Raw genomic sequence first — 71,696 nt, forward strand, 5'->3', positions numbered from 1 at the left:
AAAAAAAGTTCAAATATTTTGGATTTGACTTTTTCGGAGAAGTGAAAAAAATAGAGAGAGAGAGATGGAATATTGCCAAACACAATTTGATTCTTTGGTGAGCTGCGTCAACTCTTTCATTTGAATAAATTATAATTCATGCTCATTTATTATATTTATTTATATTAATTGATCTAACGTATTTGAAGTAATATTATTTTAAATAATTAACATAAAAATTACTTTAAACATAATATGTCAGTGAATATAAAATTAGTATAATAATTGAGTGAAAGTAGAATTACTATATATACTTTCGTTTAGCTATACGTGGGTTGTACATATATATATATATATGCTCAATTGTAAGGAAGATTTCAATGTTTTCCCCTTTAATATGTGACACTAACTTGAAATTATGTTTTTCTCTTTTCTAGTCACAATAATTTGTAGTCAATTGCAAATGCAACTCTCTCTCTCTATTATTATGCATAGACTATAGAGTTTGTGTGACAATGATATAGGGTCGATCTCAAATTCTCAATATCCTGCATATGGGAATTATATATGAACAACCAATATATATATATATATATATAATTCATAGAAGTGTCAATACAGTTTTCCATAATTTTATTAAAATGGACCGGCCGTCTCTTCACTTTTGTAAAAAGGTATCCAAATTTTAACAAGTGTCAATTTAAGATATCTATCTTTTAATTTTTTTTTCAATTTCAACCATTCGTTAGAATTTTTCGTTAAATCCTATCAAAATTCCTAAAATACTCCTATATGTTTCTTTAAAATAAATAAATAAATTATAAAATTTTTCAAAGACTCAGGCATGAATATTTTTGTAAATTTCGTTAAATTCTTACCAACATCTAAATCCTAACAATTTTTTTTTCTTTTTTTTTTTTCCTACAAAAAAATTGGTATTTTGAAAATTTTGACACGACTTAATAGAAAATTCTAATGGATGGTTGAAATTAAAAAAAAAAATTTGAAAGATAGATACCATAAATTGACGCTTTTGTTTTGGTATCTTTTTGCAAAAATGATAAAAGATCAGGAGTTAATTATAAGTAAAATTCTCCCTTAATTATTTAATTGACTGCATTCCCATCTCATTTTCGTTAAATTTGTAAATCTGAATTGAGAACGACCAAAATCCACCTTGATTCCTCTTCTTTTATATTATGATATACATTTATTAAGAAAAAAGAGAAAATTAGCATGATATATGGGTTGATTTTTTTATTGCTTTTGTTAGCTAGTTAAAAAATTAAAAATGTATAACTTCACTTAAGGGTACCTGTAACGCCCCGCCTTTTACAAAAAGGCATAAGTGAAAATTTCAATTTTCACGTGACATTACGACATCATCAGAGTTATAAATTGGCAGCGGAATATTTTTTTTTTTTTCCAACAGACTTGGAAAGAAATAACGCATCAGAGCTTCTAACTGAAATACCTCAAAATAGATATATAAAGTGTAACTGAATAATTACACATAAGATAGTATTTGTGCCATACAAGGCACATATAATTTACAAGCCAAAATAACTAGAGTATAGTTAATACACACCAACAGAAATATAAATATCATTCTCAAGATAATATAATAAAGGACTTGAACACAACAGTCCACAAAATGGAGGCATCCCAACCTCAAACACTGCTATCAAGATCACCTAAAGGTCTGGACAATCCTGATACTCATCTTCTTCATAACCTGTATTAATATATAACACAGAGAGAAACAATAATACAAAAATACCTAGTGAGTCCACTGTTTTCAATAATATGATGATTACTGATTTAATTAACAATATACGATGCAATGATATGATGTAATGACAGTTTTATATGCACAGTCTTATTTATTTTCTTCTTGCACTCCTCTCATACCAGGGCCATTAAATCCCTGTTCGTTTAAGCGGCTAATTATTGGAGCACAGACTCCCTTACCATGTTTTCTTAGCTTTTCCGCACTAGTAGTCAAAGTAGCATACTTAGTACATTGGTCATCCCGACAGCCAAGTACATTGACCATCCCGACAGTCAATTAAGTAGCCATAACTTGCCTAGCACATTGACCATCCCAACAGCCAACTTGTACTTATTATTGTTTTTCGCACAGGCGGTATGCCTGTCCATTGGTCATCCCAACAACCAACTTGTTATTAATCCTGCATCAGAATTATTAACAGTATGCAATATACTATTCCTATGCATATAATTAAATAAAGCAGAAATCACAACATTATAGAAAACAACCACGTATGATCCTCAGTGAGTAAGAATACTCACAGTTCTTTCCTGCTTCAGAAAGTATTCACAGAAATGATAACTGCATAATTATATACATGCAATAATAAATTAGTATAAAATACTAAGAGCTTATTTTGACACTTTCATCACTTTCGACTTTTAACCCGCTTAGCCCAATTCTTAATATCGCTTAGATATTAAATCGGAATAAAATAGGTTAATTATATTACCACATATTTTATGTGGACATTATTACGGCATTTATTAATTAATATCTATAATACCCTTTAAGTAAAACGGCATTATAAAAGCTTATCTATTTTTACACCAAATCAACATAGTGCCTCCATTAATATAGTTAATGGGTTTTATATTTTAAAAGTACACAAGCGGTACAATATTAATAATCCTTATTTTAATCTTATAAATTTTGGGTGGAATAACGGCATTAGTGTTACTAATGCCTAAAAATACTTTTAGAATTTTGGGCGGCATAACGCTTTTGTAAAATATTACTTTTTACTCGGGCATCACAATGACGTGATTTATTGATTAAATACGCCATTTGGAATACCCTGTTAAAACATAATTTAAAACATTAGATACTTAAAATAATAAGTATAGTAAAATCACAAAGTATTTAAAATAAAATTAATAACTTAAAAATTACATAAAATAAATCAAAGCATTTAATTAAAAACTTACCAAATATTCATTCTTATATATATATATATATATATATATATATATATATATATATATATATATATATATATATATATATATACAAAAGAATTAAACTAAAAAGGGCAGATGATGAAAAAGAGAAGTGGTCCATTTCCTTTTGTCTTATTTATCTATTAAGTTGACTAACCAAAATAAAAGGAGGACTTACGTGGGAAAGAAAAGGAGATGGGTCAATTTAGAATTGTTCTTTACTTCCTTTTTGTTCTCTTTTCTTTGCTTTTCCCAAAAGACTAAACAGACAAAAGGAGAGAATGAGCAAGAGAGAGAGAGCTGCTGGAACTAGAGAGAAAAGAGGTCTCCAATTCTGTCTTGATGCAACCAGAATACAAAGAAGAAGAAGAAGGACAGTTTCTGCAGAAAACAAGAACAGAAAAGTGAAGAGAAGGACTTCACTTCTTTGCTGAATTTTCTTCTTTCTTGTTAATGCAACTGGCCAGGAGACGTGAGGGAGAGTTTCGGGTTTGTCACTTCAAGAGAGAGAAGAATGACTTGAAGGAAGGGGAGAGCTGCTGCATTAAAATCCACAGAGAACAAGAGAGGAACAGAGTTCCTGCTAGAAAAATGGAGAGAAACCGAGAATGAAGAAGAGAGAAAGCTGTGCGTGAAATGAAGGGAGGTGCTGCACTCTTCTTATACACGCATGGAACGGTGGAGATTGCTTGAAGCTGGAATTGATCTAATGGCTAGGAGTCATGCTTGGGCAGCAAGTTGATGTGCTAGAGGAGATGAATCACGTGGTGGAAGAAGGTTCTCAGCTTGGTAATAAATATATCTTATCTACAACAAACTAACATTGAGTTTCAACTAAGTTTCTAACTTAGTTTGCTGGCCGGTTCACTTGTGATTACTAGAAGCTGGGTATTAACGTGAAGGCTGGGTATCTTCAACGTGGGCTGGGCTGGGTTGCAACGTGGGCTGGATTAGGGGCTGGGTTCTTGGAGAATTAAAATGGCCCATTAATAACATAATTGAATTTTCGTTCTATTCAGAGGTACAATTTTTTGTGGATGTTTTCGGGTACTAAATGGAGTCTAAAAATTATGAAATTTGGAGGGTAGTTAGAGGACTTCGAGATGAGCGTTCTGGCTTTTGAATCGACCAAAATGGAGTTCGTTTGATCATGTTTCCGTTATTCCAAAGTTTAAGGTCCGTTTGAGTTTTTATCAAATTAAAACTATAAATGCTTCTAAATGAATATTTTATTTCATAAATATTCATATATATATTCTTTTACCTTATTGTTAGGTTTTAAACATATTTTAAGATGTTTTATTTAATATCTTAAAATACAGGGCATTACAGTACCGAATTTCATTCTTTTTGAAAAAAGATACATGAACTTCAAACTGCCTCAATTTAGGGCTCTATTTTTTGAAAAGTATCAATTAGAAGTCTTCCGTTAGGATTTTTCGTTAAATCCTATCATAATTCACAAAATACTACTCATCTTTTTTAGGAAAAAATAAAATAAAATGCTAGGATTTAGGTGTTGGTTAGAATTTATAAACATTAGGGTATTTTGAAAATTTTGATAGAATTTAACGAAAAATCCTAACGGAGGAACCCTAATTGAAACTTTCTGAAAAATGAATACCCCAAATTGAGATAGTTTGAAGTTCAATTCAGGTATCTTTTTCAAAAATGGGTGAAAATTCGGTATCCTTAGTGAAGTTATCCTAAATTAAAAACATAACCCATCCCACTATATATTAAATGATACTTAACAAAGGAAGGAAAAAAAAAAAAAAAAAAACTGAAAAAGCAATATTAGTAAAAGCAACGTTGCACAACAACTAATATCTATAAAGAAATCCCAAACTTTCTTTAACCAATTGATAGAATAATCCTTAACCTATTCTCTCTGTTTTCGTATGAGTTTCTTAACATATTAAAGAGTTCCATTTTTAGTGAAGTAGAATCTATAAAACCATGGATAATCAAACCTTTAATACAAAACCATGAAGTAAGATATTACAACTTAGGGTACAATTAAGGTCTGTGTCAACACATTGCACAAAATATTAGCATTTTTACTCTAGACTCTCAAATAGTTCTTTTGAATCGCTCAAAAGCAATACTCATGAAAAACCCATAGAATTTGTAGGGTTTCATTAACAAACCCAACAACAAATAACACTAACGTATAAGATAATCTTAAGATTAGGTACTTAAAACCACAACTTAAACATTAAACCAAAAGTTAGGGTTTAGAGATTTTTACCTTAAATCTTCACCCAACACAACCCAATTCTTGGAGATCAATTTGGAAGCTCCAAAATATACAAAACTTAAAGAAAAGTGGAAGATCAAGCTCAATCTCTCAATAATCAGCCCAAAAATTAGAGAGATTAGAGATTTTGAATTTATTTCCAACCAATCGGTGAAAACGTAGATCTCTTTACGTATATCATGTTTTTGGAGTCGGATTTGAGTTTGGAGGCTTAGATCTTCAAGAAATAAGGGTTTTGTGGTAAAGCCCAAAGAAAACGGTGCGGGGGTTGAGAGAAATCCGAAAAAATGGTTTAAAAATTGTTGTTCGGCGTTTTAAACCGAAGCCTGTCCAGACACGCGTCTGAAGAGTCACAAAATTGACATTCTGCCACTTGTGTCAAGACACAACCCACAGGAAGTCGAAAATGACTTCCTAATCTACCCGTCCGGACCTGATTTTTAGAAACTCAATTTTGACTCTTTTCTAAGTGTTTTCAAGGTGTTTTTATCACACTTTACCTTATAAATCATTTAATTAGTCAAATTCATATTTTAAATACCTAATTAATGTCTTGAACATTACAAGTATAATCATCGCCCTATTCTCCATCATCAGCAGCACAGTATCACCAAAAAACATCATAAGAATCCAAATAACTATCATGAATCACAGAATTTAAGAAGCATGGGTCGTTTTTTAGGATTGAAGAAGCTATGAGCCAAATATCACTCAAAACTAAAAAAACTCTGCAAAAACAAGTTGTATTTTGCTTGATTAAATAAATCAACACTACATTGGCTTTATATAGATGAGATGAACCCCCTCCATTTTTCCTTACAGTACATTGTATTTTTTTTTTAATCTCCTTTTTTTCAAGCTTTTTTTCTTTCTATCTTTTTTTTTTTTTTTTTTTTTGTCATACAAATATTTTTCTTAACATCATATTTTACAATGGTCGTTTCGTTAAAACGGTCATTTTTCTAATGTAATAATTATTTTAATAGTTATTTTTCTAACTATCATTAAAGTTCATTACTATTCTGCACCCTGCTATAGAAAGAATTGTGATCCTTGAGCTGTCTATACTGTAATGACCTAGTTTGATTAAAACTAATATCATCAATGAAATTGGAAAAAAACTGTATATGCCAATTCGAGGGTTTGGCTCAAAAGAAATATTAAAAAGAAAAAAGAAAAGAAGATGCATTTATGTAAATAAATTTAAGACAAATCTATTTTGTATTTTTAGTACATAATGGGATAGAAGGCTTTTTTATGATTCCCTTAGCTATTCTAGCTAAAAGTGAGAGATGCATAATGCTATAATCCATTGGGAATGTTCTAAAAAATGATTGATGTGATATAAAGTATAATCAAAATCGATTTTTGGAGGTGAAAGCAAGGGCATAGGAATCCTGGAAGCAGGAGAGAAGCCAATCGCAGCTGCATTTCTCGAGCTTGGGATTGTTGAGCGAAGTTCTCATGAAGGGCATTCTAGATCTGATGTGCATGAGTCAGATTTATTACTAGAGCCAGAATTTCTTGGGCCAAAGCGGACAATAGTCCACTAAGAAGAGTCCCGGAACTAATGTCTCATTTGAAATGGCGAAATTGCTTCTTGGCCCATGAGACCAAAAATTTACGGCTTCAGTATCTCCCGAGGCTCACATAAAGAGGGTTCCAAACCTACCCCCCCTATTGGCATCGAGAAAGCTACATCCGAGAGGAGAAAGCTTTCCAAAGATTGAGAGAGCATCTCTAGTTCTAGAATGATCATTGCACTATTCTGTTATTTGTTTTTGTGAATTCCTATATCATGTAAAATGTCTCTTGAATTAACATCTATAAAATTTGAATACATGTAATTTATTTTGCTTTCTTATGAGATAATTTACAATATTCGTTTACGTATTTTCATTCTTATTCCTAAATTTTTATTTTGTTTCTTAAATTAAATGTAGCATTCTAATAGAATATATAACTCAAAACTTTTTTTTTTTAAACTACTTTGTACATTATCTATTACATCTAAAAACCCGCGCATGATGCATTGATGCGGCTTAATTATGATAGTTCTATATAGAGCAATTAAGATCCATCAATAAAGAAGCATATGCAAAATTGATCCCTCAAACTCGTTGTTTGACTGAGGCCTATGAACCTCTTAATTTTCTATTATTACCGTTAATTAGCCAAGATAGGCAGGATATATGAAGAAGCTTGATCCACTTGCTTTCCAAAGATTGAGAGAGCGCGCATCTCTAGCTAGTTCTAGAATGACCACCACTTCATCTTCATCAGTTTGCTTGGCCCGAATGTGAAGGTTGTTGTTTCCTTACCCTAACGTCTATGATTCGAAGGCCACAACCATGCATGTTTAGCGAGGAAAACGTACCCTCACTCTTGTTCTATAATGTACGTAATGGCATAAATATTAATTCCAGTGTGTTTTCGTTCTACCTCCTCAGTCCCCATGGTTTTTGTTTATTTTTAGACAAGACCAGGAAAAGTCCCAATTAATTAATTGGTACATTTCAGTGCTAGCAATTTTTTTTTTTTTTGGGTACGTACTTTCAGTTAATAGGATGTAAAAATTTATCAAAAGTCAATGGAAATAAGGAAGTGCCAGGTATTTTGATTCTTTGGTGGGCTGCGTCAACTCTTTCATTCCAATAAATTATTCTACCTACTCGTTTGTTATATTATTTTATATTAATTGATGTGATGTATTTTAAATAATTAGCATAAAAAATTACTTTAAACATAATGATCAGTTAATATAAAATTAATATAATAATTGAGGAAAATTATAATTACTAAAGAGAAAGATATACATAATCTCCTCAAATTACCGCTCAATCAACCAGATCCTGACACGTATCAATATGCAGCAGAAGACTAGTGCTTGAAATTTGGTTGGTGCTTTTGCCTTTTGGTCCCTTTTTTTTCCTGAGTTTCAGTGATGGGCCTGAAGGCATTTCTTGAATAAATTGCTTCAAATTAGAGACTTTTCTTCTTTGGGTATTACTGAATCAGGATATTTAAAATACCAAATTCAGTCAAATTGTCGTTTTGCTGAATTCACGAAGGATTCTGCCGCCCGTCTATATCTTTATGAAACTACTATTCAAAGTTACTATAATTGAAACATAGCATTTCTTCTTGGTTTGGCATTTTGATCTTCAGTGATCCATGTTAATTGGTCTCGTGTAATCTTTCAATTTCAGAACACCTAAGCAAAATACATTAATTTACTACGGTCTTCAAGCACAATATGTATCAAGAGATTAAAGAAAGGATATCGCTATTAAGATTTACCATGAAACTAACATGTTGTTTCACAAATTTAATGATGAATTTACAAAGAGAAATGATATTTGTAAAATGCTAGAGTTCCTTCTAATGTTCTTCTAGGGTCCTTTTATGTTGACATAACACCCTGTATTTTTTAATAAAAACAAGAGAGAAAAATTAAATTGTAGTTTTTATTTATTAAAAGCAGGATGTCATGTCAGTATAAAAGGACCTCCAGAAAGACATTTTAGCATTTCTCATAATATTTGTACATCATTTGTATATCTCTATACAACTGAGTTTTAAATCCACCATTAAATTTGTGTTACTCAATGTGGGTCTCATAAATCCAATAGTGAATGTAAATTTAAAAATGAGAGGTACAAGAAATGTGCAAATATCATTTCTCATTAACAAAAGAGATTGGTAAAAGATAGAGAGTAGATGAATGTATAGAGATATGATACGTTTACAATTTCAGTATAACTTTTGTATAACTCCAATTTTTTTTAATCAATCATTGAATATGCAGGATGTACATGTAGAAAAACAAAAAGTTGTTAAAGTTATACATAAACTGTGTAAAAAATTATATAATAATCATTTTATTATATAAGGTGGTTGATTCGTAATCGAACTACCAAATTCCACCTTAATTCCTCTTCTTTTATATATTCCTCTTCTTTTATATTATGATATACATTTATTAAGAAAAATGGAAAATTAGCATGATATATGGGGTGATTTTTTTATTGCTTTCGTTAGCTAGTTAAAAAATTAAAAAGGAAGAACTTCACTTAAGGGTACCGAATTTTCACCATTTTTTAAAAAATATACATAAACTTCAAACCATATCAAATTAATATTCTAATTTTTGGGAAGTATTAATTAGAGGTCTTCCGTTAGGATTGAACGTTAAATCCTATCATAATTCAAAAAATACCCCTCATCTTTTTTAGGAAAAAAATGAAAAAAAAAATTGCTAGCTAGGATTTAGGTGTTAGTTAGAATTTAATAAAATCTGTAAAAATACACATACCTGAATCTTTGAAAATTTTTATAATTTTTTTGTAAAAAATAAACATGGGAGTATTTTAGAAATTTTGAAACCGATCTAGCATTCGGACTCAAAATCAAAAATCAAGTTTCTTTCAATTTCCCTAGGATTTCTCATAAACCCATCAGACAACTCATAGAAACACATAATCTAAAAGGCAACCCAGAGAAAATTGATCAAATGTGAACATATATTCAAGCACAAAGAGATTGAACGAGATCTGGTTCCTTAGCTGATTAAACGCACCTAAATTCGAATGGTCAATCAAAGATGTTTACCACGAGAAAGAGAGAAATGGTGGATCTGAGAGCTTCGCTGGGTTCCACTCGATCTCAGAACCTACGAATGGCTGAAATGGATTGAATGCCAAGGGTCAGAGACTCAGAGTGGTTTTACGCAGCGAAATGAAAGAATAGATAAAGTAGTACAACCCCCCGCCAAATAATAAATAAAAACATAACTGCATCTGGCCGATTACCCACAGATAACCCATGACACGACCTGTCAGACTGAAATAAACGGGTTGATTCATTTATGACCCAAACCCGTTTAAGGTAAACTTAAATTTGCTAATTTCGTGTCGAGTTGTTGGATCGTGTCAAAATTGCCAGCCCTAGATAAAAGAACAATTTACTTCTTACAATCAAATTTCATCAACTAAATTAACAAGTTTTGTTAGTGTGATATTGACTTAAATAGGACACGTATCATAATTTTACTGGCTCTGATATGTCGAACTATCGGAATCTATTAATTCAATTGACGAAATTTGACTTTATAGAGTAAATTGTTCTTTTGGCCTACTTTAATGACCTTGTAATTCACTTTGACATCACATAGAGTTAATTGCAAATCAAGTAATTTTTTTTTAAAAAAATGATATTAATACATCTGTTACAAACCTCTTATCCATCTCATTTTTAAATTAATAGTTATTTGAAATTTGATTATATAGAGATATGTAGAAAATACATGTTTAACTTTATTTTATTTTTTATTTTTTTACAGCATTTAGCTAACATTATTTTTTAATATTTTAGTGAAAATGGTTTTATGATAAATAGCAGTGAAAAGCTAAAAAGAAAAAAGAAAAAAAAGTGCTTTTCTATCTATAAAAAAGCAAAAAACAAAAACAAAACGTGCTTCTGTAAAATGACTTCATTTGATCCTTGTAATGATTCCTAAATTTAAGAATGTAAAAAGCAACATTCTAACGTGGCAGACATATGTTGGTGTACGTGGGTAATCAAAACGGTGGTGTTTTAGAGTACACAGCATGTGTAAACTTCCGCATCCAAGCCCAATCCTTACCAAACACCGCTATTATATTTTGAGATTGATATATATATATATTTTTTTTGAAAAGTAAAAATAAGAAAAGAAGAAGAGAGGGGGTTATCAAATAGAATTTGAAGTTGATATATTTAATCATATATATATATATATATATGGTCTATTCATATGAGATAGGATCTATAGAGTGAACCATCCATAGAGTTGTATTATATTATTGTATACGTTGGCGTACAAAAAAACATCTCTGGTCCGTCAAACGGCGCCTCTGTCCGATTTTGTCCTCTAGTCCCAGGTCCAGATATTTCTCTCTGCTCTCCGTCGTCATCACACAAGTGTCTTCCATGAAGTTTGTCTGAATCTGTTGCGTGAAGGAAACTAGGGACCAACATTACCAAAAATCACGCCTCTGACCTCACAAGAAGCTCGCTCTCTAAGCAGTGGCATGGGCCTTGAGTATACGCTGTCAGAACGATAACAAACATTGTGGCGTCGATGCTGACTTCTCTTTGATTCAACCGAGAAAATAGGATTGGCTCTCTTTCTCTCTCTCTTCCCCATTGAGGCTCTGTGCCATCTATATATGTTCTATATATAGCTGGCATATGGCTTCAGCGTCCTTGATCCACGCGCGCTGCGGTTATTCGCCGAGGTTTTGTGGTAATCGAAGGAACGGGACGCGTGGACCTCTAGCCTCGTCCTCCTATCCGCCATCCTCTACGACGTCGTGTTCGTCGTCTTCTTCGTGTTGTTCGTCTTCGTCCTTGAATCATGGTCAGGGATTGAGCTTTTCTTCTGGTAATTTGTTCTCTCTGGTTAAATTCTTTGTCTGTATTTGTATTTGAGATTAGTTTCTATTTTGGAGAGCGCTTTGAGTCAGAAATTGAAATTTGTATTGCTAGAATCATTGGATATGAAAGATGATTTTGAAATGGTTCTGTTCGTGTGTATGTGAGCGTTTACATATAGAGATTGACAGCATCAGAAGGAGTATTGTTTTGGAAAATTAGTCGATTTTAGACGAGCAAGGCGAAAAATATTTTTGAGATTTTCGGACGATGATATCTGTGTCATTGAATTATAATATGGTTTGCAATAGCTTAATTCAGTGATTAAGTTGTATTTAAATTCCCTTCGTAAGTGAATTAATCTACACTTTCTCTGCCGTAATGTTTGATTGCTGGTTAATGAAATCTGCGAGTCTTTTGCCCATTTTAATGGTTTTATTAGGACCACTTTGCATCTATATAGAGTCCTTGAATGGCAGCATATGACCTTCCAGATTTCAAAGTTAAGCTGACAAGTGCCTTGGACATGGACTTAATTGAATCCTTTTTCCATAAACAATTATTGCCTTGGAACTTTGCCATTCTCTTACTGTTGCCCTTATAGCCGACAAGTGCTTTGGACTTAATTGGACCCGTTTGCCATAGTCAATTATTGCCTTGAAACTTGTCTATTCTCTTCTTATTTTCAACAAAAAAGAAAGACAAAAAGGGAAAAAAAAATTGAAAAAACAAATAGGAAGGAGAAGAAAAAAAGAAAGATATTTCTGAAAGCATCTAAAATTTCATAGCCTGTGTCCAAGGGACACAAAATTAGTTTGACGGCTTCCATCAGTCAAAACATTGAGCACTTGGAAAAGTGTTTCGTAAGGGGAAAAAAAATCTACATCTCAAAACTTTAGAACAGAGTTAGTACTATTATGATGCAATCAAATAATAAAAGAACAAAGGAAAAGGGATACGGGTTACTTCGAGAAAGTTGTAATCTCCAATGGCTACTTCGAGGGAGCCGTGACCTCCAAGATACCAACAAAGGTTCTAGGTTTGATTATAATTCAGCATGGTATTTATTCATTAGGGTTACACTTATATAGAAGATAACTAGGTCATAAGACATAACCATTAGGTCTAGTTGTCATTATATCATGCAGAAAAATTAACTAGGAAGGAAATAAAGTAGTGGAAATACATTCATTATTAGCTAAAACATGTAGGGAAATAAAATATGGAGATTCTACTCCTTATTCATTGCTGTCTTGGGGATTCAGTATTGCCACGTAAGCCCTAAAATTTTGAACGTATCATCCCTCTCCCCTAACATCTTTCTTGTCCCCAAGGAAGAACTCTGGAAATTGAACTTGGACCATGTCTTGATCTTCCCATGTAGCCTCTGTCGGGTCAAATGATCCATACTCCTTTATTTTCTGCAACATCTCTTTTGTTGAGATACCCTGAGAGTTACCCGATATCAAAAAGCAAGGGCACTCAAAGACGTGAATGCCACTGTCTCCTCGGCTACAATTGCAAAGGTCACAGGGGGTTGTCCATTTGCTGTCTTGTGATGTAGAAGTACACCACGCACACCATCCTTCATCATTATTCTAGAATTAGAGTGCTGGCCAACAAATTCAGAAAGCCCTCCAATAGAATTTGCCCCTGTAAAAATCAAGGTGACATTTGCAGCAGTCTTTCCAGAATTGTAAAGTGTAAAAGTAAAAGCTGAGACGGGGAAACTGCTCTCCTCATAATTATGGGGGATGACAGGCGAAATTTGATAACAAACTATTCTAAGCTCTGGATCAGGTTCACCCTCATATACAGTCCAAGCCTTTGGGAATAGAGCATGATATGTAGAGTTGTATCCAGTCAGATTCCAGTCCCAAGATCCAATCCTTGAAAGTGCAGTTTCTTTAGGCATCTCTAGGCTCCCTGGGTATAGTGTTGTAGAATATTTTTCACCACTTGAGCACGAAACAAATACCTCGGCTTTCTTGTTTCTGGTTCGTGTCTCTTTCTTGTAGTTGTTGGGATCACGTGATCTTCTTTTCCCATCATCTTCAACCCAAAAATTGGAAACTTTTTCTTCTTCTTCTTTTTCTTTCTTTTTTGTGACGGGGGCAGCCGGTGAGGTAGGTGTTATGGGCAAGGATTGGCTTGCTGGAGAGGTGCGTGGTGGAGAAGAACTTTTAATTCTTCTCATGTGCTCCTCCATCCGTTTGCAAGATTAATCTTTCCACGCGAGGAATTCTGACTGCATCTTTTCTAGCCTTGCTTATTGCTCTTCATTCAAGAAAAATTAGAAAGACATGGTGATGGCGTGAATTGAAGATTATTGTAGAAAACAATCAACCGGGCCTCTATGATTAACAATTGCTTGTTAACAAGAGGAACCCTAACTCTTACTTATCAAAAGAAAAAAGAAAAAAAGAGAAACCCTAGCTCTGATACCACTTGATGCAATCAAATAATAAAAGAACAAAGGAAAAGGGATATGGGCTACTTTGAGCCGTGATCTCCAATGACTACTTCGAGGGAGTTGTGACCTCCAAGATACCAACAAAGGTTCTAGGTGTGATTATAATTCAACATGATATTTTATTCATTAGGGTTACACTTCTATAGAAGACGGCTAGATCATAAGATATAACAATTAGGTCTAGCTTTCATTACATCATGTAGGAAAATTAACTAGTGGAAATACATTCCTTATTAGTTAAAACATGTAGGGAAAAAAAATATGGAGATTCTACTCCTTATTCACTGTTGTCTTGGGGATTCGGTACTGCCACGTGTGCTGCCACGTAAGCCCTAAAATTCTAAACGTATCATATTATTTGGTGCAAGAGGAGAATTTGATCAAAATTTTGGGATTATATTCCTTTTGTAAACCAATGGATGCTCTTCCCAATCTTGATGTACGAAAAGATGAATTACATGAGTAAACTCTTGTATGCTAAAAAATCTAAAATTACGTGCATCATCTTATTTAGAGAAAGGCTTGACATCCCAACACTTTTTTCCAGAATTTGGTTTTAACCTGATGTGTCACAATCTTATGAGATTGTTGCACATTTCCCAAAATAATAGATTTCATAGGATTGTGACACATCAAGTAGGAACCAAATTTTGGAAAAAAGTATTTGGATGTCTAGCATTCCTCTCTTATTTATATGTGCATGCCTTTGATGTATTATATTGTCATACCTTGAATGAGTATGTTCCAATTTTCATTTTCATTGAAGATGCTAGATGGACTTGTGCAGGCACAAATAATAGTTGGAGACATCAAGGCCGTAAAGCTCAAGCTATGGGTATCACCACCCAGGGCAACGCCGCATCACCCAGGGGTATTTCAAATTCAAAAAATGAACCTGATCATCTTCTTGTCCTAGTTCATGGCATCTTGGCGAGGTATATGTTGATCAAAGACTATGCTCAAAATAGTATACACAGGGAATAGAAATTGAGGAAGTGAGAGCTAAAGGACAGAAAAAGTAGTGGATGGGTGACACATGCTATTCATATGCAGTATAGTTGTTGTTCAGTTGGGGAAAGATATCCAATTTATTTAGACTTCATTCTAGATTATGATCAATTATCTTCTGCTCTAAATTGCTCTTTTATCATTTTCCTTCTTTTTTTTTTTTTTTTTTTTTTTTTTTTTAAAAAAAAAAAAATTGCTACTTTGAGTATAAAGCTTAAATCTATTCAAGAATCTGAAGTCCCTTTTCATTAATTAAGCAGGTACTGGGCTCTGGTTTATACTTGCAAAGTTTTAGGGTTAGCATTTGGAGTGAAGTATGAGCAGAAAGACAGAGGAGGGGAGGGAGTGGGGTTCTAAGAAAGTGGGTCTATCAAGTATTTTCCTGAGTAGCATATTTTTGACAGAATGCCTATCGTATCTGATTAATACCTACAATAAAGTATGATCGTAGAACTAGTGGTGTAGTTGGATGTCATCATGATTCTATTAAATGTATTTCCTACTTTGGAAGCTTTTGTACTGGCTGGTGCTCCAATTGCTTTTGCTGCCTTTTCCATATTCAACTAAAAAAATGGGTTATTGCTATTATTCTTGTTACATGTGTTCTTATCAAAAAATGTGTTCTGCTTCATTTTGAGAATATGCATAAGATTTGTTGGTACATTGTTACTACTGTTTGGTAGAACTTGATAGTTGATTAGCTATTAACTGAAAGCAACTTCTATGAATGTAGATTTATATGTAATCAGTAAGAGGAAGGTCCTAAAATGGATAGTGTTTCCTTGAAACTTGATATGGTTATTCAATTTTTTCCATACTTTTTTCTTCTTTTGTACACTGTTGGATGTTCATATGAGCCACTACTTCAGCAATTTTCTTACTAAAACAGTTTTGATTAATAAATGATTCTCACGGTTAGTTCATATCTGGATGAGTTTCAGGGCAGTTCTTTCATAGTTATGTGTTCCTGGCAACATCTCACAGTTGCGTTTCTTTCGGGCTTTAATCTCTAACTGTATATTGAGTTGACAGATTTTTTGGGTAGTGCAGCCCAAGCGACTGGATATATGTAGAAGCAGAGTTAAAAAAGCGTCTTGGGAGAAACTTCTTGATTTATGGTATGTTAATTCTTTTTTCTTTTTTTACAAAAAAAATTCTTTGGGGGCAGTTCCTCCATTTTTAGAGAATTAATTAAGATAAGGGTTGGACTTCCTAATTTTCAACATTTTAGTTTTTTTTCCTCCAGATCAGATATATGATAGGATAATATAAATTGAGAACAATTTAACCAAACTTGGACTATCCTTAATATGTGATAAAATAGGGTGCAACTGATTGAGATACATTTGACACCATAAAAGAGAAATGATAATCACCCCACTTTTTTTTTTTTTTTTTATAAGTAATAATCACACCACTATTAGGAAGTAATAGGTGATTTTTGAGGGTTTTAATTGGAAGAGATGACAGAAAAGACCAGGTCAGAGGTGGTCTAGAAAAAAAGAACAGAAAAAAGATGGCAAAAACAAAAGTTTTATTCTTGAACTTTGTTCTTTATGAACAATGGTACAAACATGATTTGTATTGTGACATGAAAAGTTACACTAGGATGCTAAGAATGATAGTAGTATAATTTTTGTGCATATGATTTTCCTTTCAAAAGCCTTGTGTTAATGTTGTTTTTTCATGCGTGCAGCAAGTTCATCCAACACCTATACTAAAACGTTTTATGGAATTGAGGGTGCTGGAAAGCGATTAGCAGACGAAGTGAGTCTTCAAACTATGCAAAAGCATGTTTAGAATTTTCAGCTCCATTTGTATTTAAGGTAACCTGTGACCTTGTTCGGAAATGCCTTAATTTTGTTCTAAACAGGTCATGCAAGTTGTGCAAAAGACACAGAGCCTGAAAAAGATCTCATTTTTGGCCCATTCTCTTGGTGGCTTGTTTGCAAGATATGCTGTTTCTGTTCTTTATACACCACATGGATTAAGTAGTGGGGAACCTGATGATTCAGCCAGTTCTATAGTGGAAAATTCACAAACAGCATGCTCTTCAAGACGAGGTATGATTGCTGGATTGGAGCCAATCAATTTTATTACCTTGGCAACTCCACATCTTGGGGTGAGAGGGAGAAAGCAGGTTTGTCCTCAAGGGTGTAGCTCATTGTGTCTGGTTTATCACAGTTTTGCAGTTAATCATCCTATATTGATGCCAATCTGTCCTACTCCCTTTTTTTGGTTGTTGTGTTCAAACTTTGCATTTCTGCTACATGTATGCACTCCTCTTATTGCAGTAGAGGGTTTTGTATGCGTTTGTGTGCATGGGGAGATAAAGTTGCATTTTGATACTGTTTTCCAATTTGTCAAAACATTTGGAACTCTTTTAATTTAGGTCTATAGCTGTTTAGTTAATTCTAGAAAGGTATTGGAGTATACTTATCCTAAAAAAAAAAAAAAAGGAAAAGTATAGGAGTATAAACTTAAAGTAAGATAAATTGTTTCAATTACGAATCTAATTTTTATTTTTATTTATTAGTAATTCAATTTCATTAAAAGTGCAGAGGGCGCAATCCTAATATACTAGAAGTATATAAAAGAAACCCCATAATATGGAGAGAAAGAGGAACCAAAAACTCTGAAAAATTGTAAAGGGAAAACTATTGAACGCTGCTATCCATGCGTAGAGGGATTGGGACAACACATTTTTTAGCTCTTACATTGAAGTCTCTCGATCTTCAAAGCTCTTCGCATTCTTCTCTCTCCAAATATACCACATTAAACACAAAGGAGCCAACCTCCAAAGTTCCAGAGTATTATGATTCCCATTTGTCGTCTCCAACTCACCAACATCTCTCTCACCCTTCTAGGCAAAACCCAAACAATACCAAACAAATAGAAAAGTGAACTCCATAATTCTCTTACATTTGCACAATGAAGGAGGAGGTCATCAATCAATAGATTCTCAATTTTTCTTGCACATACAACATCAAGTCACCACAATAACATTCCTCTTCCTCCAGTTATCCAAAGTGCAGATTTTGCCTAAGACTGCCATCCACATAAAGAACGCAACTCTCGAAGGAGCATTAACTTTCTAAATTTTCTTCTAAGGAAAATGAGAACTTACAGGAATGGATAATACATGATAGTAAGACTTCACTTCCAACTTTTTTATTTTGGAAGGGATCCAACAAATTCTATCTTCACCTCCTTATGTTACTTTGTGAGAATATAACAACTCAATGAAAGAAGAGGCCACTTCTACCTCCCAATCATGCACTGGTATGGTAAAAGACATATTTCAATGAAGATTTCAATTTAGGAATTGCATATGATTTGCCACCCACGCATCCTTACAACGTGTAATACTAAATAAGTTTGGATAAGAAATCTTCAAAGGATGTTCCCCACACCATAAGTCATGCCAAAACCTCACCTTGGATCCATCTTCCACCTCATACCTAACAAATTTAGATAAAACTTCTCACCCCCTCTTTATAAATCCACACTCCCACTCCAAAGGGCCCTGCAACCTCCTTAGAACACCAACCTCCCCCCAAACTATCATGCTTGTTTTCACCATCGATCTCCGTAAAGCCTCCCTTTCCATAGCATACTGTTACAACCACTTTCTCAGAAGAGCTTGGTTAAACAAAATCAAATTATTTTACCCCCAATCCTCCTGATTTTATCCGAGTACAAATTTTTAACCACTTCACTAAATGAAACTTAAACTCATCTCTAAGTCCACCCCATAGAAAATCCATTTGAAGTTCATGCTTACCGGAATAGGGAAGAGAGACAAATAATATGTCAGCAGATTAGAAATAGTGCTTTTCATCAAAGTCAACCTGCCTCCCTTACATAGAGAAAGCCTCTTCTAGCCCACCAAATGATGTTCCATTTTCTTAATAATGCCATTCCTAATAGTAGAAGCTTTTTTTTTATAAGTAAAAAATTCATTAAAAAGCGCAGAGAGGCGCAATCCTAGTACACAGGAAGTATACATAAGTGCCCCTAATCAGAGGAAATAAACGAACAAGAAAGTAAAAAATCAGCAAACGACATACTACCCAGGCTATGCTCCAACACTCAAAGATATAACATATGAAGCACATTTCTACAAAGAGCCCCAATCAGTACCTCCACATCCTCAAAAAGCTTAGAATTTCTCTCACGCCACAAGCCCCACAAAACACATAAAGGAACCTGCTTCCAAATACGGTTAACAGTACCACGACCCAACAAAGTACCCCACCCACTCAATAAATCAAGGACACTACTAGGCATAACCCACTCCACCCCGAACAAGCTATAAAAAGAACTCCAAACAACCTGAGCCACGTCACAATGAAAAAGAAGGTGATCAACGAATTCCATATGCTTCTTATACATAACACACCACTCTACCACCACAATACCACGCCTACGTAAATTGTCATGAGTTAAAATATTTCCTAAAGCCACAGTCCAAATAAAGAATGCCACCTGCTTTGGAGCTTTAACACGTCATATACCCTTCCAAGGAAAAGAAGCCGCCTTGTGACAAACAAAAGTTTTATAGAAAGTCTTTACTTCAAAATTCCTCCTCTTAGAAAAATTCCACACCACCCTATCAACCTCTCCATGCCGAACCCGAATAGAGTATAAATGTTCATAGAAGGACATCACCATCTCCACCTTCCAATCCTAAGCATAGCGTGTAAAGAGAACGTTTCCAATGAGCCATGCCTCCTACCACCGACAAGTTATCCACCACCCAAGCATCAGGAGAACGCGCAATAGTGTACAAAGCTGGATAATAGAGCTTGAGAGGCCTATCTCCACACCATATATCATGCCAAAAGCGAATATGTGACCCATCACCCACCTCAAAATGCAAATACTTGGCAACATTATCCCACCCCTTAGAATAAACTTCCAAGCACTGACACCATAAGGCCCCGTCACCGGTAATGAACACCAACCTCTCCTCACACTCCCATACTTCACCTCAATCACTGATCTCCACAAAGCATCACGCTCCTGAGAAAACCTCCAAACTAATAGTAGAAGCTTTGTAAGAAATTCCCAAAGAAAGACCCAAATATTTCATTGGCAAAGACGCCACTCCACCCAAGAATACTAGCCAAGCCCTCTACATCACCCACATCGCCTACAGGAACTATCTCTGATTTGGACAAATTAATCTTCAGCCCCGACCCCACTTTGAAACATAAGAAAAGACACTGTAGATGACGAAATTGTTCACAATTAGCCTCACAAAAGATCAAAGTATCGTCTGCAAACAATAAATGCGGCACTATAATCTCTTCATTATTACTCGATCCCACCAAAAATCTTGATAAGAGCCCCCAGTCCACTGTAATAGACATCATCCTACTCAGTGTCTCCATAACAGTTACAAACAATAATGGAGACAATAAATCCCCCTGTCTTAATCCACACCAGCGGCTAAAGAAAACATAGTGAGAACCCTTATTTTCCACCGTAGACATGCAATGCGCTGTTCAATCTTGCCATCTCTCTCCAAAGCTACATCTTTTTAACAAATATAACAGAAACTCCCAATTAACATGATCATAAGCCTTCTCCAAATCCAATTAACACAACACTCCAATTAACATGATCAAATTTGACTATCCAGACATTCAGTAGCCACCAAGATGAATCCAAAAAATTTCTACATCTATAAACGCATTCTGTGTACTTGAAACAATCTTTCCTAATACCGATTTCAAACTCTTCGCCAGGACCTTAGAAATAATTTTATACACATCACCCACTAAACTTTTTTTTTGATAAGTAATTGCAAATTTATTAAAAACAGCGTAAGGCGCCCCTAGTACACACGGAGTATACAAGAAGCAACAGCCTCACAACCGACCCGACAAGGAACAGCCCACAAAACCACCCAACCCTAAGCCCCTAAGCCCCTAAAGCTCACAATCTTCAATCATATCCCATCGCCTATGTTCCTCATCAAGGGCAGAGAGGAAATCCATAGATCTATCCCCCTTTTCCCCGAAATACAAAGAGCAAGCCATAGACAACTCCAAATGAGATAAAGGCTTCTTCCCTTTACTTTTTTCCTGAATTAAATGCTTGAAGGTGGGAACATCCAGGGAGGAGGAAGGAAGAATCCTCCCTTCCGGCGAGCCCATCTCAATGGAAAGTTTTGGACCCACGGCAGAATCCGAGCCCAAATATGACAAGTCCGAGCCCATGTTCGATCCCTGACAAATCCTCCGACCGGCTTTCCTACGACTAGAGGGATAGTTCGCGTCACCATAGTTGATGGAACTCTGCAAATTAAGAAGTTCCCTTTTTCCTTTAGACTTCTGGCGCGCAAAAACCTGGAATTCCTCTTCCATGGCGTCCCGAACAGCCAAAGCCCCCTCCCCAAAATCTCCATCCAACGCCCAATAATCTAAAGGCAAAACTTCCGAATAATCATCTTCATCCTCCTCCCGTACTACAATCTCCCCATTGTTGACCACCTGAGGCACCACCGTTGGGACTGAAATCGGGGGAAGATTAAGAAACCCCTTCCTAAAAAGGCCCTGACTCACTGACGTCGTTGCCTTCTTTATTGCAGGATTTTTTACCGCCTTCTCCGCTGGCGGCACTTGACCTGAGACCCCCTTATCAACAAAACCAACTGACATCTTCACAGCTTGCAAAGAGTCAGAAAGTAGCCCATCATCCCACTTTACAGAATTCCTTTCCCATCACCCACTAAACTAATAAGTTAGAAATTCAGAATCTCCTCCGCCCTGGCTTTCTTAGGAATGAAGGACACAAAAGTAGCATTAAAGCTCTTCTCAAACTTCCCTCAGTTATGAAACTCCTTGAAAACTTCGATGATGTCCTCTTTCAATAGCTCCCAACACTTCTGGAAAAAAGCCATAGAAAATCCGCCAGGTCTTGGGGCATTATCACCATTGAATTCTCTCACCACCTCTAATACTTTACTCTCCTCAAAGTCTCTTTCCAACTAGTTTCTCTCCTCCGCATCAATGAAAAGGAATGAAAGGCCGTCCAATTTTGGTCGCTAATTATCCTATTTGGAATACAATTGTTTGTAGAAATGCACAATTTGTAGAGTCAAAAGACAGTCTCATTAACAACTAAAGACTCCATCGAGTTATTTTTTCTATGCGAATTTGCCATTCGATGAAAGAAAGTAATTTTTTTTTTTAAATCTCTCTCTCTCAACCAAAGAGTCTTTGACTTCTGTCTCCAGCTCACTTCGTTAAGAGGGATAATCATCTCCAATTCTTTAGAAATATCTTCCTTTCTCAACCTTTAATCCTTAGTTAAAGGTCCTTTTTTTTGCTGCAATCATATCTAACTCACGAATACCATTCACCATCTCCTTCTTCCGCTTCCCTACATTACAAAAAACCTCCTCATTCCATATCGTCAAATCCGATTTCAATGCTTTTCAATTTTTGTGCCGACACATACCTAGGAGAACCCTGATAATTATAGGACACCCACCATGTTTTCACCTACAACACAAAACCCTTTGACTTCAGCCGCATATTCTCAAACTTAAAATACCTAATACCCTTGCTCACCACACCACAATCCAACATCAAAGGAAAGTGATTCGGCAGAGTTCTAAGAAGACATCTCTGAGATACATTTGAAAAATGTTCTTCCCAATCCAGAGATAGAAGGAACCTATCAATTCTTGACCATGCCTGAGAATCACGATTATTAGACCAAGTAAAATTCCCCCTACCAGTGGAATGTCCATGAGGCTCTGAACAAAAATGAATTTCAAAAAATCCAACATCGCTTGTGATTGACTGGGATCACCTGATCTTTCACAAGGTTATTGGACTACATTATAATCACCCCCAATACATTAGACACCTCCAGCCAACTCATATGGCCAACCAACTCATTCCAAAGACATTTTCTTTACACATAATCATTAGGGCCATAAACACCTCCAAACACCCATTCAAACTCTCAATAACAATTCTAAAAGAACACGCTACCACAAAATTTCCCACGCACCTCAATCTTCTCCACCACTTGTCTATCCCATGTTAACAAAATACTTCCTGATGCCTCTCTCGAACCCAAATATGACTAGCCCACATGTTGAGAACCCCATAAACTGCGAATCACCTCCCTATAAATATACTCCATTTTTGTATCTTGTAAACAAACGATATCTGCCTTCCAATCTCTAAGAAGACCTCTAATCATCAAGCTTTTCTCCTTTTCATTCAGGCCTCTCACATTCCAAGATACAGTCTTAGGTTTCATAATGAACAATTAAACACCCCTCCCCTTCGCTTTCACTCTATTTGAGTGACCTCCCTTAATATCATAATTTAATGAACACACCAATCTGTTTAATTCACGATTTCCTCTATTAGATGATTTCACACTCAAATCTGGAACACTACCCACACCATTTTGATGTCGACTAGCTTCAATTGCAATGACCAACATCAACAATTGATCCTCAAAACCTTTACATGATAGCCCCACTACATGACAAAAAAATTTTACCCTCTCAACCACCTGGTCTGAAGCAATGAATAAGGGGCTCCTTGTTCCTTAACTACAGCAAGTGGATGAATATTCAGCAACTCACTTCCCGTACTCCTCATCTGGACTAGTCAGCACCTCCTCATTTGGACAAGTCACCGCAGCCAAAATGGATGAGTCACATCCCCACAAGAGAACGAACCATTATCAACCTCACCCAATATTCCTCCTTTACTTTTTTGTCCACTATCTACCATCTGTTGCAAATATTGATTGCCCAAGTGAGAGTTGACCCTTTAAACTGAAGAACTCTCCAAATGCATCCCCACTTCCAGGACCCATTCACCCCAAACCTTTCCCTTCGTTGATACCTCTTGAACCACTATCAAATGCAATACTCGATGAACTCCCTTGTAACAACCCACTCTCTTGCCGTAGAACTCCCCCACTGGCATCAAATATTCCTCCGTTCTTGTCTATGTAAAACCCAAGATTCTGGCTTCTTCTTCCATTATCATCTGAACAATTGCCAAGCTTGCTGGAACTCCGGCATCAACTCCCTCCCTGCTGACATCAATAAATCCTTTGGTCTTGTCTGCGAAAGACCAAATGCTCCGGCAACTTCTTCCATGGAGTGTTTTTCCTGTATACTACCAGTGTACTAAGGGGCGCCTTACGCTTTTTATATAAAATTGATCTCTTACCTATCAAAAAAAAAAACTTCTTCCATTGATGTCTGAACTATTGTCGGTACCCCAACATCAACTTCCTCTACAGCTACAATACTCGCAGCTTCTTGTTGAGGTACTGCCGGAGAAGCGTCTCTGTTACTAGTCTTGCTCAAACCCATCACTTCCACTTCATTCTCTGTTTCACCTTGATAATCAGTTGGGACTGCCACTGATACACTGCCCCGCATATTAGGTCAAACCCGTCTCGTGTATTCAAAAGTGTCTGGGCTTTAGCTCTTTCCTTCACCTTAGCCTTACTAGAGACCAACTTATTTTCCCCATCTCCCATAGGCTGCTTCCCATCCAACCCTTTGGGCTTATTTAGCCTAGCCGCCACATTAGCCCTAGAATCAATCGGCCCCATTCCTTGTTCACTACTTCATTCCCCGTTACAATTGCCTTATCGCCTGCAGTGGGCTTACCCATCGAGTTAACAATCCTGAGCCCATATGTTTGGCTCACTTCCAATCTCTCTAGATACCTCTCCACTTCCCTTTTAAAGGAAAGCAACAATTCTTTTATAGACTGAAAAATTAGGAGATCCTCCACGTCCAATGATGAAAAGATCAAGTTGTCTTTGCCAACTTGCACACCAAAAAATCTGGGTAACCGTTGCTCCTCCTCCATGTCACAAACTTCCGTTACGCTTACCTTTTGTGTCCCCGAAATATCCACAGTACCCCTGCTCGACGACACTGTTTCTTGAGAATGTCCCTTACCTAACATAACCTCCACAAATGACCGTCGTCCTTTATCCTCTGACCTTGGCATCAACAGAGAGTCATTGTACTTTTTACCATATCTACTTCCGGTAGAATCCTTCTTCTCAAAATAATGAACCACCTTCCTCATCTGAACAATACAGCTCCTCCACCCGCTCCTTTCTTGGCCCTCCGAAATGATGATGAAGCTTCGCCACCCTCCTGCACCGTACTCCAACACCTCCAGGAACCTACCATGGCTATTCACACGCCTCTATGCAACATGCACTATGCTACCCACTCTAAAAGTCCTATAGAAATCCCGAAGATTGTTTCCTCTAATCAACTCTTCCACCGCCTTTAGCAACCTTCCCACACTCTGCTTGCCCAATAGCACCGCTCGGTAAACACCTCTACTCTCGGCAAAACTAATGCCGCCGTTCCCTATCTCAAACAGAATTTCAAATGCTTTTGCTCAACATAGAAATAACCCAAAGAACCCATCGGTAATCCAACAAACTACAAAAGCCACAAAATCCAAATCCTTAAGGATATCATCAGAGCGTGCCCTCACGGGCCGACAACACTCACGATGCTGGAAACCGGTGTCTCAGACACCAGGGCAGGAGGAGGTCCAGCAGTCACTAGTTGCTCTTGGGAATGAATTTCCAAGGAGCAGGAGTTAAGAGTTCAAAAAGGAGCAGCATGCTCCTTCACCTCCTTGTATTTATAATTATGAATCTAAGATGTATTTCTCTGACATTCAAGAGTTCCATTGGTTTTATTACACATTCTCATATAATAATGCCAAAAAGTATTTATCAAAATAATAATAACACTAATAATGTCAAAAAGTATACTTCAAAAAAAATTAAGAAAAGAAACAAGAAAAGAGAAAGGGCCAAATGTTCAAGTTGTTTACTCGGTTGGTTGCTTGACACTTTTTCATTTATTAATTTTGATTGTAAAGTTGTATATTTTCTGTTATGAGTAATTTATGCACGCACCTTAGGTCTTGAACCGCCAAGCTCACCCTCTATTCCACTTTTATCGGGGAAGGAGTTCCATTTGACCTATAGGGCTTTGGCAACTAGTATACTGAATAACACTTATAACACTGTTAATTTTATTATAAAGAAATGAAAAAAAAAAGAAGATAAAAATATAATAATTACAAACCATTAAAGAATTAAGATACAGTAATCTAATGATTAGTAATTAGTCATAAAAAAAATGATAAGAATAGAATGATTAGGAAGTGGATGAGGGAATGTGTTGCTGTGAGTTTCACCTAAAAATTGTAAATAATGACAACAAAAACAACAATAATTATAGACTATTAAATAGTTATTATTAGTGCATCAACAATTAATAATCCTTTTCAACCGGTAGTCTGCTGGATTCATTAGTGAGAAAAAGCAAAAAATTTTCTTTCTAAATATAAGTGCTCAATAATCCTGTGTATCCAGTTATCCCTTACTTATGTTGATGCTTCATGAATTTCATAGAAATTATAAATATGCTATTACTTTATTCAGTTTCCCTTGTTTCTTTCAATTCTAATCTTTTATGGTTGTTCTTCAGCTACCATTCCTCTTTGGGCTTCCCATCTTAGAGAAGTTGGCTCCACCATTAGCTCCTATAATTGTTGGCCGAACTGGTAGTCAGCTGTTCCTTACCGATGGTAAACCCGAAAGACCACCTCTTCTTTTGAGAATGGCATCTGATTGTGAAGATGGAAAATTTATGTAAGTTAAGGAAGGATGTTGTAGTTACTAAAGACATTTTCTTCTCTGCTACTGTAGTCCAATGGTTCTAATCTGTTTTGCTTTGCAGATCAGCCCTAGGTGGTTTTCGATGCCGCATTCTTTATGCAAATGTATCTTATGATCGTATCCACTCATATTATTCCTTTTTTTTTTTTTTTTTTTTTTATCTCAACGAGCTGGCTGTGTTAACTCTCTTATTATTTGTTCTTTTTTATTTTATTTTATTTTATTTTATTTTTTATATCCGTATCCTTAACATCACTTAGATATGGTTGGCTGGCGCACATCCTCCATAAGGAGGGAGGCAGAACTCTCTAAGGTGAGTTTGTAATTTCTCTTCATGGACTACATCATGTGCTGATGGTTTTAAGTGCTGAGTTATCTATTATTCAGGATGTGAGCGTCCTATTAAGGACCGAGATAGAGAGATTGATTAAAAGATACTGTTATCTTCTTCTTCTTCTTCTTTTGTTTCTTTTTTTTTTTTTCTTTTTTTTTTTAAGTTAGGATAAAATTAATTGGTTGGTGCAATGGTAGGCGTATAACATGAGTTTTTGTGCTCTTTTGCTTTTCAATTCAACATTTCTTTTTTGCTTATTTTTCTAGAGCTTTATATACAATTCGCTTGAGGATGACTCATTATGGTCATCTTCTTTTTTCTTGTTTTTCCTTAACTATTTTATTCCTTAGGGAATTGACCACCAGTTTGCTATTAGAGGAACACCTGAATTTCAATCACGATTTGGCTGATTCCAATAGGATTTCTGCATATGAAAACACATTGCAATAAATCAAGAACTAGCTTTATGGTAAGCCATGAATATGAATCACCAGCTTGATAATTATAGAAGTTGATGGTAAGGAGAATGAGGCAAGTCAAACAGAGACCATATCATATTAGAATTTTCACTTCAGCAACCCAGCCCGTCAGTTTTTGTCGTAGTGGCTTTATAGTAGGGATTTCTTGCTTCGGAAATATATAAGCTAGCTTGTCGTACGTGAATAGAGTTTCCGCAACCTTGGTTCAGCTTAAGAATTTCAGCTTGTAGTCCCTCGAACTGAATTGCACCCCTAAAAATGCAGAACAGAAACATATTTTGGGCAACAGCGGTGCAGTGCTTGCCCATTTTGGGGATGTAGAAAGTGGGCTAACTTAAATAAGAGCAGGCCATGCGTTTGAAATAAGGAACATTTAAGTATCTCAAATGTGCATGCAAGAAATATGCATATGATGGCGTACAAATTTCATAGCATAAGGCTCGTATCCTTAAGTAAAATTTCTCTCAGACGATTTGTTTAGATATCAATAGGAATTTGAAACTGCAGGTCGGACTGGGTTGTGTTCTTAGAGATTTTATAAAGTGATTATGGGCAAATACTGGGGTTGCTAGATTTTTTCTAATTCATGGTTCTCACATAAAAGATGTCTTGAGTCTTGTTTGGTTGTTGTGAGTTGCCTTTCAAGATTTCTGGTACAGAGATATGCAAGATCTTAGTTATCTTTTGGGCATCTCTTCCAAATGCTGTAATATTCTTATGATCTTATAAATCTTGGTCTTTTATAGTATCTTAAAATATGTGATTAAATCTCGAGATATTATAATATCTACTATTTGTTGGAAACCAGCAATTTAGAAATGTTCTTTTTTTGTTAGAAAAAGCAGTTACTGAATTTTTTTTTTTTGTTATGGAAATTGTTGAAATATAAACTCTAAATCAAGAGTCTGCCCTTATGTTTATGCATCATCCTGACATTTCCCATTTAATTGGAAGCCCCCTCGCCGATCTTTGGATGGTTACAAGCATGTTGTTGATGTTGAGTATTGTCCCCCAGTTGCCTCCGACGGTCCCCATTTTCGTCCGGAAGCAGCCAAAGCGAAGGAAGCTGCACAAAATACACCCAACACCGAAAATACAGTGGAATATCATGAAATCATGGAAGGTAATATCAATTTGCCACAGAAACTGATGATGTGATAGTTCTTTAATGAGATTCTTACTGTGTGACATGGCAACTAATAATGATAGTTTTGGTTTGTTAACAGAGGAAATGATACGTGGATTACAGCAATTAGGATGGAAAAAGGTTGATGTCAGCTTTCATTCGGCATTCTGGCCCTTCTTCGCCCATAACAACATTCATGTACTGACTCTACCCAACTTTTCATTTGGAGATGTTTGCTCCTTTGGTTTCAGTCTTTAATTTGATTATTGCCTGAATTTAGGTGAAAAATGAGTGGCTGCACAATGCTGGTGCTGGAGTGGTTGCTCATGTTGCAGACAGCTTAAAACAACAAGAATCTTCCTCGTTCATTTCTGCCAGCCTGTAGAATATGTAAGTGTAAAACCACAACCCCCCGCCCCCCCTTCCCCTCTCCCCCATCTCTATCTTGTTCTTTTTCGCTTCGTTAATTGTTGCTTCTTTTTTAGTCAGCCTAGTACACCATAGCTGAAACTTGTCACATGATTCAATGTATAACAAAAGTATTTTATTTCCATTGGTCATTGAACAAGTTCATATACACTGCATGTTCAATATAGGCTTCCCATGTGGCGTGCCAATGTACGATATTATATGGTGAAAACAATTGATTATTAGGTTTATTCTTTTGTTTTCTTTTGGGTTTTGGGTAGAGTTATTACTTGTTAGTATTACTACAGTTTCATTGTTGAACCATATTGATTCATTGCTCATGGTTCAAGGATTTTCCTGCGTCCTGGAATGGGGCACGCTTCATGCTATTAGCAAAGATGGTTGTCGTTATACCATTCTAAAGAAAACGACTTAATGAATGAAGATAATCAAGACTGTCGTTCAGAGTAAATACTGGTTTCCCATTTGTTTTTTCAAGCTTGACATGTTTTTCTTTTCCCCCCGTTCATGTTGATGTAGGATAAATGTTGGTCAATAATATTGATGATTTTATTTTCCCAATTGGCAGAAGATATTCGAGCCAAGGGGGAGGGGATCTGTAATTTTTTTTTTTTTTTTTAGTAATACTATTTAGTAGACTGTTATAGGACTGTTATACAACTTGATAATGTAACAGTAAAAATCAGCCATTGGATCAGAGCTGAAAAAAAAAAAAATTAATTGATGGTTGATTTTCACCACCACGTCATTCTAGTCGTATGTCAATTGTTGTATGTCAATCATATATCAGTTTGTTAAATAATATTACTCATTGTTTTTGGTGGCCAATGTGACAGTGCCACATCAGCACATAAAGGCAAAGTTGTAAAATGCTAGTAAGTGTTGTTGCATTACTCTTTCATCTGTCCTTTTTTGGGCAATTTTAATATGTTGCGATGGGACTAGGTTGATTTTATGCCTAAAATATTATTGAAATATGATACATTGCTACCCTAAGACACAACTATTGATTACATTTGTCTACGTGGCAACTTTTACTTTTTATTTTTTATTTTTGTAGGAAAAAAAAAAAATTCTTAAAGCTAGTCAGGGGACCACCTTACCTATGTGGTAAGGTAGTTAAGAGTTGTATCTTAGAGTGGCAAAAGATCATATCTCAATAAGATCATATATCAATATTATTATGTTACTCCCTTGAGATTTGCTTGATGGCAGGTCATGCTTTTGACTTTCCATAGGTGACGATGCTAAGGGGACGAGACTCATGTCCATTATCTAGGGTTGAAATTAGGCTATGGCTCCAGTCGAGGGAGCACCTGTGAATCCCTTGTTTTGTACACCGTCTAAACCCTTCTTAACGGGTGTCCAACGAGTAGGGTGTCACTATAATCATATCCAAATTGGGAGTACCAACGTTTGGTCTCCACTTCATACCCTTTTAACTAAAAAAAAAAAAGTAAAAAAAAAAAAAGAAAAAAGATTGTCCAAAGATAATAACGTAATGATCGGATAAGCTGATATAAAAATTTGGGAATCTGCATGTCATTTATTTCGGAGTGGATTTTAATTCTAATTATGATATTATATCGAAAAGGATTGGATTTCGATTTACATTATAATATGTGTTTAACAAACAACTTAAGAATCCCACATAAATTTCTTACAAATTAGTTTGTAAAAAATTTTTTACAAATCAACTGTTAATAGTAATGTCATTTGCATGTGAGAAGCACCGTTTTTTTTTTAATTGTAAGTGCTTTTCACTTGCTTTTTTAATAGCTTAAAGAACACATGTCACTTTTGGAGTCTCATTTGTATGAATTTTTTACAAACTAATTTGTAGGAAATTTGTGTAGGTCATAGTACCACATACATGTGTTCACTGAAACTTAACTATATCCAACCAGAAAATAAACTTACTACCATTTGTTCAAGAGAAATGCTCTAGTAGTTTAGAAGTATAACTTTTTATCAAATAGCTCCAAGAGCATTCTTTAAGTAGCCTTGGAAAATTTTACTAGTCAAAATATTTAAAAATGAATTTTCTCTATTTATTGCTGTGGTCCCAAAACTTTTTTTTTATACAAATGAAATCAGATAAAAAAGTGTTACAAGCATTACTCGTTGCCTCAGATATCCAAGTATATGAGCGGCAATTTTGTGAATTCTTATGATAATTCACAGGGGAGATGGTTGTTTTGGATATGTAATCGCCGTAAGCTTTTGCAAGAACTCAAACTCTTGGGAATTTCACCTTCGAGAGACTTAGTGAAGAGGATGAGCTTAATAAGTCGACTTGAGTTGCGTAAGCTTTTGGGTATTTTTCTGATGAGAAAATTGGTTGAAAGGTCGAGTATAGTGACTCAGTGAAGAGAAATGCTAGACATCACAACACTTTTTTCTAGAATTTGGTTCCAACCTGATGTGTCACAATCCTATGAGATTTTAATACACTTTCTAAAATGATAGATCTTATAGGATTGTGACACATTAGGTCAAAAAAAAAAAAAAAAAAAGTGTTTGGAGCATTTCGTTCTATCTTCAAGGTCTTTGGAGATGATGTCTTGCTGGTTAAAGAAGTTAAAGGACCCAGAATCTTTTCGGTAAAGTTGCTGGAGAAAAGATGGAGAATATCTCCAAGATTTACTATTGAATTATCAGCTCCGGAATCTCTCTCAAAAGATAATTGTCACTAAGATCTAGTGAGACCATTTAAAAAAGTTATCTTGCAATAGGACCCCAAATGAGTCAATCAAAACTCACCGTTTTGGACTAATTTGCTGTCCTTTTTTTCAAAAAATTTGATGACGTGTCATGATGATGTGGCATGACCGAGTGTTCAACTCTTGGGGAGAGAGGTCGACACATGTTAACTTTGTAATTTAGTATTACGTGACATGAATATTAAAAAATTAGAATAATGCTACATTTCATGTTTATTTATCATATACATTTTACACCAATTAATATATCATGTTTTGATTTTTTTTTTTTTTTTTTTTTTCTCTTTTCCTTTAAGTGGCCAAAACAAGAAGCTAATTAAAATAGATTAGGTTAAAAGTATGTTTGAAATTGCGTTTGACAGTTTAAAAAATACTTTTAGTACCTAAAAAGCTTTATAAAACAAAAAGATGAACTGTTTAGTAAAATACTCTAAAAATACTTCTTTTATTTTTTTACTCTAAAAGAGTCCAAACCCATTTTGAAAAAATCTTCTATGTATATATATATATAGTTTTTTTGGCTTAAAAAAAAAAAAAAAAAAAAAACTCTTTGTTGTTACAATTTCTGGTTTGGTGTCGTGTCAACTTGTGATTCACTTCTCTCGAGATCTGCAAAATAACAAAGACTTGTCGGGTGTACCGACGAGGTCTCACTTCGATGCCTGAGTCATTAATAGACAATTTCAGTGAGTATTGCGAGTATATAAAAAATTAGATAATTTAGAATGGTTTGATACTTGGGGTAGCAGTCTATTTATAAGTATATAGATGTGGTTGGAGTATTTTTCGGGATCCACGATCTGCTCAAGGAGAGAGGGATCCACGATTCTCTCGGGGAGAGAGTGCTCTGTGTATCCCGGGTCTTTCGGAATCCACGATTTCCTCAGGATGATTAAGTAGTCCGAATTTTTCTCAGGGAGTTTCGGGAGAAAGATTCTAAGATATTCTGCCCATATCGCCTCATAGTGATCTCGAGAAATCAGTTCCTGTTCTGCTCATATCGCCTCATAGTGATCTCGAGAAATCAGTTCCTGGGACTAACTGGATATGGACACTCTGCATGCTCTTGTATTCTTGAGCACAAACATTTTCGAGCTGGAGTACATTCCTGAATCTGGTAATCGTGAATGTTCTTAAGATTTTGTAACAAACTTCCAAGACCCTGATGACCGACCGAACCTCTCGGGTCGGTTAAACTCACTAGGCACAAAGTTTGATCATGGGCTTATTTAAACTTTGGGAATAATAATTTTTCCAACACTCTTTTTTAACTTTTAAAATCTTTATTTTTCGGATTGTTATTCCAAGCATGTTCTGCTCGAATGAGATGAGTGCGACTCTTTAGAAACCTTAAAAGAAATTATTGCCCTCTTTTATTATAATCCTTAAAGTAATCACCACCGGGGCCAGGGAGCTTTCATTGGTCTTTGGATTTTCCTTTCTCTCTTGTTTCTAATTTCTATGACTCTATCTACTTTCTAGGCCTAAAAAGAAAAAGCCCATAAATTTGGCAGCCTTTGTTCTACTTTGAGCTCCAATTCATTCCACCACCAGTGCTGACCCACCTCCATCATTGGGCGTCCCATCTAACGTCACTCGCGCGTAAAGTCCCGTGAACATCACTGCCCAATTAGAAAACCTGCAGAGCTCATATCTGATTTCACCCGAAATGGACGCGCGTGGGACATTCACATCACCGCTCTTTCCCCTCACACCATGCTTTCCCAAATTCTTAGCCCCCTCGGCAACTGCAACTGGTGCACCCAACCAAACCACCCACCTCGCTCTGCTCAGATTCTCAGGCGCACGCGCACGCGCACACACACACGGAGATAGGCCATGGCATTCGGCGAAGAACGAGAGAACTACGTCTACATCGCTAAGCTTGCCGAGCAAGCCGAGCGCTACGACGGTTTGTTTGTTTCTTTCTTCTTCTTTTCTTTTTTTTTTTTTTCCTGCATTTTCTCGCTATCGAAACTGGTGTTATAGCTTGTGTTTAAGCTTTAATCCTTGGGTTTTGGCAGAAATGGTGGATGCGATAAAGAAAGTGGCGAAACTGGGAGTGGAGCTGACCGTGGATGAGCGGAACCTATTGTCCGTTGGGTACAAGAACGTGGTTGGAGCTCGCAGAGCGTCGTGGAGGATCCTATCGTCGATCGAGCAGAAAGAGGAAGGCAAAGGGAACGCTCGGAACGTGGAGCGGATCAAGCAGTACAGGCACAAGGTAGAGTCCGAGCTCTCCAGCATTTGCGGCGACATCATGATCGTCATCGACGAGCATCTCATCCCTGCGTGCATGGCTGGAGAGTCCACCGTGTTCTTCTACAAAATGTGAGTGATTTCTCCTTGGTTGTAGCTGTGGTTTGGGAGATTTAGGCTATTGGATGGGCTGGGAGTTAGTGTTTTCGGCGTGGTTGCAGGAAAGGGGATTATTATCGGTATTTGGCGGAGTTCAAGACTGGTGATGAGAGGGAAGAGGCTGCTGATCAGTCGAAGAAAGCGTATCAGGTGATGTCGGTTTTAGATGCTCTTGGATTGGGTTTGTGCTTTGTTTGTTGGCTAAGAAAGTGAAGGATCATAAAAGGAAGGAAGCACAAATTATGAATCCTAGCTTAGATTTTTTATTTTATTTTTTGTGTTCTGTCACAACCAAATGTATTGAAGTTTTGATGTTGATAGTGGAAATACAAAATGCAAGTATATATGATTGTGTTGCCTGTCATTTAGGTTCTGGTGTTATCTTAACAATAGATCTTGTTGGATTGAGATGGCTAATAAGGCTATGTTCTTATGATTTTAAATTAACAATGAAGAATTGATAGTTGATCCTTTGATTGCAAGGATGTGTACTTTTTGCTTTTGTGGTACACTGTGTAGTTACTTGTGCATTGTGCCCATTTGAAGCTGTTTGCTTTCACTGAGGAGTTCATGTTGTTTCTTGAATTTCTCTTTTTATGACCTTTCACCTAATTCTTCAAAATAGAGGTTGCTTTTGACCCTTGTGATATATATTTACTCTGTGGATGATGAAAAAAGTAGAGATAGAGAGAGTTCAAATGGTTATACTGGTTTGAGGGACGAACTCTCAGCTCTGTTTTTCTGTTGAATGCTAAAATGGTTTCCAACTCTTTTGACCATTTGAATTGGTCCAATCTGTTCACCTCCTGCCTAATTCTTTTTTCAGACAGCTTCTACTACAGCAGAGGCTGAATTACCTCCTACTCATCCCATCAGACTGGGTTTGGCCTTGAACTACTCTGTGTTTTATTATGAGATTATGAACTCTCCTGAAAGGTATAAGTATGCTATTCTTTGTTCTTTGCTGTTGTTTTATTATAAAGTAGTTTCTTTGTTTGAGGGGGGGAGGGAGGGAGTTTACTTGTTTGTACCTCATACATGCCAATTTTTTACCTCAGGGAGGGAGGGAGGGAGAGAGAGAGTTTACTTGTTTGTACCTCATACATGCTAATTTTTTACCTCAGGGCTTGTTACCTGGCAAAGCAAGCTTTTGATGAAGCTATCTCGGAGTTGGATAACTTGAGCGAGGAGTCTTACAAAGACAGCACATTAATTATGCAGCTCTTGAGGGACAACCTCACATTATGGACTTCTGACATTCCAGAGAATGAAGGTAATTCCTATATCTTTCTATGATAAATTAATGTTATCTAGACTTTTACTTGTAATGATACTTCAGTCACTACTGTCAAATCTCATTATTTAACATCTTCTTGGGTAAAAAGCTCATGCTATATCTGTTCTATCGAGAAAGAGGGAAGGATGCTTGTCTTTCTTTTTTCAAATTCATGACTTGTCTGATTATGTTACAAAGTTCTATGATCTATGTAATTTTTTTTTTTTGGTGGGGGGGGGGGGGGGGGGGGGGGCGGGGGGGGGTTATAGGTAGAGGGCATTACTTGCAATCATGCCTAATTGCAAGATAGTATAAATTAGTTTAACAGTGGCGACTTCTTCAAGTTAGATGGGACATTATCTGGAGCTAGTGTGTAAGGTCTATGAGTCAATTTGAGTATGAGATCTCAAAAGGATAATATAACATTTTGAAAGCAGAAGAAAGCTGAGGAACCTTTTAGATTCAGATCCAGAATACATTCATTGCTAACTAGGGTCTTGAATAGAACCTGTAAAATGATAACTGTTTGGCTATGTTCATGTATACAGTTATATTCAGGACTTGTTGAAAAATTAATCAAAGAGGGTATTTTTAAGAAAGTAATAATCTGAGTATAGTTCAGAGAGACAATTGAGGTGGATTCTTTTGTCCCTAGTTGCGTTTGAAACTTGCATATATGCTGTCGTATTGACAATTGCCCACTTGATAACTAGGGGTCATAGGCTTTCTTCTTTAGCTCTTCATGTTATCTACAACATGATGCAATGGCGTATCATGTTCAGTCCTGCAGAGACTACTGAATGAGTGATTGAGGCACTTAGGTAAAAATTGTTAGGTTTCAACCTTCTCATCAGTTGTAGTTATCATCTCTATCTTATTGTTCATGATATAATTGGATTTATGACAGTTTGAATTTTTACTTTTTCAGATTGTAGTTAAATATTTTATACAATATTTCAATTTCCTTCTGTGGTTGGAAATCTTGTAAGAATATTGGTCTGCCCTATTATTGGACTGTGCACCAAAACCACTAGTATTATTCATTTTCAGAGTCCAGAATTGTGCTGATTGTGAAACCATGTTCCTACGTGTAGATTTGACATTTTACCTTATTTACTGATGCATCAAATTTTTTCTTGCACGTGTTCTTGGACATCTTGAGGAGGTACAATTGTCACTTTATTCTACCTGGAAATATGAATGTGAATCATTAAAAAAGAAATTGCGGATTCTTTTTTTGTTTGTTTTTCTTTTCTCTTATCTCCTTCCCATTCTCAACTTATTGAGTCAATTTAGGAAGTCTGCCATGTTACTGTTTGTGTATCTGTTGGTGTTAGAGCACTCCCAATGGCTTAGCCATTTCTCCCTTTTAGCTAGAATGGCTAATGAAAAGCTCAAAACAACACCTCCATCGGATTATCTAAACCTAAATGCATAATCCATTCAGCTACAGTGCAATGCCATATGTGGCGTGAACTGTAGCCGAATGGATACCTATTTTATTTTATTTTATTTTTATTTTTTTCCTTTCTTTTGTTTTTTTAATATTTCTCTCACCCCTCTTTATCGCGCCTTTACCCATGGATGAATGATGATTTCTCTCTTTCCAACGTGAGCTTCTTCTTTCCGCAATGGGTTGTCTCTTATTCACTTTGCCTTTCACCATGATTTCTCACGTTTCACATTGCCTCTTTTTCTCTCACGTGTGAATGGGTTTTGTCCTAATGTGATTTTCATGGTGGGTTTTGTCCAATGGAGATCTACTATTACAAAGCTTTGCACTGTGGATGGATTTCGTCCAATGGTGTTTTTTTGTTTTTTCTTGGTGGGTTTCGTCCAAATGTGGGTTTTTAGCAGCAAGAAGCTTATGTACCATGGTGATTTTTCACCATGAGCTTCTTCTGCAACGCATGGGATTTTTTTCACGGTTACCCATGGTGATATACTATTACATACCAAAGCTTTGTACTGTTACCTATGGTGATTTTTCCTCTCACTTGTGCTGGGATTTTCATCCGATTGAATGGTTTGATTTTTCGGTGATGATGGTTGGGGATGGTAAAAATTGTCTGATTTGTGATTCTTCCACCTTTTTGCGATTTTTTATTTCTCTCGTCTACATTCCTCTCATACAGAAGCTGATCCATTTGATTCTTAGTGATGGTGAGATTTTCGATTTATGCTGCCAGCAAATGGGTTATGTTGGTGGAGATGGTTTTTAACAAAAATGAATAAAAAATATTAAAATAGATTATTTTAATAAAATAGAGAAAAAGTTTAGATAAGTGGATGGAAGGAGGTCTTGAAAAATGATTAGCTAAGCTAGAGAAAAATGGGTTTTGATTAGCCATTTTGCATAAAAATATGCCTAAGCCATTGGGAGTGCTTTTAAATTTGTTTATTTCTGAGATGTACTCCTTTTGAGGTGGTTTGGGATTGTGCTTAATGGGTCTTATCTTTCCTTCAAATTTACTTTAGTACAAAAAAATAAAAAGAGTATACTGTTAAGGTTATCTTGTGGAACTGTGATTGGAGCTTGGTTTCTTCGTCTTACTATTGTTCCAAACCCATCTCCTATAATATAATGCATTATGTTTACTCTACCGCAAGGTTATTTGTTTTATTGGCCTTTTGTTTTAAATATTGATTATGTTTCTGGGTGAGTTGGTATTTTCTGTTGTTTTCTTGTATTGCAGCTGAAGAAGCTCACAAGCTGGGCAGTTCTGCTAAAGCGGTTGGAGGTGAAGATGCAGAGGTAGCTTATTTGCTTTTTCAGCAACGATTTTTGTTATGTTTTTGCCCTCAAATCTTTATTTATTTTTTGTGGCAGTGAAGTGAAGCAGTCCGTAGCTTAGGTTTCAAAATGTGTGACGGGGAAAATTGGTGCCTGCCGAGCTATAGGGTGCCTTTACCCTCTCTCTTTCTCTCTCTCAAGATGAATTCTGGTTCTATCAATTTGTTGCTGTCCTGTCTGTGGCTTGTATCTTTGTGATTGTAGTTTGTCTTTGCATTTACCCTACGTGGTGTTGACTTAATCTTCAGGTTTTAAAGGTGTCTTTAGGCGGCCTTTTCTTCATATTCTTCTGTTGAAATTATGCACCATTCTGATGGGATTCGAATATTACCGTTTAATTGTCCTGATTATATATAGAGAGACTAATTCTATTTAGTAGAATGTTATATTACTATTATACACATCTTGCTGATGTGCCAATGAAAATCAATACTTGCATCATTATTTATAAATAAAAAAATAAAAAATCAAATGATTTTTATTTTCTCGTCATTCTAATTGGATGACAGTCGTGTGTGTGCGTGTATCTATATATATTATAGTATCTACGTTCTTGGTTTGACAAATGGTGGATTTTTTTGGGACCAGCAACAAGTATTATGCCTTCTTTCTTATTGGACAAGTTTGAATCAAAACATTATGGGTTAGGTTTGAGTTTTCAGTTGATACCTCCGTTAAGTATATTACCAGAAAACTATTAGTTCGACGTTTGGAAAAGTTTTCATATGAACCTATCTTGAATAAGATCCAAAATGAATTCAATTTTAGAGACAAGAACCCGATCTTATTTCAAAAAAGTTTGAACCAGGTTAATATAGCTCGCCTCCTCCAGACTCCAGTTCTAATAAAAAATATTATTATATAAGAAAAAGTTATTGGAAGCAATCTATAATAACATTAGACGAAGAAGGTGAAAAGAATTCTCTTCTGATTGAATATTTTCACGATTCACAAGATCCTTCTAGGGATATGCCATAAGTTAGACACAATAGACTTTACTTTCAAAACACAACATCATTTTAATATTACACCACTTTTAGAAGAATTTTACTTTGGGTAAAAATAAAGTAACGGAATTACTTTTAAAAAAAAGGGTTAGACTTTACTTTCAGAAGGCAACATCATTTTCATATTTGACCATTATTAAAAGAATTTTACTTTCAGCAAAAAAAAAAAACAGATACGAAATTACTTTTCAAAAGAGTTCAGACTTTACTTTCAGAAGATAGCATCATTTTGATATTAGACAACTATCAGAAGAATCTTACTTTTGGCAAAAGATATTAGACAAAGCATCTTACTTTCGGCAAAAGTAATCACATAATTACTGTTTAAAAAGGTCGGCACTATTTGCCACTGTTCATTGCATAATTTAATATTTTACTCTCTCTTTTGGACCCTATTTAAGGACTCCTTTAATTTGTATCACGCGGATCAAATTTTATCATCTTCTCTAGCTCCTTCAAGAAGCCTTCTTTGCATCCATTTCTCTTATCTCATAATTCCCTTTGTATCTTTATCACCCATCACTGTAATATTTTCAATATTAAAATTAAAATCAGTTTTTGAAGTTCAAAGATTTATGCAAGCTAGTAAGTTTTGAAGTGTTAAACCAAACGCACCATTCGCAAGAATGGAATAGACCACGAGCAATAGGAAGCTCCTCAGTGTTGGTCTTACTTTCTTTCATCGGAGAGCCACAATATTAATGGAGAGGTTGTAGATTATATATAGAAGGACAAGAGAGAGAGAGAGAGAGAGAGTTAATTGCTAGGCAGCATGGCGAAGACCAGGGGATGGAACTGTACGTTCAAAGTGAGAAAAGATTAGGGTTTTCTGTGCATAAGGAGGGTTGGATTGAATTTGGAATCCTAAAACTACTAAATAATCCTTCTTAATTAGTGTGTATTTATAGTTCATTATGAAATTAACTTGGGAAGATCATATATATATATATATATCATACGTAGTTATAGTCCGATCCATTTTTAATATTTATAAAAAGCTCATTAATTTGTACTACGTACAAACACAACACAAATCGATCCTTGAAAATGATTATGGACCAATTACTGAAAACCGTAAGGTGATCAGGTGCATTTGATCACAAGGACCCACAAATCTAATGGTAATTAAATTTACAAGAATAGGACAGGGAAGAACCAATGGGGAGGACCAATAGCATGTCTCTTTTAGGAGTACGTACTAGCTATTCTTGGTGGAATTATTCTTGTCATTTTTCTTAATATTATTATTTTTAAAGAAAATGCAGAAACAAAGTATTGAAGACAAAGAGAGATTCAAGGAACGGAAGAGCTGGTCAAATAATTTTTTCCAACCACACAAACAGGGGAACAATGACAACCTCAAACAAATAACAAGCGAACCAGAAGGCCAGGCCTTCAACAAATTCCCCACCAATAATTTGCATCCGTTTCTTTTATTATAAAACAGAGCTCCGTTTCTTTGTACCTAGCTCGTCCTCTGAATCAAATCTTCCACCCAAATAATTAAGGAAGAATGGCAAAGTCTATTATCATCCAGGCCGCTGCCCTTTGCTTCTTGTCCCTCCTTGCTTTCGCTTACTGCGAAGACCGCTTCTTTGTGGAGGGCAGAGTTTACTGCGACACCTGCCGTATCCAATTCGTCACCAAGCTCACCAAGTACATGAAAGGTAACAACTTTATTTTCTGTCTAAACTTGATAAATCACCACGTTCGAACTCTGAAAATAAATGTTATAGTATAGATTAAATGATTAAATTTATGTGTTTCTATATTAACTTAAGCTTTTGATCTGATAATGCTGCAGGTGCAAAGGTGGGGTTAGAGTGCAAGGACCGTGAAGGCGGTAGCTTAATATACAGCAGTGAGGCTGAGACAGACGAGTCGGGAACCTACCGCCTTCCGGTGGACGGAGACCACGAGGAGGAGATATGCGAAGTGGTGCTGAAGAAGAGCAGTGACCCTGAGTGCGACGAGGTGAGCAAGGATCCTTTCCTGAAGAAAAGCGCAAGGATCAGCCTCACAAAGAACAATGGCATTTCAAGCCCAGTACGCCTTGCCAATCCTCTCGGCTTCATGAAGAAGACACCTCTTCCTGGGTGCACTGAGGCCCTCAGGGAGCTCGGAATGACCGCCGACGATATTGTCCAATAAATTAATTAAGATGATAATTTCACATAGGGAATCCCTTTGATTTGTTACCGATCGATCAAATAAACTGAGTTTTTTTTTTTTTTTTTTTTTTATTCTTTTACGTACGTATTATGAAAAAGTTATGTATGTATCAATGAGAGGGGTTTTTCTAGCCTAACTCGATCCCAACCTTAATTTGTCTTGTAGGCTAGTACCCCTTTTGTTATAGTTCTTGGCGTTCGGATGATTCATTTCTAATCGATTGTTATAAGGGTTTAATCGTGCTTATGTATCCTTCCTGCATATTAGCATATATATATATATATATATACAAAGGAACCATGCATGCAGCATAAATCTCTTGCAGAATGAATTCTATATCATAATAACTTTTTGAATGTATTCCATATTTTCTATAATTTTCCAACTTTAGATTATTGCTATCATTAGTTTATTGCCTTTCTAAATTTTGCCTGCTATTATAAGAGAATCATTAATGGATGTATTGAGAGAGTAGTTTTAAATCAACAAAATTCTGGATTTCTTTTCTTAACGTTTTTGTTGAGTTTGTGAATTAATTAGCTACATAATTAATATTTTGTTTTAGTATTAACTAGCACCAACACAAAATAAAATAAAATAAAAAAACATATAAGGATGGTATTGTTAAATTAGCTTCTTCTTCTTCTTTTTTTTCTTCAAAACTTTCATCCCCACTTGAGTCCTCTATCCGACATAATGAACTTTTGCATTTGCTTATGATAATTACTTTTTCGACACTATATTTATTGCTTTTCGTTCTTGCACTCTTGGACGAGTTTTTTAAAATTATTATTAAATTCAAACAGATCATTGAATTTAATAATAATTTACTTTTTCAATAAGTGTGAGAATTGAAGAGTGGAAGTAGCTAGAGGTGTACGTACGTTAATGCATTACTCTTATTTTTTACCTTATATATTTATTCACTATTTAAAAAATAATTTGTGTTTAGATCTGTTTTATTTCATCTTACCTAGCCTTTTAGTGGTGAGATTTGAAAAACACACGAAAAAAAAAAAAGAGTTAAGGAATCTACCCTATTGCTTTTCCTTTCTGTATTTATTAATTATATAAAAACATTTGAGTCTAATTTTTTTTTTTTTTTTTGTTTATTTTTTTATGTTTTATGTTTTATGTTTTATCTTCATCTTCATCTTGCCCTTTTATTTTCGTTTTATTTCTTTACTAGATTACCTTATTTTCCTTAATTAAATTATTCTGTAATTCAGTTATTTAATATTAATAATAATAAAAAAAACTACATTACCATAACTCGGGAAAAAAAAAAACCTTTTAACGTATGCTTGTTAATTTATTTGGAAAAGTATTTTTAATTTTTAATTTAAAAAGTTATTCTGATATAACATAAATGTGAAAGCTAGCTGATTTTAATTAGAAGTATTATATATTTTAAAAAGTGTTAAAATATGTTGTTTTGCTAACGTTTTTGTTTTGAGAGAAAAAATGTTTTACGCTGTTTATTAATTTATTTTTTTTAGAGGAAAAAATTGAAAACAAAATACAAAAATGTTAGCAAATATGGCGCGCACCATATAATTTCACTAATATTAGGTGGTCTTGGACATCTCTTAACTCCAAAAGCAAATTAACTCATGAGATGAGGCATTTCCTCACACTTATAAACTGACTACCAAGCCATTTCCACAACCGATGTGGGATAATTAACCCACACAATCTCTCTTTCACACATCAGGCATTAAGTTGGAGTAGAAACAACTCGTTTTTCTTGCGGACTGTTGGGCTTAAGACTTGTTGATAAACCTAAGCTTTGATACTAGTGGTGGATAGTCGATCTTGAATCTCTCTCAACTCAAAAAATTAGCTCGTAAGGTGAGACTTTTCTTCACACTTATAAATTGACTACCAAGTCCCTTTCACAATCAATGTAGGATAATTCCAACCAATATATATATATATATATATATGAAAGTTGCTACGGATAGGAACATTTTTGTTCCAAAAGTCGATATTTTTATTCACGTGTTGAGAATCGTAGAGACGTCGGGCATCACAAATTACAAGCCATCGCACGTTATACCGTACAATTATTTTTACTATTTTATTTCAATATATATATATATATATCATTTTCGTCCTTAATCTTGAAAATAAAATATATTATTCGTTGAAAATAATTTCTTGTTACTTGATTGTGACAAAAGCCCTTGTGAAAATAGACATTATTCTACGATATGCTCGCACGTGATTGATAGATGTCCAATCTAGCATTCGTTGCCTACCCCTTTATTTATTTTTTATTTTTTAATTTAATTTAATTATTTATTTTTTTCCCTGGGCACTGTTCCTATTTGTTTTAACATGTATACAAAGAATTCCACACCATTTTACGAGGATAAAATTCCATTAATATGAACACCCTAAATTTACAGTCAACGTACATCAGAAACTTTTTTATGTAAATCAGGATGGCCATGGCCCACATATCAACACTATCGGATGGTATATATTCATGTGATTGCACTGATGCATGCATGTTATGGCTATAGAGTAGCTTACGGTTTTGTGTAATCCATGGGATCATCATATATGCCTCAACTTTTGATGGTCATGCAGCCATCTTATCCATCCACTTTGCCCGTATCCAAGATTAATTGCATCCGTTGATTTCCCGTGCCCTTAAGTTTGATAAATTTGGATCATAGCCCTCTGATCAGATTGATTTTGGCCTATACATAAAATGGCACGGAAAACAATGGTCAACCTATTAATATATTCATTTCTGAACAGCGATAAATGAATAATCATTGATCTTCATGGTGCACTCCAATACAGAATACCATCCCTAATTAAGATTTATCACTAATTAATACATAATTTTAACTAAGCTAAAGCCTGTCTGTATGTACAGTACCATAAGGCGGCTATCAAGAATTATATATATTTTTTTTTTGGATCTGGTTGATATTACTGAAATATGGAAAAGAAAAAGAAAAAGAAAAAGAAAGCAAGATCAAGGACATGCTTGACCACCTGAGCCACTCCTCTGCCGCTTCGCCGGGAAAACATTCCGGTAACCTCCCTGGGCCGCCATGACATGCCACTCCTCGACCACTGATCCATCAAAGTCAAACTGGTGCAACCCATCAGCATCATACAAGCAACCCTCAGAGAACCCACCTAGCCCGTGAGGCGGCGGCTTGGTTTTCCGCCGGCCGGCACCGATCGGCACGTTCCGGAGAGCCCCGCCGGCCGTCCAGTACCTCTGGCAGCCCTTACAGAAATGCCTAGGCTGGTTGACGTTGTAGTTGTTGAAGTAACAAAACTTAGTCTCCATGCTCTTGCATCTTGGGCATGGTATGATCTTATCCGGCCTCTTTTCCACCGTTTGATCAGCCCCTTTCTGTTCTTCCTTCACCTGTCTACTCTGCAATGTTATCGTCGCCCCAAATAGCTTGATTCCATTTCCGGGGACATCCTGGGTGCCTTGGCCGTTAGCCATGAGAGAGAGAGAGAGAGAGAGAGAGAGAGAGATGGCCCGGAAAAGGTAATCTGAGAAGAGAGAGAAGTTTGGCAGGTTGGGGAGAGAGTTTGTAGAGGTGGTTAGATATATAGGTGAGGCATAAAAGTGATTCTAAAACGGAAAACCATTGCACAAAATCAATGTGACAGTCGCCAAAAAGGGCAGGTTGGTGGAGAAGAAAAGCTGAGGATGAGCTTTTTGTACACATCATTACTTCACGTCATCATCGAGCTGGGTTGAAAAGTCCAAATTTTGGGTCCCAGTCCAGGTAGGTTGCGTACAACGTGTCAAAGGTGATCGAGAGAATAAAGAGATAAAGGCTTCTTCTAATGAAGTTCTTCTATAGTACTCTAACCAAATTAAATTAAAAAATTAAAGCAATAAAGAGATAATTTTGCTTTGAAAAATTGCCATGCAATTTGTCAATTACTTTCAATGGATTACTATGCCACATCATTAGACATCCATATATATATATATATATATATCCGTAAAAGGTTTTGCAATACACTTCAAAACACTTCTCTTTTGCCATCTATCTTCCTCAAGGTTTAAGAGGCACTGGATATATAGGTACACCAGGATCGATCTCTTGCTATATTTTAAAGAAATTGTTAATTCTTAAATTATGAAATTAATGTCACTTTTACGTATTGAAAAGCTTAAAAAATAACACCTATAAAAAAAATAAAAAATAAAAGTAAAATGCTTTTTCAAAGGTAAAATGCCTTCTTAAATCTTATAATTTGAGAATTTACAATCTATTTAAAATTATAAGAGAACATAACCCTCGAATAACATTAATAAAGTTATTTATGTAGGTTTATGGCCATGTGTGTGAATATAAAAAACATATATAGATGTACGTTGATTACACTTTTAGTGACTTTATCAAAGATATATATGTGAAAAAGAAAAAGAAGAGTAAAGTGCATGGGCCACTAATTATGAGAATTAATAATGTTGAATTTTCGAGGCATAGTGATCCATAAAGTTGGATGCTTTAATAGTATTGCTATTCCTTTTGGTTTCAAAGCCATCTTTTCAGGGTTACAATGGATTTGATGATAAACTTTATTTGTACGTTGGCTCCCCTTTCTTGGCTTAATATTATAGAGCTATGGAGCCTGTCTGCCTGTGGTCCTGATGGCTTTCAGTTCGCTAGTGTTATGGAAAGTGGGTCGATATGGGATTTCTTTAATAAAAGAATCTTTAATAGTTTAATTATTTAGTTAATGCAAAAGTACCTCTTTTCCAACACCTTTTCCTATTTTATAATGCAGACAAAGAAGCATTTTCGTTTCTTTAATTTGCTTCCAAAGAGATGCACTTTTTCTTTACCATGCTTTGGAAGTCTACTTTCAATTTAAAGAATACTTCAAATATATATGTTAAAAAAAAAAAAAAAAAAAAAAAAAAAAAAAAAAAGATGAGAAACCTCAACAAACATCCGCTCCAAAAATATCTTTACAATATATGCATGAAATTAAAAATACAAATAAAACGGAAAATAAATTCAAATAAATTTGGTCTTATAATTCTTTGGCCATAAAGCAAATTAAGAGGGCGGCTATTACTTGAATTGAAAACCATTCACTTTTTCACCCCTCATAAAACAGATATGAGATCCTCCTTCTATTCATTTTCCTTTTTACTTCTCGCTCCTACCTTTCCTTTCCCATTCTTTATTTTTTTCTTTTATTTGTAACTGTTATTTGACCAGATCAGCAATTTTGGCCTCTCCGCTATGCATCCTTCTATCTACATTCGAGTTGTGTCGTTCATCTCCTCCCTGACCGCTACTGTTGTTTGCCAGTTGTGTTTTTACTTTAAATAAGAGTTTTCTTCTCTTTAAATCTGCCCTCATACATGTGTAACATATAGCATGAAAGTTAGTTAGGTGTGTAATATATGAGATGAATGTTAGTCAGGTATGAGGGGTTATCTCTCAGGGCCTGGATAGTTCGGTGTGATGAGTTATCCTTCACGGCTGGTTTAAATAAATTTTTAAAATATTTGACTACCATTGTCTTAGATCAAGACTACTTTGAACAGATTTGCTCTTTAAATACTTTTGTATATGAGTTAGCGGAAGATGAAGTCATAAATAACACTTTATTGTAAGAATTTTGTTTGTATCTATAACTATATAATCTCATAACATGTGACTATGATTTCGCAGAGTTTTATACTTTATGATATATATATATATATAAGAGCTTTATGTTCGTAATCTTTGATATGGTGGTGGTATTAAATATGTGATGCAGTCCAATGAATAGAATAGACCATAAAAAATAAATAAATAAATAAATAAAAGATGCTTGTTGCTTCCTATCTAATTTGGAAGTTCCAATTTTTTTTATTTTGGCTCGAATATATTCATGGTGGCATCTATTCCACATATAAGGGATCGAATTCCAGCTTTAATGAATATTGAAAGACTTTGGGTAATTAGAAGAGTTGAGAAGGTTACCATATATATATATATATATATATACTCCATCATTTTTAAATTAAATTAATGAATCTGTGACAAGGAGAGAAAAGAAATAAAGTCTTCATGATCCTTGTAGTTATCCAATCCTTTTCAAAAAGAGAGGTGTCCTTTATCACATTCTCCTATAAAACGCTTTTTCAATATATATAAAGAAAATTTTCGGTGGAGTTTGGACAGAATACGAAGCGTGTTGCTTGCGCTGTATGGTTCTTCATCGATCAGCAACTTGTTTTAATTAATTAAGTTTAATTAAAATTAGGCAAGAAAGTCTTCTTTTGATTACTTTTCTCAAATCAACGTGTAAGGAGAAAGCCAGCCTAAAATCATATAAAAGCTGTTCAAACAAGAGCTAGTTGGCATGTTCTTCTTGGTGTATACATTTTATCAGTCAACTTAACAATCAGCATTTTCTACCAAGCCGTAGAGGACCAAAACCCCTCCCCCTCATCTTCCTTCCCCACTCGAGGAAAAATATCCAAGTTATTAATTGCTCTGGGTTTTTAAATTAATGTTAAATCACTTTTTAGTTTTTCCCAACAAATTTTACTCATTTTTCAAATACGCTGTTCCATTTACTTTCTAACATATATAGATAGCTATATGAAAATATTATTATATCCCCGAAAAAATTAAACAAAAATAATATTTAAAAAATTAGAGAGAGACTACTGGACATAGAAATGGGTGGAGGAGCATGGAGGAGGCGACCTGCGTAAACTCACCTCCTCACATCGAGGAAGGTACGTAAGTGTCGCAAGGATGGAACTAAACATTTAGCTGAAAATGGGTCAAATAAAAAATAAATTAAAATATGTGGCCAAAGTATATGTACAAAATATAGTATTGGGTGGATTTGGTATTTTTTTATCTTTTAAGTTTTCAATGCCTTTTTGAGTCTCTTCTATACTAAAAAATTAAAAAAATAATAATAATGATAAAAAAAAAAAAAAAAAAAAACCGCATCTTTTCTACAATACATTTTTCCTTTCTTCTCAACTCTACACTATATCATCTACAATACAAACCAATATTTTATTTCATTCAACAGATCAATCACAATATGGTGGAGTTGTGCTTTTCACGGCGTGGCTGAACCACTTATTAACCTAAAATTTCTTCATTAAGATTCCAACTTCTGCAAAGATCAGCATTCTCAAGAATTTTTTTTTTTTTTTTTTTTAAAAAAAGAAAAAAGAAAAAAGAAAAAAGAAAGTCTTCCTCTTCCCATACAAGTTCTCAGAACTCAAGAACAAACCTTTAAAAAAATATGCTGAAAAATTTGCTCATCTTCTTTCGGCATGCATTCATACTTTAATTCATTTCTATTTCTCCACAAATTATAGATCGTTTCACAAAGAACCAATCGACATAGATAAACTCTAAAAGGATATTCCTCCACACTATAATAGCATTAATGGGTCAAAATTTCTAACGGGTAAGGCCAAAATTTTTAATGAGTAAGGGCCAAAATAGGTTGAAAATCAAACTATACTTGTTAATTTCTTTTTTCTTTTTCAAATGAACCGGAGGGGTCATGGCCCCTACCGGCCACCCCCCAGCTCCATCCTCCATGGGCCGGTGCGTGTCTTTTTTCCTCTCGTTAATTACCCACCCCAATATGGAAAATAACAGAATCATGAATTTATCTTTAAGTTATTTACCTATTAAATAAGGTTATGAAAGTTACGGTGACACTCCGAGTTAATTACCAGTTAATTAAATTCAGAGGTATTACATCATCTACGAACCCTCCCCTTAATCCATCTATGTGAAGGGGTGGGCAAATCCACCGGAGAGGAGGGTGGGTCTGACCTACCTATCAATCTTTTAATTTTTGGATAAAATTTTTCTTTAGGGTATATATTTGTATTTTATATGGTTTTATCCATTTTTCAAATAAATGGTTTGGTCCATTTTCTAAGAAATGGTTTGATATCGGCTTAAAATGAGGCTTATAATTTATGTTTTTTCCTACAAAAACTTGGGTTGTAATTTATATTTTCCAAAAAAAAAGAAGAAAAAAAAAAGTAATATGAACAGGTTCTTAGGGAGATTATAACTGTGCATAAAATTGTATTCAAAATTTTCAATTTTTCGTATAATAAATTGATGGAAAGTTGAATTGTCATGTTAACATATATAAAATAACTCATTCTTGTGTTTAATACACAAATTGTGTGGATAATAGATTATAACATAGAACATTTTACTCTTTCTTTTTCATTTGGCACACAGGGTTTTATATATATTTTTAACCGAAGGGGACCAAAGCATGAGACAAAATGCAACTCACAGTCCTCGAAATTTCTATACATTTATTAAATTTAATTCAAGATTTCAAAAAAATAAAAATAAATTTACTTCAATGATTGGTTGAGAAAAATGTTGGGCAGAGGGAAAACGTGATGTATGCTCTTTATAGAAAAACGTTGGGTAGAGTGAAAATTAACGTTTTGCACAAAGATTAATGGACAAAATATTAAACTAATTATCACTAAATAAGGCACCGACCCATACAGTGGTAATCTTTAATTTTCCCTTGCCCAAAACTCTCGGGCACGTCCTTCTCCCTAATCAAAGCTTGATTTCATTTCCCAAAGCTTCTCCAAACCGTTTGATATCAAGACAAAATTCTCACCATTTATTTGTTTCGTCTTCGCCCTCTTCTTCTTCTTCGATCTTCAATTCTGACAAAACCATATATCTTCACGAAAACAGCCAAGCCGACTCTATTTTTACTCCAACCAATTCCACCTCCAACAACACACGCACACCATTTATAAGTATTAACTTACTACTCCCTCTGCCATTAATTCCTACCACCACCGCCGTTCGTTTGAAGATGTCTGTCGGGATCTTCACCGCTCCTGTCGCTAGATCAGCCTTTGTCGGCCAATTCAACTCGAAAAAGCTGCCACAAAAAGATTATGTTGGATGGATCTACCCTGCCTCGTCAACCCGCACCCCTACCCCGCACATACTTGCCCCACAATCTACCTGCACTGCACGATTATTCCTTGAAAATTGTGGTTTACGGGTCCAAAAGGGGTAACCCGCAGGGCTACGGTGGGGGGCCAAAAGGGGAGAATACCACCCTGCCCCGCCCCGTACCCACCCCTACAAGTAGGGGTATATATGCGGATGCAGTTATTTGCAATATCTATAAAATGCGGATGTCACTTTTAAATATCCGCATCTGTATTATGTTTCTATTAATTACATCCACGTTATTATTGCGGTTATTATCTGCTATCCGTATATTACGTAATAAGCCTTTTGGGCCTTATTTGAGTCTCTATTAGAGCATATTTTAAACGATTTTGAAAATAATTTAAATTGATTTTTAATGTTTTGGACTTGTTTTATTTTTTTAAACCCCTAATCTTTTGAAAATATATTGATTTCACATGACTTTTGACATTCTGCCCAAGTGTTACACGAGAAAGCAACACAATCAACCAAACCAATGTAAACATAACCTATAATTAATTCAAAACGACAACATTTTGGTGAATTTATTATATATATATATATGGTATGTTGATGCGGTTAATACCTTAAAACCATTATCCACGTATGCAGATCGTAGTTTTTACTAATTGTATCCACACATAAGAAAGCGAATAATTACAGATAGTGGGTGCAAGCAGTTCATATCCGCTCGCTTGTACACCTCAATCTTCAAGGACAAAAGCAAGAAAAATGAAAAGCTAACTTTAATTTCTCTTTTTTACTTTGTTTGTGAAAGTTTTTAATATAAAAGTTTGGCAGTGGCTAAAAAAGCAGTGATCGATTCCAGTTTCAACAAATCACTTTCCATGAGAAAGGCATTAAAAAGGTTTGCCACATTGAAAAGGAAAATAGAGAAAAGAAAGAAACGAGAGAGAGAGAGAGAGAGAGAGAGAGAGAGAGAGAGAGAGAGAGAGAGAGAGAGTTCCTGGTTCAACGCATAGACAAACTTTAAACAAAAAGCAGGCTGAAAAGAGGACAAATTATACTCTATTCTTTTCTTTGTTGAATTTCACTGATTGGAAAGTTTTTAGTTTAGTGCTTTTGACACATGAAAGTCCAGTGAAGCAACCAAATTGTGGTCCAACCAGACACACTTTATTTGGATTTAATCCTGTGCAATAAAACTATCCTATTGCATTCATGTGAGAGGTTACTTAAGCCTTACTTGCTCGTGTAGATGTGCGGGCAACCCGAATCTACCTATCACGATTGTCCAGATACTTGTTCAAACAAATAATGGACTCGTGCAAGTGTGCGAAGAATTCGAATTCATCTGTTCAGATTGTTTAGATACTTGTCCGAATAGTAGGGCATAACCAGCCATATATATATATGGTTGCTTTATCTGATCTATTTAAAATGCATTTGGAATTGCGATTTTATAGATAAACGGTGCGATTTTAAACCAAATCACAAAAAATGAATCTTTTAGGAATTACGTTTTTTAAAAATTGCGATTTGAAAATGCAAAAAACTGTTTTTTCAAATCGCAGGTAATTAAGGGGATGCTTTTTTGAAAACACGGAATTTTAAAAGCTAACCTGCGATTTTAAAGGCTAAACTGTGATTTTGCCAAATGTTTAACCACGTTTTTAAAAATTACTTTTTCAAATCATACATTTTAAAATCGCAAACCCAAACAGATCGACTTTTAGTCGAGAATTCTAGCCCACATCATAAAACAATTCTCATACACATTTTGGCCGACAAATATCTATAAAAAAATTAAAAAAAAATTAAAAAAAAAAAAAATCATCGATACAAAACTGTAATGTGATTTTTTTTTTTAGAAAAAAAAAAGTGAAAAAAATTCCTACAAAAATAAAAACCATGAAAATAGCACTTTGATATCTTTACGAACAAAAAGTTTGGAAGAGTGGCGTTACTCACAAACGTCATCTCCTCTTCTAATTAAAATTTGACATATAATTCATAATAGGTTGACATGTCAATTCGTATATACAGTAAATTGGTTTAGACAGATCCTAACCTCATGATTAGGAATTATTTCTTTATTAATATATTAATTTGTATCATACTGTTAGAATATAGATATATAAGTAAGGGTAGGCCGTAGGCATGCATGCATGATAGTAAATATATACACTAGCCTGCATACTAGAAATAAATCAAAGATATATCCAAACATCGAAAGAGATCAATCTATATATATATAAAAATAAATAAATAAATAAAAAAACATCGAAAGAGATCTTTTGTTTGTTTCATGGAATATAATTTCCTCACAATATATATTGAGTAAACAATTTTAAACGAAAAATGAAGTGCTTGTTTTAAGTTCTAAGCTGTTTGGCAAGCTAAGAAGTACATTCCGTTACTAAAAAGACAGGTTACAATGAAATAAAAAGCCAAGAGAAGTGAACTCCCTAATAACAGAAATCCAAATGGAATAAACAATGATAAAATTATAAATATAAAATAGATAATGGATCCATAATGATCACAAAGAATCATAAAATATTCAAACATTTATATCTCGGACAAAAGCTAAGAAATGGGCAGTACAAAGCGGTTAAATAACATTTTTTTTTTCTTGAAGGGAACCGAAGAGAAGTACTTTTTTTTTTGTAATCCCTAGGTGGAATAAGAGCATTTTTTTGAAAGATTACTAAAATATAACAACGTGAGTGGATATTATACTTTATGATAGCTTTAAAAGCACTAGTAGAGTTTTTATAAGTCCTCCGAAATTTTATTTCTAATCGTCTTTTGCTAAAAGATAGAAGCGGTATATAATTTTCAAATGGATATGAATTTCTTATAAATTAGGCCGTAAAATTCTTTTAAATTACTCTCTAAAAGTGTTATGTGTTACTCAAACGTGTAAGAAACACTTTTTTAAAAAAAAAATGTTATTAAAAAAATATATAAAAAGCACGTGCTATTAACAAAAAAAATAAATAAATAATGTTCCTCACATATTACAGGACACATTACATTTTTAAAGATGAGTTGAAGAGATTTTCCTAAAACCAAATTCGTAAGAAATTTATGTCCTTCAATTGTATAAGTACTAAAATCAAAGATTGATATCTCCAGCAATTTGCTGCTCGTAGCAAATGTTAGAGAGCCTTTATAGGACCCAGTTGCCCCGACAAGTGGTTGGCTGCCTGAGACCTTTTTGGGCAGCTGAATTTCATACCGGCTCTCTCACATCTAACAATCTAAACAATAAAATTGCTAAACATCTCTATCCCAATTTGTTGCTCAAATTACATGTACTGATACTTGCTCCCGAGTTTTAGTTTAGGACGACGCATTTAACAATAGCCCAAAAGCTCATATTTTAAAAAAATGTGAGGATCGGAGAATATGTAAGTTGGTGGGAAAACCCCGAGATTATTTATGCTCCAACGTCTTTCCATGAAAGACCATTCCCAATAGCAAACAACCAGAAGAGAATAAAAATTGTCCAGTAGCCGATCTGTGGGCTGAAACCGCTCACTTTTACACCCATAAAACAACTGGAAATGCGAGCTTTTAATTCATAATGTGACATATGGGTATTCACCGCATTCCAGTTGGCATGGACCGACAAGTTGCTTAATAATACTATAGTATTTATTCGAGAAAAAAAATCTGGTGTTTCTTTTTTCTTTTTCCTCCTCTTTCCTTGGCTATGGCAAATTACAATCAGAGCATATACCTTAAAAACATTGCAGCAGGTATAAAAAAGATTCTCAAGTTTCTGTAAAGTTGTTATTCTAGATTAGGAAAGCATTCTGATAAAAGATAAATAAAGAGGGAGGACAGTACAAAGGAGAAACCAAAAAAAATACATAAAAGCCCATGTAACCATCATAATTTCAGGCATTATGTATAAACTATTGCCTCAATTATGTAGATTACATTTTGTTCAACCTCAAGAGTTTATCTAATTGTTTACAACAGATTTAACAAGGAATCAATTAAATAATCACAATTAGATACAAAGAATCCTACAATTGGTTACAAAAAGAAACTAGGATTATTCACATATACATATAACGCAGCCTCACAAGAGAATTGTTTACCATGGACCCAGCCAAATAAATTAGGCATCACTCCAGGTATCATCATCATCATCCCCATCATCACTCCCAACAGCCTGACAAGTTTCACAACCGTGGGTTTCCTTGTGTTATGCATAGCAAGAGAGTCAACATAAAGAAAAAGAAAAGGAGAGGAAGGACAATTGCGAACCTGGCGAATTGCATTTGCTTTTTCCAAAATTGCAGTGACTTTCACGTTGGTCGTGGGTCCTGCCGTATTTGTTGGCTTTGTTGACATCGTGCTTTTCAGGTTAAATGACTGGGATTATATAGAAAGAGCACGAGTTAGCGAGAGCAAACTCCAACATTTTAGCAATTCTAATTCTGATTATGATGATTATTAAATAAAAAAAATTATAATTAAAAGTACTTCCTCCAGTGAGCTGGCAGCAGAAAGAAAAGCTGTAAATGTTTTTTGTACTGGTAAAATAACCAAAGGAGGTGAAAGATATACCCCCCCCCCCCCCCCCCCCCCCCCCCCCCCCCCCTCCCTCTGGCGGTTACCTTAAAGTGTGTTTATCGGTATCATAGTGCTTTCAGATTGGAGATATACTCTTGAGTAAACCAAGCTTGAAGATTATTGTTTACATTGCTATATTTAGAACCATCCCGTAGTCCATATTCAGAATCTTGTTTTTGTAATTTATCAAGAGAGATCATGAAGCTTTATTCATAATTTTTAAATCATGGCAGAATTTATGCAGTAGAACTCATTATCTTCATATAAGGGAATTAGGGCAGAGTAAGTGGCAGCTGACTCTCACAATCACAAATTCTTTATCACTAAAGAAAACGGCTACTTACTTTTGATCTGATTTGTTGTAGGAAATCTTCCCTATCATCCATCCCCATGCCATTCAAAGCTTGATTAGCTTCTTTTTGCCCATTCAACTTCTGCTCGTCCTGCTGCTACACAAATATAATTCCATCACTTCTAAGAGGCAGTTCACACTTTCACTATGTTTTATTGAATGCAAAAATTGCTAATCGAAAATAAATAAATAACTATACATCAATAATACCTTGCTCTTCTGTTCTATAGTAGCGGCCTCCTTATTAGTATGTTGTTGCTTTGCTGGGGCTGGCTTAGGTTGCTGAAGCACGGCAGATTCCAAAAGTATCAGATCAAATGCATGTGTAAGAGTTTCCGATACATCATCGAGTTTGTCTTCTGTCACATCCAAGTCGGGTTTCGATACATGCTTTTGTACCGGAGGGAGAGGTGGCGGTTGTGGGGTAGACTGTCCAGAACATTCCAACTTATAATCTTCATTTGTTTCTTGCTGAAGTACAGGGTTCACAGTATCAAAATTGGGAAGGTCAAGGAAAGGACCAGACAATGATTGTTCCACACCATTCCTGCTGTCCACACTTTTAGTTCCACCATCAATGCAGATGCCATTATTGGCCATTCCCCCAAGCTCCAGAGAGCTTACCATAGATTCTGCTGATGAAATTCCACATAAGGCATCATATAGTTCAAGATCCTTTCTTTCAGGAGTTTCACCAGATTCCCACTGCTCAGAATTTGACTCAGAGTAATGGCTATGGCAATCACTTGATTTGCAAGGTGATGATCTACAAAATGTGTCATCGTCAGACTCAAAGCCAAAGTCATTCAAAGGTATATCAGGCTCAGGGACCAACTGAAATGATGGAAACATGTCTCTTACGCCTTCAAAACATTGATTCCCATCAGGAAATTTCAGTTTCAATTTGGAAGTCTCAAAGCCATTCAGGGGATGGAAAGATATTTTCATATGTTCAAGTGGTGGTGAAGAAGTAAGTGAATCTATGGGAGACCCGTGTCCAAACTGCTCTTCAAAAGTTGTCTCAGGAATTTTTTGATTCACAACTCTATTCTGCCCACTACATTGCTCTAATCCACCAGCATTCACGGAACTTCCAAGTTCAGGATTGTCATCATGAACAAGTGAAACTTTTTTAGACAAACCATTTGCTAGTAACCTTCGGCTTAGTCCAAACACTAGAGATGAGTTTTCATCATTCCCGCTACTGGCTTCAGCAGAGATGGATTTCATATCTGGTGCAACTGGCACCATAGTTTTAGGTGCCATTACACTAAACTTTTCACATTTGGCATCTGAACCAGCTTGTGAAAGTCCCCTATCTGTCTTCTTGGTGGAGACACCCTCCTCTTGATCATCCTGGCATGATGTGGAGCATACACAACTCGAATCCTTTTCAATGCCTCCAACTCTCTTTGCCAATATATCTTTCTCTCCTTCATAATCATCATCACCTTTAAGCATGCAACTGTGCTCCGAAGGGCAAACTGTCTCATCTTTACTTCTGTTCCTTGAATCCGGACCCACAGCGGTTGGCATCGCGTAATCAGGAGGTTTTGATGGCTCAAGTCCTAACAGGCCACCGTTAGTCCAGAACTTAATTGAATGAACACCAGAAAAGTCACCAGGAGTTTCTTGAGACTCACAAAAATTGCTTATGATCTTATCCCTCGATGGATCTCTGAAATCAGAAATTTTGGAGGCAGAGGCTAATGAACCACTAATAACAGGTTCTAAATTGGAACCATCAAGAACATCAGCACTTCCACCAAAATCACTGGCTACTGAATTGTCTAAATTAGAAGACAATTTAGCAATTTGAGGCATTTCTTCTACTGAATGGTATAAATCACTGACTACCATCTGTTCATGCGCAAAACTCTCTGGGGAAATTGAGTTGGATATATTTGATGGCATTCCTTCAGTTGAGGAACTGCAGGATGCAGTATCAGATTCCAATTCTGGAGGACTATGGTCTGCACTATTCACATGAAGCTCATGGATGTCATCTATTCCTTCATCATTGATGCAGGAGGCATACCGCTCAACTTCTCTTTTTGTTTGACTGTCAAGATCATTTTCAGATTCTGATTCAATGGTGTTGAGTGCATCCATGTAATTGTCCGGTTCACTTTCAATGTCATCAATCTGATTCCGGCTGGAGATTGACTGGAGACTGTTTTCAAGCAGACTATCCGTTTGATCAACATTTGTAAAGTCAACAGCTCTCCCTCCATGGCTATCTGTGTTAGACTTCATCCAGAGCATATCTGGAGCTTCATCACCATCACTTTGCTCACCCCTAGGCTCCACTATCTCTGCCTTTTCATCCCAGGTAACACAAGAAGAACTGGAGGCAATTTGCTCTTGTAATGAATTGCTTGGACTGTTATAATCTACAGCCTTAGTTTGTTCTTCAGGAAAAACTGAATCAAGTGTTTCATTCTGCTGCATCAACCGAGAAGAGGGTGATTCTTGTTGTTCAGGTTGCATGGAAGAACTTAGATGGAAAACACATTCGATATATCCTGAGCCAGTTCTTGAATCAAAAGAATGTGAATAGTCTCCAGTGTCAGATTTCAACGTCATGTCAACTGTGGAGGCAGTTTGAGAAGGAGAAGCCCGCCTATTAACAATGTGAGAAGTACACGGCAGACCACTTGAATCAAAAGAATTTGAGTGGTCTCCCAGGTCAGAGTTTGACTTCATGTCTACAGCTGAGGCAGTTTGCAAAGGAGAAGTCTGCCCATTAATAGTTGGAGAAGCAAACTGCAATCTGCAGAGTCAGATATCCCATACCTTTTTTAATTCATCAAAATAAATGGTGATATGCCCGAGTCAATTGAATGCATATAGATATGGTACCTGCTACTGCCATTGGATATTGATGCACCTCGCAATAATTGTCCACTCCCATGTGAAGACCTCTTTTTCTGTCCATTTTAACATTTCAATAAATAAACAGTTCCAAATAACAGTAGCATTGAGGTACTCGAGTTCTAATTATATGTTGCAAAGGGAGAATAACAGGAAACCTAGTATTCAGCCTAAAGAAATTAACTTCAGAGGTCATTTCATTTCATTTCATGATATTAGTTAACCAATATAACTATATATATCCTTTTGAGATGGTTCAGAAGCAATTTCACGAACTATGCTGGCAACTTACAGAGATAAAGATTAATTTATTTTTAAATTTTTTTCTAGTAACTATGGAGTATGGAGGCAAATTCTTGATAGACATGGATTTAAGAGTACATCATTATTTTGAGAGATGGTCATTATAATAATTAAATAGTGTCACTAAGTTTCTTCATTTTACAAGTACACATACCTTGCTTCTACGAGCCTTCTTGTCAATTTGAATTTTTCCAGTAGTCACTTCACCAGAGGTAACTGATGCTTTTTTAAAGAAGGTTGGATCTGAATATCTCTTTAAACAAGATCCTGGACCACCAGTATCAAATCTGAATGGCAAAGCAGAAGGTTCCAATATGTGATAGTTAGGATCAATCTTAAACTTCACTAGGTGATATACTTGTCATTCATGAATAATAAAGACAAGAAAATTTTGACTTTTCTTTTTTTCAAGACAAAGTTAATTATACTTGTCAAGCAAGTGCAAACGTGGAGGATCACGGCATTCTTCATAGGAATCCATAATAAACCGTGGCAAGTCATTGTAGATGAAGTGATTTTGTTCATTTCGGATGTGAGGATGCCATTCAGAACCTGCAAAGCAACTGCTTTACATAAACGATTTGAATTTATCTGGAAGATTAATGTAGTACTAAAAGAATCTTGACCACATTGCAAAAATATCTACAAAAGAACTCCAAAAAGAAAAATCGATGACTCCATCTTCTGGACAATAGCTCAACCTGTTTAACAGTAATTTCCAAATGATGCCATCTTCTGGACAGTAATTGACACATGATACCATATCCTCTAGAATTGACAACATATAGAAATTTAAGCCATCAGATTAAAGAACAGGTAAAGTGCCATACCGGCAGTATAAGCAAAATGTATGTGGCTTGTTTGGGCCAGTATAGCCTTCTCAAGGGGAGGAAGTGCAACTTCAATGCGCTGGACACGAGCCTTCAGTTTATGGCTTCTTGAAGCTGTAGTCATCACTTGCTCCTGCAAGCCATGAAATACCTCTGCTGCAAATCTACATCATTTCGCAGATCTAGTCTCAGTTGCAATTGTTGTGTGATAGTTTAGACCAGAAAGAATGAATTTAAATATTTGAAAGAGTATCTTGATCAAATTTAATCCCAAATGCTCGGCATTATTCAGACTATATAAGAGCAGTTGTTCCAGAGTATACAATGTACTTAACTGTTTGTTTGATCCATGTGCAGTTGTCCTAGAGAATATTATTATATTAAACTGGTTGTTCAAGAGCATGATTTTCCGTAGCATGAATAACTATAGATAAGGAATGTGGAATCTCCGAAATGAAGATACAAACCTCCGATTTGCTTTGTTACTCCTCCACACCCTTCACCAAAAAGAAAAAGGGGGAGGGGGGGGTTTAAAAAGGAAGTCCGAAATTCTACACTTTCCATATTCCACAACTTGATCAAAGCATATTTAGATAACCATAAAAAAAAAATCCCAGAACTCAAGTTGTGGGAGGAAGTGCATGGTATATTCACAAAAAGTTTGTAGTATTAGATTGTGGCTAAGATTTTCAAGTTAACATCTAATAGTTGAACAGTTTCAGAAGTGTGTTATAGATACATGTGGTGAAACTCCAGAGCTTGGTTGTTCACTCTACTTGAGGAGTGGCCTTTCACCACCAGAAACAACAATCTCCAGCCAAAAATAGAAAATCCACCAATTCAATTAGTAGATCCACTAAGCTTAAAATACATGCTGCTTTGCACATCCAAGCACCTAAAACTTATGCATTCCTAGATTTTCATTCCGTTAGAGTTTCTAGCATGTCTAGGTGTGCACACTCCACCAAACCACTTGACCAAGAAATGAAAAATACAATATTCATTCATTTCCCATAACTGCCTTCAACTAAATTGAAATGCTACTAAGCTCGATGATTTCAAACTTCACAACATCCAAAACTCTCCCAAAATAGCTAAAACCTAATGGCCTTGACAACAGGTAATGAAGGCTCCATGACCACAATAAATCTTACGCTGTGAGCAAGAACCCTCAAAAAATTTCAAAGAATACAAAGTTCTCCTAGGCCAAATTGAAACTCGACGAACTAAGATTGCTATTACCTAAAAGCTGCTTATGAACCTCCCTTGTTCTGCTACAACAGGTAAGCACCAAAGTCACATCTCACGCACTACTAACCTAGATCCATTGCAAGCAACAGCATCACATAATCCACCAATAATTAAAAAATTTCAGGATCATAGTAAAAAATTTCATCAATTACGCTCCTGTTAAGTAACGTCTAGTTTATCAGAGGATCCAAAGCCACAAAATTCAAATTATTTCTAACAAGTAGTTCTAGCAACGTAAATTTTCCATTTCGAAGAACACTAATTTCTGGATTAACCGTAACACTATTAACCTTAAGCTCTTGAAATCACTTAAAAAACAAAAAGGAAAATGATCTAGTATGCAAATTATTGTCCTATCCTTTCCCTCAGCTCTCGCAAGAACCATCCAGAAGCTTCTAAACGTAGAAACGCAGAGAGTGCAATTTAAACCTCTGCAATTAAGGTTTTACACTCTTATTAAGGCCAGCAAGCTCCAGAAATTAATGAACATTAAAGACAAACAAAACAACCACTTCAAAAGCTTAAAATTAGGGCATTCATTCAATGCGGCAAAACTAAAGAGAGAGCGAGATTATCGTACTCCGCAAGATCGCCGAGCTGGCGCAAGATCCCGACAAGGCCAGCGACGGCCACACCATCGAGCACAGCTTTGGGATCCTCTCTGTCCACCTCTTTGTAGAGCTCCGGCTGCCCCAGCGCGTACTCGTTCCTCACCTCCAACCTCACCAGCGGCATTTCTCTCTCCCTCTCTCTCTCTCTCAAGCTATGCGAGAGACATAAATGAATGAATCAGTGCGAACTAAATGAAGAAGTTATTATGAATTTATGAGCGAGAGAGAGAAAGAGAGAGAAAGAAAATTCTTCTTCTCTTTTGTCTTTAGTTTGGGTGAAGAGAGAGAGAGAGAGAGAGAGAGAGAGAGAGAGGGTGAATTAGGTAAGGAGGATTGGAGCAGCTGAACTGCCGAGAGAGAGAGAGAGCATGAATCACTGTTCTTTTGTGTTTTTGGGAAGTGGAGGGCCTTGCCAACTCTGCAAGCCATTCCAGAATGGATATAATTGCTCAGCCTCGTACAGGGAGATGGATTTACTAAATTACTGAAATGCCCTTGAAATTTGATGGGAATGACTCTGTTACTGGGTTGTACTGGAAATGGTTGACCTCGAGGTCGTGCGTTTGGTAGCGGGGAAATGAGCGGTTTGGGCGTGGTGTAATTCCATGGATTGGTAGAGGAGAGTTCGGGCATTTCAGAAATTGAAACGGTGATAAAGACGAAAAAAAAATAAAAAAACATTTTTTTTTTCGGCTTATATATCTTTTTCAGGTTTTGAAATCAGAGAGTGAGATTGAGAATCAAGAAAGATATGAATAGAAAGGAATAAAAGAGAATCAAGAAAGATATAAAAGAAAGGTAATGTTTCTGTGTATGGAACAAAAAAATGGGGGCCTATGACAATAATGTTGAAGAAAATGATGTTTCTGGATATGAAAATTTGCGAAAATGATAATAATATATTAAAGGTTTGAGGAAATTGATTTCCTATTTGACCCTTGCTGAGTTTGTGGGGTAACTAATAAAGGCCTTGGCCCATAAATTATAGTTCTACTTAATGCTCATAATTAGTTAATTTAATGGTGAAATTCCATCTCTTTATTATTTTCTGTAAGTCGCATTACATACCTCTATAATCCTTCCAACAGGAATAAAATGAAAAAAGAATTATACTCTAATGTCCCCGGATTAAGAGCACTTACAGCTACTTTTTTTTTTAAAAATAAAAAATAAAAAATTAATAAACAAAACTACCTTCTGCTTTTGAATTTAAATACATTTCACAATAGCTTTCATATTCTTTCTTTTTCAATTGAACTTATTAGCCCCTAAAAAATTACTATTTTTCTACGTAATTTCAAATAAGATGCAGTAAGATTTGAATCATTTTCTATTCTGACAGAAATTTTTTATAAACTGAACCACCTGTTCAAGTTGAAACATATATATTGTATCTTGTTAAGGGATACATATTCTAATGTTAATGGATCCGGAATTAAACCTATTAAAAACCCATAAAATTAAAACTATATAATATTTGTTTGCCTCAAATAGAGTGATAATAAGTTTTATATTTGAAGTCATTGAGATCATGTTTTTAATCTATATATTTGCAAATTGCAAGACAACGAACAGCCAAGATGATTCGATTGATTCCATTCCAAAGATATAAAACGAGAAGGTCCACATCTTTGTCAGTAGGTGGGGTTGACTACTAAACCCAGATTAAGGTTCGGTGGACGGGTGAGTGTTTGACTTGTATCAGCAAGCAAGCCAGAATCTTAGTTAGCTTTTACTTCAACCAAAACAATAATTAGTAAAATAATGCCAGCCATAATTAGCACTAAAATCATTGTCATATTATTATTATTTACATATTATTATAATAATTTTCGCATCGATCTAGAAGGGGCTGTTTGGATTTGTGAAGCTGACTCCAGAGTCATACGGTGCTAAATGCTGCTAATCTGCTTGCACCAACCAACGACCAGACGGGGCCATTATTAACATTAAACCGTCTTTGATAATTGATAGTACAACCACTGGAGTCTTGCTACTGTTACTGCCTCCCCTTCCAAGACTGCCTAGTGGGGTACTCACGTTGCGTTGCGTCTCAACCAGGGTCTTATCAATTGCTCACAGTCACAGCTCCATCATAGTTTTAAGACAGCTGCCTTTTTGACACGACACTTTGAATTCGACTTGTATTTAATATAAATTTAATTTATTTAATTAAACAGATTAAATTATAATATATAATCTTATATCTATCTATATAGCCTTCAACATGCCAGCATTTCCAGCGGACCCTGGCCTTCATACGGCTTATATGGCTATTATCTGTCCAGCAGCCACTTTATTTATTTAGCAGATACTTCAAAATAAAGTATTTATATCTATTTTACTACTATATGAAAGTTTACCATAATATTTTATTCTTTTTTCTCCGTCGCTTTTTTCTTTTCTCTTTCTTTCTGACTCTTTCTCAACTTTGGAAATAAAAAAATATATTGAAAAATAATATTTTAAAAAAATGTAAAATAGAATAAATTATCTACTAAAATTTGTATTGAAAAAATTAATAGGTAAAATATAAAATAAAAAAATTATGTATTTTAAATAGCTAAAACAGCGGCTACTTCTAGAGATCGAGGCTCTAAATAGGAGTTTGAAGCTAGCTAGCATGGCAGACCAAGTACATTATTGGATCAAAGCATGCTATTTTCTGTGTCTTTAGACATCTACTTCCATTGTTAAAGCTTTTATTAGCTAAATTATGCTGAGAAAGAAAAGTGTGGCAGACCAAGTACATGATGACACCCAACACATGCTCTTTTCTCTCCCTCTCTCTCTCTCTCTCTCTCTATATATATATATATATATGCATTTGGGTTTGGCCATATTAGTTTATTTTAATTAGGTTCATCATCAATGCCATTAGCAGAAAAAGAAGTTCATCATCAATACTCGACGCTGGCTATTTTTTTAATTTGTTTTTTATATTCAAGAGTTTCTGCCTCTGGTCCCAATTTTTAAGGGTTTGGATCGACCCTATTTGTAGCTTGCTTAATTGGTGGTGTGAGTAAAATAATTTTCGTCTTAAAATGGTTTTAGTCTTCCAAGAAAGTCATTTTTCAAAAAAATATATATATATATATATATATATATTTTTTTTTTTTCCTGAAAGCATTTTTCGGTATTTAAGCGTGCGAAAAATCACAAATATTTTTTATATTTTCATTCAATTATATTAACTTATAAAAATTAATTTTTATTCACAAAATATAAATAATAATATATGTTGTGAATAATAATAATAAAATTGCCGGTGACGAGATTCCGTCATTGATCGACAAGATTTCGGCCACTTTCACTGAATTTCAACTACTATTACCAAAATCTGGAATAAGGGCCGAAATCCAGACATTTTCATGTATCTGATTTGGCCGGATTTCACATGTTAAAATGTTAAAATGGGAGAAAATAAGACGACTTTCAATTGAAGCAACTTGTGTTCTTATCATGCTGTTTAAAGAATATCAAATATAGTTTCGTAATATTTAATGTATCTTTTCTAATATGTTGGTACAGTAAATCAAAAATCTGCTTCAGCAAAATCAAATCAAAAGTCAATATTTAAACAATTATAACAGAATATTCAAAAATAAAAAAATAATAATAATCAAATAAAAAAAGAGAGAAAAAAAAAAAGGACTCATTCTAAAATTTTGGAGGTAATTGTCTTTTTTTTCTCAATCAACTATCGACTATTGTCAATATGTCATCACAAATTGACACATTTACCAAAAAAAAGCATTGAACTAGTTTACATACCAAAACCTCATTTTTGTCCGTCAAATTTGTGAAAAGACTCAAATATCCTAACTTAAAATCAAAATTTACATATAATACCCTCAAAATTAAAAAAAAAAAAAAAAAAAAAAAAAAAAAAAAAAAAAAAAGGAAGAAAGGGGTGGCTGCCCTTTTTTTATTTTTCCCTTTTTTTTTAAAATATATATTAGGTTTAATATTTTTTATTAAATTACTGTTTAAGGGCATTTCTGTATTTAAACAAAATTTAACGTCTAAAAATAAAATATTCCGTCCGATTTAACAAGATTTCCGAACAGAAGTGGGGTTTTGGCATGTAAATGGTAGTTCAATGCTCTCTTTTGGTGAGGGTTTCAGTTCGTGATGGCATATTAATAATGGCCAGTAGTTGCAAGACGGAAAAGGTAATTACCCAAGTTTTTGCATTCCAAATACACATAATGAATGAATAATTATTGTAATACTTCTTGAAATTTATGAAAATTATTAATTAAAATATATGGTAAATGTATAATAAATTCCTGAATCGATGCCCGATTTGAAAATAGTCTCTCACTTTTTAATTTTAAACATTTACTCCTTAACTTTTTTGGATTTTTGAATTGGGTCATTCCGTCCATTTTCCATCTAATTTTGTTAACTCCGTTTGGCTGAGTCACTGTTTGGCCATGTCAGCATCGACAACTAAGCCTAAAATCGACGTCATTTCAATATTTCGTTATTTTTTTAATAATTTTATTTAAAAAAAAAAATAAAAATAAATTGAAAAAAAGGAAAAAAAAAAAAAAAAAAAAAAAAAAAAAAAAACAAAACAAAACAAAAAAGAAGGGGGTGGCTCAGCAACCCCCTTTGGCCGGTCTGAGGTGGCCAAACCACCCCCCACCCCCATGGGCAAACCTTAAAAACATTTTAGAGGGTTTGGCCCTTGGGGGTGGTTCGGCCACCCCATGGACAAACCCTAAAATTTTTTTAGAGGGTTTGGCCACTCCTAAGGGCCAAACCACCCTTGACCACTCCTAAGGGCCAAAACCCATTAATTTTTTTTTTTTTATTTTTTCTGCCATGGGGTGGCGGGTGGTTCGGCCACCCCAGACAGACTAAGGGGGTTGCTGAGTCACTCATTTTTTTAATTTATTATTTTTAAATAAAATTAAAAAAAAAAAAAAGAAATATTGAAACAACGTCGTTTTTAAACTTAGTTGTCAATGCTTACGTGGCTAAATAGTGACTCAGCTAAACGGAGTTAACAAAATTGGATGAAAAATTGACGGAATGACTCAATTTAAAAACATGAAAAATTTAACGAATAAATGTTTAAAATTAAAAAATAAGGGACCATTTTCAAATCGATCGTCGACTCTGAGATTTATTATACATTTACCCTAAAATATAATACATATTCCTTAAATAATACGATCAAATTTGTTAACAAAACATTTCTTATAAAACAAAGGATTATGTTATGCATTTCTGGGAAGAAAATCTTCTCAATTCCAAATGAAATCGAGAAGATTTATTTTATTATCCAAATTTTGTTGCGTTGCATCTTCTAATATACATGGTACCATGTGACAATATATACATTATTAAATCTATAAAAATTTAATCCATATTATTTTAATCAACTATTAATAATATGTATTTCTATACTAGCTAGTAATAAACGCTTAAGAGTAATGCTATATGAATAGAAATTTCTTACAACTTAAGTTGTAGGAATTCCTCTAACTCAGTCTCTAAAAGTTTAATACATCATTTTTCATGTGAGAATCACGTATTTTTTAATAACATGTGCTTCTCACACGCTATCAATAAACACATGACACTTTTAGAGACTAAATTGAAGGAATTCTTAATTACAAGCCAATTTGTAGAAAATTTATATCTATATTATATACTACACCCCCATCTCGATGTGTAGTGCTCATCAGCTCTTATTGAAAAAAAAAAAAAAAAGTATAAAATATAAATAATATGAGAGTGTAGTATATAACATTACTCGATACTTAAACATATATATATATATATATACCGACAAACGCTCCGAGACGATCCGAGTCCAAAATAGAAGTGAATAAGCATACAAGAGTGATATTGGTTCGGCTCAACTCAAGGCTTTAATTTGGATGTAAAGGCCGGTAAAAGATGAGCAGACCAATATCACACCTTGTCTACTTCTCCATGAATGACTTCTTAGAGCTTTCTGAGCTTTCACCGCCTATGTTTGGAACAATGAGGCATCCTTCCTATATATAGGACTCAAAAGGGTCCTGTGCATGGTTAATGAAGTGCATATATATACGAGGAATATATGGGTTTATAACTTTATCATGATCAAGATTTTGGTGGCAATTAAATCATTCAATAAATCTCTAAATTGTTTAATTAGTATAACTGGACGTACGGAAATCTAGCCGAAACTGTGAGTTTTAAATCCTATTGTTTGAAAAGAAAAATAAATAAATAAATAAATTGAATTGTTCGTAAGATCTTGAAAAAGAAGCATGAATATATTTTGGAATCTAATAAAGGGTTGACCAAATCTAAATTGAGATTTCAAGGAAAAAGAGAAGTTCAATGCATGAATGGGACATATTCCAATTACAAAATCTAAAGGTGCCTCTCCCTACCCCCATCAACATATATTCCAATTACTTGAAAGAGAGCCCCTTTAATACAAATGGAAAACTTAACTTTTGCAACTTTCAATGAAATATTAAGACATTATCTTAACACACACTATACAATAGACATGAAAACACCGAACTTTATACCAAAATACCTTCTTCTTTTTTCCCTTCTTGCGCAGGAGCGTCGACCTGCACTCCGGCCTACGCGAGAGATGAGCGTAGGAGCTCTCTTGCGCAGGAAGTTTCCTGTGCTAACAATTTCAGCCTCAATTCATTAAGTATGCTTAATTTTCATGAAAACTTATACTCGGTGGTAGAGGGAGAGATTGAAAAGGGGGCTATTGAAAAAGGATCGGGTGTTTCCATGTCTATTATATTTAATATTTTGTTGACTTGTCCGCTTATAATTGATTGCCGTAAAACGGGAGGTTATAGAAGGTATTCCTTACTTGAAAAGGCAATTTGGAGACGTGCTTAGCAAGAAAAGCTAATTTTATCAAAAACCATCAAAAGTGTGTTTCTTATATCTACCGTTGGATTAGGTCAAGTGTAATTTTTTTTTGGTCAGCTATCAGTTATATGTATTTGTGTACTGAAAATATATATAAATGCTTAAACATATATAAACAAGCATATCCTTATCTCACGCTCCAAGATGCTACAAGTACTCTAATTAAATGGAAGTATCGAGACTCGCTCCATTCGGGAATTCAAGACACCCAGCATCCCCAAAATACAATTTCTCTATTTTTTAAACACCCAGTGCATTTTTTTTTTTTTTTTTTTTTTTTACAGAGACTTTTAATAATTTTATTATCGGATAAATGTGAAAGAATCTTAATAGAGCTCACATGTCGGAAACAGATTTTGAGCCGTCCATTCACCGGTATAGGATTTTCACTAATTTTTGAATGCATGTCGACCAAAAACAAGAAGGTTAAATGCTTGTTTGTTTTTGTTTTTCAGCTTTATATGATGCTTAGAAACAATTGTTAAAGATGGTGATCTGAAACCCAATTTTATTTTCTGTCTCCGCCACTCTATATATATTTTATGTGATTTCCTCTAATTTATATTGAATATGATTTAGATATAGCAACGAGATTATCAGATTCATACCTAACCATCAACCAAGTAGTGGAATGCCAACATCCCCTCATATGAGCTGTGTGATTGTGTCCCAAGATAAGAAACAGAAGTCCCTACAATCTGAAGTAGCTAGGAAGAGTAAAAGACAAGAATAAAGCTAGAAAAATGGCATTCACACGATCTCCACATGTTGGAGATGGGTATGCAGCCAATGAGGTGCAAATATGCAGATCTAGCTCAGATATCAGGATAAGAAAATAAAGAGTTAACAGATTGCAGGTCTGCAACCTGTTTCCAAAAATAAATACCATATCAGTGCATATTTTATCATTCAGGAGGCGTTCTTTTCTCATATAGAAATTTTCAGCAATTTTATTGCCTTGACTGCTAGCAATTCGGACAATAAATATGAAAGACCTCATATGAGATCCATCTGCCCGAACACGTCTTGTGCAGCCCACCCACTGGTTTGGACAAGTAAGTCCAATAAAAATTGTGTCACATTTTGCTATAGAACAAATTGCTAGAGTTTCAAATCTCCTGGGTGACACTGTCCAAAAAAAACAAGACAAAAAGACAATCACCAAAAGTGATAAGCAAGAACTGGCCAAATGGGCCAAGCCCATCATCTCTACAATCACCAATAGAAAACCTTTTCCCCTCTCCAAATAAAAACCCAGTCAAGCCCAATCAAAAGAAGCTATCCTATATCCCAAATTCCCAATCCAGGGGTAGGGCCAAAGATTTTTAAATTGTGGGGGTGCAAATTAATAAAGCAATAATACTGAAAATAAAGTTAAAAACATTATATAAAACAAAAACAAACACTGGTGGAGTCAAATATTTTACTCTTCTTGAAGGGGGTACGGAGAGTAATAAAGTAATAATATTGGAAATAAAGTTAAAACATTATATAAAAGAAGACAACCAGTAGTGAAGCTAAGATTTTTCTCTTGAGGGGGTACGGATTAATAAAGTAATGATACTGGAAATAAAGTTAAATCATTGTATAAAAGAAAAAATTTATATTAATATTACTTTGAATCTAAAACGAACTATACAAAAATTCATAAAAACATCATTGTTAAAGAGGAAAAAAAATTCTTCTTGTTAATATTGTGTTAAAATGAGGATTAGTATGATCTACATCAAAATTCAAAGATCACAGTTAAAGAGGCAAAAAAAAAAAAAAAAAAAACCCAACATTATTTGTGTAAAAATATATAAAAACACCTATCTAAGGGTTAAAAGACTTCTTGTTCCCTAGTATATTAAACTAAGATTAACCTCATTAAACAAAATAAATAAAAGCCTCTGTTTGATTGCCCATAAAAGATTATCCCGCGGTATTTTTTAGAAACTAATTAGAAATAAATTCTAAGAAAAAGTACACATAATTTCTTCAAACTACCAACTCATTATCAATATATCCCCCAAACTACCAATTGTGTCAATGTTTCCCCCCTAAATTACTAAAAAATGTCAATGTCCCCCAAATGACAAAAATACCCTTCATAAATTTATTAAAATAAAATAAAAACTAAAAAAATTATTAAAAAAATATAAAATAACAAAATTTATACCAAAAAAATAATAAAAAAAAAATTAAAAACTGTTTTTTCTTTTTTTGTTTGTTTATTTTTTATTTTTTTTTAAGATAATTTTCAGTTTTTTTTTTCTTAAAAAAAAAGTTCTTTTTCGTTTTTTTTAATTTAATAAAAAACTGGTTTTTCTTTTTTCTTTTTCATTTGTTTTTTTTTTTTTTTTTTTTAAAAAAAAAAAACCGTTCATTTTCATTCTTTTAATTTTTAATTTTTTAGTTTTAGTTTTTTTTTAAAAAAAAATTAATTTAATTTAATTTATAAAGACATTTTTGTCTTATTCAAAAAAATTTAGGGTCATTTTTATCTTTTTGTTTGTCTTAAGGGGGATATTGATATGTTTTGGTAATTTGAGGAGGGACATTGACACGTACAATTGGTAGTTTTGGGGGTACATTGACAACTGAATGGTAATTTGAGGAGAATATGTGTACTTTTTCCTACATTCTAACATTCAATCTGATATTGTTAGATAGGTTTTTCTTTCGTTTTGTAATTTTTTATTTGTAATTTTTTATTTTTTAATTTTCCACAGTTATAAGAGAATTCACTTACTTTTTAATTTCTTAAGTACTTTTGCCTAATGATTCTTTCAATTTTATCTAATACATCATACATGCAATAATCTTAACTTTTTCAAACTCATATTCCATTCAAAATTTTCATGTGATGGGAAAATTAATGGACTACACTACGTACTGTGCATGTTTGTTGACACAACATGGGCCAACCGATGGGGATAGAGCATGGGATAATGAGGGCGTGGGGGGCCTAACATAGTGACCTAAATCCAATTTTAAAGTGTCACTATAAGCCTATAACATAGTAAAATATCATCATAACAAATCAAATAATAGTACTATAAGAGAAGAAGAGGAGAGAAAAAGAAGAAGACTACGCGCGTACATGTTTTTTTTTTTTTTTTTGGTAATTTGTTTTTAGGGGGCAACCCAGGAATTTTTGGGTTTAGGCTTAATTAAAAAGGATATAAACTTTTATTTTTTTCTTTTTTTTTTGAAGAATTTTGATGGGAGCTTGCCCCCCCGCCGGGGGGGGGGGGGGGGGGGGGGGGTGCGGCTCCCCGCAATCCTTGTTTGTGCCACCACTGCATGCAACTCCCCACGCCACCTCTTCAATCTTTGACCCTCCTATACAGTCAGCGTTCTCTCTCGCTGTTCCACTATTTCTCCTACATACCCTCGTCCAGTCAGCCTTATGTTAATTAAGCTCCCTTAAGAGGCCTCGTAATGATCAAAATGAACATCATATCACCTTGGTTCAAGCTCAAAGTGTGCAACACTTATTGTCTTTCCT

At 34.9% G+C, this 71,696-nt stretch overlaps 5 protein-coding genes across 9 annotated transcripts; 3 read left to right on the forward strand and 2 right to left on the reverse strand.

Annotated features, from left to right (window-relative positions):
* Positions 1-11,105: 11,105 nt before the first annotated feature.
* LOC133868000 (uncharacterized) lies at positions 11,106-29,957 on the forward strand. Of its 2 annotated transcripts, XM_062304789.1 has the most exons (12): positions 11,110-11,654; positions 14,905-15,052; positions 16,176-16,243; positions 16,822-16,892; positions 16,999-17,265; positions 26,656-26,819; positions 26,908-26,963; positions 27,107-27,159; positions 28,614-28,782; positions 28,886-28,983; positions 29,066-29,175; positions 29,544-29,957. In XM_062304789.1, exons 1-11 carry the CDS (start codon positions 11,462-11,464, stop codon positions 29,168-29,170), a joined length of 1,392 nt encoding a protein of 463 aa, XP_062160773.1. In that variant the 5' UTR covers positions 11,110-11,461; the 3' UTR covers positions 29,171-29,175; positions 29,544-29,957. The 2 variants fall into 2 exon arrangements, 1 of the variants encoding a protein (XP_062160773.1); XR_009900265.1 differs by lacking the exon at positions 29,544-29,957 and having other exon boundaries at positions 11,106-11,654; positions 28,675-28,782; positions 29,066-29,106.
* Positions 29,958-33,674: 3,717 nt separating this feature from the next.
* On the forward strand, positions 33,675-38,740 carry LOC133868357 (14-3-3-like protein B). 2 transcript variants are annotated; one of them, XM_062305228.1, is made up of 7 exons: positions 33,675-33,849; positions 33,962-34,268; positions 34,358-34,445; positions 35,122-35,231; positions 35,420-35,568; positions 38,268-38,326; positions 38,402-38,740. In XM_062305228.1, the coding sequence occupies exons 1-7, from the start codon at positions 33,777-33,779 to the stop codon at positions 38,402-38,404; spliced, it is 789 nt and encodes a 262-aa protein (XP_062161212.1). In that variant the 5' UTR covers positions 33,675-33,776; the 3' UTR covers positions 38,405-38,740. The 2 variants fall into 2 exon arrangements, with proteins under 2 accessions (XP_062161212.1, XP_062161213.1); XM_062305229.1 differs by having other exon boundaries at positions 38,407-38,740.
* Positions 38,741-40,829: 2,089 nt separating this feature from the next.
* LOC133869933 (olee1-like protein) lies at positions 40,830-41,523 on the forward strand. Its single transcript, XM_062307029.1, has 2 exons — positions 40,830-41,039; positions 41,177-41,523. The coding sequence occupies exons 1-2, from the start codon at positions 40,886-40,888 to the stop codon at positions 41,521-41,523; spliced, it is 501 nt and encodes a 166-aa protein (XP_062163013.1). The 5' UTR covers positions 40,830-40,885.
* A 2,385-nt stretch (positions 41,524-43,908) lies between these two features.
* LOC133868516 (dof zinc finger protein DOF1.5) lies at positions 43,909-45,218 on the reverse strand. Its single transcript, XM_062305430.1, has 2 exons — positions 44,557-45,218; positions 43,909-44,252 (listed from the first exon to the last, which is right to left on the reverse strand). The coding sequence occupies exons 1-2, from the start codon at positions 45,023-45,025 to the stop codon at positions 44,203-44,205; spliced, it is 519 nt and encodes a 172-aa protein (XP_062161414.1). The 5' UTR covers positions 45,026-45,218; the 3' UTR covers positions 43,909-44,202.
* Positions 45,219-54,264: 9,046 nt separating this feature from the next.
* On the reverse strand, positions 54,265-61,770 carry LOC133868017 (protein SCAR3). Of its 3 annotated transcripts, none has more exons than XM_062304807.1 (9): positions 61,261-61,770; positions 59,430-59,593; positions 59,028-59,151; positions 58,754-58,886; positions 58,285-58,352; positions 55,633-58,195; positions 55,415-55,516; positions 54,762-54,869; positions 54,265-54,666 (listed from the first exon to the last, which is right to left on the reverse strand). In XM_062304807.1, the coding sequence occupies exons 1-9, from the start codon at positions 61,413-61,415 to the stop codon at positions 54,613-54,615; spliced, it is 3,471 nt and encodes a 1,156-aa protein (XP_062160791.1). In that variant the 5' UTR covers positions 61,416-61,770; the 3' UTR covers positions 54,265-54,612. The 3 variants fall into 3 exon arrangements, with proteins under 3 accessions (XP_062160791.1, XP_062160790.1, XP_062160792.1); XM_062304806.1 differs by having other exon boundaries at positions 55,415-55,519; XM_062304808.1 differs by lacking the exon at positions 61,261-61,770 and having other exon boundaries at positions 55,415-55,519; positions 59,028-59,162; positions 59,430-59,570.
* Between the last annotated feature and the right edge of the window lie 9,926 nt (positions 61,771-71,696).

The sequence above is a fragment of the Alnus glutinosa genome, chromosome 5 (assembly GCF_958979055.1).
Source record: "Alnus glutinosa chromosome 5, dhAlnGlut1.1, whole genome shotgun sequence".
Classification (NCBI taxonomy): domain Eukaryota; kingdom Viridiplantae; phylum Streptophyta; class Magnoliopsida; order Fagales; family Betulaceae; genus Alnus; species Alnus glutinosa.

Bases quoted from the DNA above. Each gene is read 5' to 3' on its own strand.
- LOC133868000 (XM_062304789.1), top strand. From the start codon at position 11,462: ATGGCTTCAGCGTCCTTGATCCACGCGCGCTGCGGTTATTCGCCGAGG. The intron at 15,053-16,175 runs GTATATGTTGAT...TGGGTAGTGCAG, and splicing joins GTTCATGGCATCTTGGCGAG to CCCAAGCGACTGGATATATG. The intron at 27,160-28,613 runs GTGAGTTTGTAA...TTTAATTGGAAG, and splicing joins GGGAGGCAGAACTCTCTAAG to CCCCCTCGCCGATCTTTGGA.
- LOC133868357 (XM_062305228.1), top strand. From the start codon at position 33,777: ATGGCATTCGGCGAAGAACGAGAGAACTACGTCTACATCGCTAAGCTT. The intron at 34,269-34,357 runs GTGAGTGATTTC...GCGTGGTTGCAG, and splicing joins ACCGTGTTCTTCTACAAAAT to GAAAGGGGATTATTATCGGT. The intron at 35,569-38,267 runs GTAATTCCTATA...CTTGTATTGCAG, and splicing joins TGACATTCCAGAGAATGAAG to CTGAAGAAGCTCACAAGCTG.
- LOC133869933 (XM_062307029.1), top strand. From the start codon at position 40,886: ATGGCAAAGTCTATTATCATCCAGGCCGCTGCCCTTTGCTTCTTGTCC. The intron at 41,040-41,176 runs GTAACAACTTTA...ATAATGCTGCAG, and splicing joins GCTCACCAAGTACATGAAAG to GTGCAAAGGTGGGGTTAGAG.
- LOC133868516 (XM_062305430.1), bottom strand. From the start codon at position 45,025: ATGGCTAACGGCCAAGGCACCCAGGATGTCCCCGGAAATGGAATCAAG. The intron at 44,253-44,556 runs GTGGTCAAGCAT...TTTTATGTATAG, and splicing joins GCGGCAGAGGAGTGGCTCAG to GCCAAAATCAATCTGATCAG.
- LOC133868017 (XM_062304806.1), bottom strand. From the start codon at position 61,415: ATGCCGCTGGTGAGGTTGGAGGTGAGGAACGAGTACGCGCTGGGGCAG. The intron at 58,887-59,027 runs GTATAATTAACT...TTTGCCATTCAG, and splicing joins CGTTTGCACTTGCTTGACAA to ATTTGATACTGGTGGTCCAG. The intron at 58,196-58,284 runs GTACCATATCTA...CTGACTCTGCAG, and splicing joins ATATCCAATGGCAGTAGCAG to ATTGCAGTTTGCTTCTCCAA.